General features: G+C 34.7%; 4 protein-coding genes across 12 annotated transcripts; 1 reads left to right on the forward strand and 3 right to left on the reverse strand.

Annotated features, from left to right (window-relative positions):
• Nucleotides 1-8,690: 8,690 nt before the first annotated feature.
• On the reverse strand, nt 8,691-12,993 carry LOC129304263 (AP2-like ethylene-responsive transcription factor CRL5). Of its 3 annotated transcripts, none has more exons than XM_054943964.1 (9): nt 11,755-12,993; nt 10,969-11,563; nt 10,772-10,854; nt 10,597-10,605; nt 10,423-10,511; nt 10,250-10,323; nt 10,101-10,151; nt 9,936-10,012; nt 8,691-9,523 (listed from the first exon to the last, which is right to left on the reverse strand). In XM_054943964.1, exons 1-9 carry the CDS (start codon nt 12,107-12,109, stop codon nt 8,868-8,870), a joined length of 1,989 nt encoding a protein of 662 aa, XP_054799939.1. In that variant the 5' UTR covers nt 12,110-12,993; the 3' UTR covers nt 8,691-8,867. The 3 variants fall into 3 exon arrangements, with proteins under 3 accessions (XP_054799939.1, XP_054799937.1, XP_054799938.1); XM_054943962.1 differs by having other exon boundaries at nt 10,969-11,605; nt 11,755-12,991; XM_054943963.1 differs by lacking the exon at nt 10,597-10,605 and having other exon boundaries at nt 10,969-11,605; nt 11,755-12,991.
• A 9,900-nt stretch (nt 12,994-22,893) lies between these two features.
• On the reverse strand, nt 22,894-28,196 carry LOC129302875 (uncharacterized). 6 transcript variants are annotated; one of them, XM_054941756.1, is made up of 7 exons: nt 27,726-28,196; nt 27,498-27,625; nt 27,243-27,355; nt 26,560-26,748; nt 25,507-25,589; nt 24,496-24,572; nt 22,894-23,908 (listed from the first exon to the last, which is right to left on the reverse strand). In XM_054941756.1, exons 1-5 carry the CDS (start codon nt 28,061-28,063, stop codon nt 25,560-25,562), a joined length of 798 nt encoding a protein of 265 aa, XP_054797731.1. In that variant the 5' UTR covers nt 28,064-28,196; the 3' UTR covers nt 22,894-23,908; nt 24,496-24,572; nt 25,507-25,559. The 6 variants fall into 6 exon arrangements, with proteins under 6 accessions (XP_054797731.1, XP_054797732.1, XP_054797728.1 ...); XM_054941757.1 differs by having other exon boundaries at nt 24,496-25,432; XM_054941753.1 differs by having other exon boundaries at nt 24,496-24,559; nt 27,726-28,195.
• A 4,212-nt stretch (nt 28,197-32,408) lies between these two features.
• Nucleotides 32,409-34,450, reverse strand: LOC129304150 (RNA-binding protein 1-like). 2 transcript variants are annotated; one of them, XR_008591615.1, is made up of 3 exons: nt 34,126-34,450; nt 32,959-33,848; nt 32,409-32,672 (listed from the first exon to the last, which is right to left on the reverse strand). XR_008591615.1 is itself a non-coding variant. In XM_054943822.1 (2 exons), the coding sequence occupies exons 1-2, from the start codon at nt 34,345-34,347 to the stop codon at nt 33,243-33,245; spliced, it is 828 nt and encodes a 275-aa protein (XP_054799797.1). In that variant the 5' UTR covers nt 34,348-34,450; the 3' UTR covers nt 32,409-33,242. The 2 variants fall into 2 exon arrangements, 1 of the variants encoding a protein (XP_054799797.1); XM_054943822.1 differs by having other exon boundaries at nt 32,409-33,848.
• A 20,471-nt stretch (nt 34,451-54,921) lies between these two features.
• Nucleotides 54,922-58,485, forward strand: LOC129304243 (growth-regulating factor 6-like). The gene is made up of 4 exons (XM_054943942.1): nt 54,922-55,442; nt 56,561-56,770; nt 56,916-57,282; nt 57,521-58,485. Exons 1-4 carry the CDS (start codon nt 55,268-55,270, stop codon nt 58,311-58,313), a joined length of 1,545 nt encoding a protein of 514 aa, XP_054799917.1. The 5' UTR covers nt 54,922-55,267; the 3' UTR covers nt 58,314-58,485.
• Nucleotides 58,486-63,787: the final 5,302 nt, after the last annotated feature.

Consider the following 63,787-nt stretch of genomic DNA (forward strand, 5'->3'; position numbering starts at 1 on the left):
TACATTTCTTCCTAGATTGACCTTCTCATTAGCTTTAAATCTTCTCTTATTTGTGCATAGGTCTTTCAAGAACTTTGCATATTTAGGAATTTGCTTTACTGCCTCCAAAAGGGGAATATTGACTTCAACTTTCTTGAAAACATCAAGCACTTCTTTCTCTAATTTAGCTTCCTTTAACTTCTTGCTTTAAGTCTCCTTATTTGAAAATGGAAGGATCTTCCTTAGTTCCTTTTCTTCATTAGACTCCTCAAGTGTGACTTATATTGCTGCAGCCGACTTATTCTTGATAGATGTCGTGGAGGGCTCTGAAAGCTCCTTTCCACTTCTAAGAGTGATAGCACCAACATTACTGCAATTAGGATTTACAACTGTTTGAGAAGGCAACTTTTCAGAACCTTGACTCTTCAATTCATTAATGAAGGTGGACAACTGCCCAATTTGATTCTCTAATTTTTGGATTACTGTTTCAATATGTTGTTAAAATTGAATGTTATTAGTTGCCATTTGCTTCATTAACTCTTCTAGACTTGGTCCATCATTTTTAGCCCCTTGAATAGGAGTAGATTGCCTCATTGCTTGCATAGGCTGTGAATTTTGACCTGTAGCATTATATTGGTGTTGTTGACTTCCTCCATATCTGAAATTAGGGTGATCTCTCCACCCTGGATTATAAGTGTTAGAGAAAGGATTATATTTTTGGCCTTGTTGCATAGGTATAGTTGGAAAAATTTCAGCACAATTCTCAACTCTATCAGTCAACTGTGGGCATTGATCAGTAGTGTGTGTGGCCAAACAATAGATGCCACATATAGGCCCAATTAAAGTAGAAGATGTGGTAGCTTGCTGAGGATTATAAAGCTGAGGTTGTGCACATGTCTGTGAAGGATATGCTTGTGAAAAAGTTGGCACTGCTGGTAAATTTATTAATTTTTGTTGTGTTAAGGCAATATGCCTAACCATGCTAGAGAGCTCCTCCATCTTGTTCTCAAATTAGGATCATATTATGGTGTTTGAATCTCATTCACCCCTTTGATTGCTTGGTTAGCTCGCGTACCAAATTGTTGAGAATTCTGTGCCATCTTATATATGAGATTCATGGCATCAGTTGGAGTAAGTTCTACTAAAACACTACCGGTTGTAGCATCAACAAACTACCTATCTGTTGGTAAGATACTTTCATAAAAATGTTGAACCAACTACTGATCAGGTATTTGATGGTGAGGGTAGCTTGCACATAATTTCTTAAACCTTTCCCAATATTTATGAAATGTCCCCCAAGTCATCTGACAAATCCCACAAATATCTTTTTTAATTGTTATTGTGCAAGAGGCAGGGAAGAATTTTTTTAAGAATAACTATGTCATTTGATCGCAAGAGGTAGTGGCACTTGATTGCAAGTAATACAATCAATCTTTTGCCATTTTATCAAATGAAAAAGGAAAAGCCTTCAATTTGATTTGCTCTTCTGAAACTCCTTGAGGCTTCATGGTGGAGCACACAATATGAAATTCTTTTAAATACCTATTCGGATCCTCTCTTGCAAGACTATGAAATTTAGGTAGCAAATGTACCAAACTAGATTTTAATTCAAAACTAACATTTGCATCTAAATTAGGATATTGAATACACAAATTTTGATAGCACGCATTAGGAGCAGTCAATTCTTTAATTGTCTTATTACCATTATTATTTTTAGCCATGTTTTCCAACTTAACTGTAGAGTCTAAGTCAGATTCAGAATCAAATAACGCTATCAATCAATTCAGACAAAATTTCAGAGATCACACTATCCTTAATTTTATAGTGCTTTTGATTCTTACAATTATTACGACAAGTTCTCTCAATCTCAGAGTTCAAATTAATTAATTTATCTTGAAAAGACCTTGTTATGCACTAATAAACTAGAAAGACAACAAAAAACACCTAAAACAAGTAAAGAAAAAAAATAAATGTTAAAAAAATAAAAATAATGAGAAAGAAAAAACCTAATAACCAAACTCAAAAAGTTAACACCTTTGACTCCCCGGCAACGGTGCCAAAATTTTGACACTAATATCAAATAGTATCAAAATTAATAAAAACTAGATTTTGCAATAAAACGCAACATAGGTCGTCTCCCTAAGAGTCAATAGAGCAACTATTTAAATTATGATTATGAAAAAGTAAATGATGGGAGTTTTTTTTATAATGAAAAAAAATTTAAATTAAAATTAGATAAGTAAAGAAAATTCAACTTAGAAAATTATCAAAAACAAGCAGCGCAATCAATCACAATCCAATCACCTAAATTTAATCTTCCTCGTTCACAAATTAAATTAATTTTATTTAACTTTATTATTCTAATTTTATTATATATTTCTCAAATTATCATTCAAGAATTAAATAAAAAATTAAGTTATAAATTAATTGAGATTTCCTTTAACCCATAACCTAACAACTGTTCCATATTAGCCACACCAAAGATAAAGTATAGATAATCATCCAAGTTAGGCCAAATTACTCTTACAATGCTATATCAATCGATTATAGCAAGTAAAACCTCAAATAAAATTTATAATCCAAAAATTATACAATAAAACTACCATAATCAGCAATAGCAATTAAAGTATAAAATTCAAAGGTAGAGAGAAGAGGAGCAAATTAAAATAAAATTAAAATAAAATCTTTTTTAAATATCAAAGACTCTGATTAAAATTTAAGATTGTGATTTTCAATTAATCACATCAAAAATTTAACCCTCCATAAAACTAAAAACAAAACCATAGCGTCGCGTCTAATTCTTTTCTCCTCTCCGTCAAAATCGTGCGTCGTTCTTTTTATTAGATGTGCCTCCCGTCTTTGATATGTGTGTGTGTGTGTGTGTGTGTGAGAAAGGTGGTGCATCTCCTGCGTCTCTCTTTCTTTCTTTTCTAAATAAAAACTAATAATTTATTAAAAAAATAAAACTATCTTAAATAACCCTAATTAAAAACTATACTAAATAATCCAAGATAAATTTAAACAAAGTTTTAAAGATTTAATTCTTGATTTGATCTCAAAGCATGTTCATATTTTTCTTATTTAAAATATTCTTTATCAATATCTTTCAAATTGAATCTGAAAAATTTGAACAAATAAAATAAAATTAAATAGCACATATGCAAAAAATATTGAAAATATTATTTATATTTTAAAAAATCATAAATTTAGATAGTTGAAATCCTAAAACTGAATATTAGTTAATAAAATCAAATAACATCTAATTAAACTCAATTAACCTCAAATAAATATTTAAAAGTTTAAATTAAAAAAATAAGAATATATAAAATTATTATTTATCATTCTTCTCAGAGAAATGCCACGCATTTTATGGTTCACTCATTTTTTCTGATGAAGTGATGATATATTTTAATATAAGCACATTCCTTGTCATTTTATTACGATACAATCATATTCTGTTAGCCATAACTGGAGGAATAATCTCTTCCGCGATAATTATCGTTCCATAAAAATTTTGGATCTAGATTAATAATCTTATACATGTCCTTCCTCATCCTCGCTTTTCTATTACCTTATTGTCTTTACACAAAACTGTATATAGCCATTATCATTTTAGTCCATTTTATTTTTAGCATGGCATTTCATTCTGTTCCTGTAATTTCTAACAACCAAGCAGGCCCTAGATAATATCAGTGTCATGATCAAATTTTTAATGCAAAATATAAAAATATTGTAGCAAGAATGTAAATATGTGTGTGTGTGTGTGTGTGACAAGTGGTATCACTATTTATAGATTGTGAATGGTGTTTCTCATTACTCGATCTCTTTCATTGATTATTATCATGTAAGTATTCCGTGTTTTAACTTCTTATCTGATTTCCAGCTGATAGTTTCGCGTGTTTTCTATTTAAAAAAAAAAAGATTAAGTGCCGTGATTCTCTTTAAAATAAATGAATTAAAATGTAATTGAATTTCAATAAACTCATAAAGGTTAAGAAAATTAATTAATCTTAATACTTAGTATATTTGAAATTAAAATATTTAGACTAAAATACCTATGTAATTAATTTTACTTTTTTGTAATTTAATGATAATATCGATAATTTGAGAGAAATGTAATTAATGCTTGAAATTTGTAGTTTTGCTCGTAATAAAAATATTGTGTAATCTCTCTTATATTAGAAAACAGAATGTGTATGTGGTTTATTTTTAATAATAATATTATTATATGCAAAAATAGAGTTATTTATCAATTTGTTGTCTTCTCACTGATCCTGGAATGGATTTGTATGGGTGATTTTATGGGCCAGGGCCAGGGCCAGAGTGGGAGTTGGGATGTAAAAACTGGAGTTAGGGGCGGCTTTATATATATATATATATAAAGAGGGGGATTGCAGAGTGAAAGGCCCATAGCCAGAGTCCGTCGAGGCCCATGTCGCTGACAAGTCCGTGAGAAAACGGTATCATAGACGAGGCCCGTGGGTCCAGATTTCAGGAAATTAAAATCGGATAAAGTAAGGATGAACATAATTCATTTAAATTCTTTGAAAGTAAAGTATTTTATATTTACACCGTCTTCGAAACAAAGATTAGTTGCATCTAAATTGGAATGTTTGGAAATTATAAATTATTACAATATGTTTAGATATGAAATGAAGATAACAGAGAAATAGGATGGATGCCCAGGAAGAACATTAGGTCGAATCTTGCCATCGGCGTTCTGTCACATGCTTATAGTTACAATCTATTTCTAGGAGTCTCTGCTATCCAGGTGGGAATCACCAAACAACATATAAATGTTTTCTTGCATAAGAAAACAATTTTCAGGCGACTGAAAAAAAGTTAGTCGTACACGTGGTCTCATTTTTCACATGAAATATTTTAAATTAAATAGAAATATATTTTTTTAATAAATTATTTTTATCAATCTCATCAATATCAATAAAATAAAAATATAAAAAATAAAAATAAATAAAATTTTAAATATAACCTTTAAATAAAAATAAAAGATAAATAAATAATATAATATTATTTTTCATTTTCTCTCTCTTATTAAAAATTTTAATTTGAAATAAAATAATTTTATCAATTAATTAAATTATATTTTTAAAAAGTGACTAGCATGCAGGTGGGACGGAGGTGTACTAGTTGATCGGTAGCCAGTCAGCCAGGCTATATATTTCGTGTAGGCTAACTCAGAAAATAAGGGAGTTAAAAAAATTGGGGGCGCGGGGGAGGGGGCTGCAGACGGAAAAGTTGTGAAATTGAAATAGGAACGGAAGAGGGGTGACGGCGGAGACGGAACTCCAGACGGCGTTAAATGCCACGTGGAACTACCAGCCCCCCATCACGAGGGACTCCTGTCAAGTCCCCAAGATTCTCACTTAGATACGCGACGTTGACACCTCCCCCCCCTTCCCGCCATTCCTCCTCCCCTTTGTTTAATTACTTCATTAACAGCTCAACGCTAGTTTCAAATACTTGCTAATTTTCATTCTCATCAACAATTTATTTCCCAAAAAAAAGTTCATGGTTTTTTTTTTAATAAATCTAGATGCCTGTCAATGATAAAGAAATGTACTGCGTTTTTTTAAAATTATATTTAAAAGAGATTTGACATTATACCTTATCATTATATCTTTTTTTTAAAATATTTTTAGAAATTCCCATTTTTTTAAAAAATAAATTTATAAAATTTATTTAAAAATTTTTATTATTTTATTTAAAAATATGTTATAAATTGAGATGGGTTCATCCTCTATGCTAAAAACAGGCGGAGGCAGGAGTGAAGAAAGGAAATTAAATTTCGGCTGGATTCATGGTAGAAGCAGCGTCAGCGTATAGTGTAATAGGAGTACGGAGGTACTAGAACTGGTGAATCAGGGGCGTTGGGGGGTTTCTTTGGCGCTGGAGAAATGACGGTGGGACAAGAAATAGGAGACACGGAACAATTTAAAATGAGCAGAACAGGCAAGGTGGTGGGGGAGGGGGTGAATGGTGATGCCCACATTAAGGACACGACGGCCATTTCATGTCAGGTCCCAGAAGGCGTGCCCCTCTGACCTCCCCATCGGTTAAAACCCATCGTGTTAATAAGCAAATAACAAGCCGGTCATGTATCCAAATGCACCTGCGATTCCTGAGAACGACCCAAGAGCTGATTAAATTGCCTTCCCAGCAAGTCTCCTTGGACGAAACATGGTTCTCCTGTAGGGGACATGCACTCCCACCCTATACTTTCCCTTTCAATTCCAGCTCCCACGCATTTACAAGGTTTCTTTGGTCCCCTCCCTCCCACCGTTATGCCACTCCCACACCACATCTCATCACCTTGCTCCTTGCACCTTCTTTCCTCTCTCCGGGACCGTCCCTGTTTCTGTCCTTTCTATTGTCTTTGTGGGGACCGTCCCACTCTTTCACCACATCAACTTCGAAACTCGGGCAATATTCTACTTATTTGCCTGCTCACATTGCATTCCACTGTGTGGGCCTGTCCAAGTAATAACACCGCGCTCTGTTTCCCCTCTCTCTTATCAAAATCCAAAACCATATAATGCCCACTTCAAACGGCCCTTCTTTCACATGTTCCTACAGAGCCCTGCTTCTCTTCAATCATGCCAGACCCCCTTTTTAAAAAAAAAAAAAACAATATTGGGATTTATCTGCCCTCTCAGGCGCTTGTTTAGATTTTACCGATGTGCCCCCATGCACCTTGTCATTTTCTTGAATCTTGATAACCAAGTCCAAAATTTCTTCGGGCTGGAGCTTAAATCATATTCAATTAACTCAACCACCACGTGCTCGGTCTTTAATTTGTTATCCTAGCCGTCGGGTCCTCTCAGTGTCTTCAATGCTCTAAACATGTATGTACGTAATTCTGAAGTTTTCTCGCCCAAGATTTCAACTTGTGATGGAACTTGCACGACGATCCAGCTCATGCGCAATCCTGCTTTTTTAAAATAAAGCTGTCCGCTCCTTTGTGCCAACTTTTGTTTGTGTTGGGGTTAGTTTGTTTAAGCTGTCCGCGATAGACCATTTGTAATCATATCTGTTGACTAATCTCAGGAGATGGAATGGAAAACCTTAGAAGTCGATCTTACTTTTATCTTCCCTCTCTGTTCACATTGAGATCTCTCTTTTACTTTGTCTTCTTTTTCCGCGAGAAATTGCTCGCTTTTTGACCATCCATCTCATTATAGCATGGCCTTTTGTTTGTCATGCAATCTGCTTCTTCTTGTGTTTCGCCTTTTGATATGCTCGCTTTTTCCTCGTCCAAAAAATAAGCACCGTTTTCATGGAAGGCCATGTATGCTAGTTTTCTACACAACAAATCAACCAAAAAATCTTATAATGGGAGGGATTCTTTTCTTTTGTTTTTTTTTTCCTTTATGCTTTGTTCCTTTTTTTTTTTTTCATGCGGAACTTTGAATTTCAACATTCAAGGGGTAAATTCAAAGATACGATACTTTTTTCTCTCACATGATTTCCTTTTCAGTTTTCATTAAACGTAAGTCCGGGTTATATGTCCCAGGCACAATTATTAATCTCATGCAAGTAAAACAGTACATAAACTTGTTGCTTTTATCCAGGACAACATTTAATTAATGACCTCGATCACTATTGGCCTCACTAGGGACTTCAATACCTGCCACCATTATTTGAGCTCACTTTCTTCCTTCGGTGAATCGAGTACTATTCACTGTATTTATACCTAATTCCCCTGTTGGACCAAGGACTATCAGAGTTTTTAAATCACCACACTATTGGTTGAGACGGCATTTTTAAAAGAGAAAAGGAAAATGAAGCACAGAGGCGGCAGCTGGATGCCTTGTATACAGATCGCTCGGTAGAACCTGTCGTTTTCATCTTCTGCTGCTACAGAATCACGACGTGGTAGTAAAATAATTGAGATTATATGGTGCGAAGTCGCAATTAATATTTAGACATGATACAGAGAAACAGCTATTACCAACTTCAGCTCGGAACCATTCCCAGCTTTTCCGGCATTAATTCCTCGTTGTCGTCCTATGTAATTATAATGGCCAGTGATTAAAGTTTTACAAAACGCGAGGGGCGCACACGTGGGATATCACTCCATAACAGGATGTTACTGTAGTTGTCCCAATGCTCTAATCGCTAAAGCATACGCACCACGCACCAGGACATGGGATCACTTTATGACCCCCCAATCTCTCTTTGGAATAGGCGAAGTGGAGCTTATGACTAAAAAAGATGGCAAATTTTAACCCTCCATAACAGCTTTTGCATAAATAAGATTTTGGTGGTGTCCCCTACTAATTATGACAACTAAGCCAGCCAGAACCTTTCATGCAAGAATCTCCGCAAGCACTCGCTTTTATAAATAATGAGGGAATAGAGTCTTCGTTGCCTCGCGAGAAAGGTTAATGACCATGATTGCGTTATGCAGACGGAGGAACTAAGTATTGGCAACAAAACGATGTGGTGTGGTCAATGGAGAAAGCCCTTTTGCATTATTAGGGAAACATACCGAGCTGGTTCCTGTACTTAGCTGGAGCTAGTTGAACAGCAACTTCACAAAAAAAAAAAGCCAGGATCAATAATGCAAGGGCTGCACTTCCATATTGCTAACATCATTTCACAAAATTAAATCATTAGGCCGCCTCCCTAATAAATGACACCTTTTTCCCTCAAATCTGCATATTATCCCCCATTCCAATATTTTAAAAAAAAAAAAAAGGCTTTTACACTTTGGTTACAGACAGATGACAGATAAATGGTCCCTACCCATCTGTCGTTAATCCCCCAAATTCCTCCACTAACGACTTTGAGAACAAACATTCATTCACCTTTTTCCGCCATCAATGTTTTTTCTTTCTTGCATCATCATCATTATTATCATGCAGAATTCAACCATCGTTCCAAGCTGCAAAAACTGGCAAGTGAGACATCGAAAGAGCAGGAGCTGGCCTCAACGTTTGAGAAGCTGCTGAAGGGAACCACGAGCTAACTCCACTACCTATGGGGCCAACAATCTTTGAAGCCATTGGAGGAGGCTTTGGAAACAGAATGGTGGGACCAGTTTTATCCGGGCTTCCCTCTCTTGAGCTGCTCAGACTCGTGACCAGCGAGGTTGGGTTTGAAAAATGAGTGCCTATCTTGGTAGTGTCCTCCAGCATGGCCTGACCCGAGCTTTCTGAGTCAATCCCAATGAGATCCTGTAGGGCCACAGATATGGCTGAATTCCTGTAATTTCCGCAGTTCACGGTTTTCTGCTCACAGCTGTTTGGATGATACATTTTCCACTCCGAGCCGTTGCCGTTGTCGTTCCTTTGAGCTTGAACCGCTACCCCATTGCTCTGGTTCGAGGCTACATTGTACTCCATGGCTTCTATTCTTGGCTCGCTATCTTTGTTTCGTCGAGCCAGCTCACCAGCGAGAAGGGTGTTGCTCGCCATGATCCTTTCCACATCGTATCTTGATATGTCGAAGTTAGTAACTGCATTCACGCCTCGAAACTTGATTGCAGCTATGTCATACGCTTCAGCTGCTTCCTCCTGAGTGCCTGAGAGACAAAATTCAGCAAAAATATTCCCAAAAAAAAAACGAAACGAAACGAAACAAAAGAATTTTCAAAAGCTTTCACTTTTGCGAGGCCATAGTTGGGGTTGAGATACCCCTTTTTGTAATTCTTTGTCATGGTATCGGGAAAAAAAAAAAACAGCCTTAGAAAAGTAACTGGTAAATCTCTCTCAAAGGAGGTGCATGTGGTCAGCCTTATAAAAAGCATCGGCAGTCACAAGTGTCTGGCGAAAGAGGCAATGAAGTAGAAATGACAACATAAGAAACAGGTCCAGGGTCACCACTTTAAAGCACGCTGGCGCATAACACAAACATATTCTTTGGCACAAATACTACAATATTCTTGACGAATTTAATAGCAGATGGGTTGATATTGAAAATACGCAAAGACGTACTGAATGTTCCCAGATAGAGGTCCTTGTTTCCTGCAACTCTACCTATCCTTGCTTGCCATCTTCCATGTTGATGGTGCCTGCAAAATAACAAAGAGTGAAATTTAAGCACAAATCAACTAGTTATTCCTCATTCGCGAGAAAAAGTGGCAGCAGAATCCAGGCAACCTCGTCACTCCTCTATACATTGAAGCCCCTCTGGAAAAACCACTGCTTTTTCTGCAAAGCAACAGGAGCTTTGCTCATTATCCTCCGTAAGATAATAATATATTAAGCCATTTTAATTTGAAAAACCTCTACATCAGTATCTGTAGTACCTTCTCAAGTGGGCAACGTATTCTTGCCTGCTCATGTTCTTCATTTCTTCAAGTTCAACCTGGTAATTTTCCAACTGCCAGAGAAAATAAAAAAACTGAGATTCCCTATTCCAATCAAGAAAGCGCGATCAGATTGATTGAAAAACATTAGACATCAAATATCAAATATTTACCGGAAAGTTAATATGGGTTGAGGCTCCCCAGTACTTGAGGGCAGCAAGATCATAGGCTCTTGCAGCTTTCTCTTCCATATCATAGCCCCCTGAGTTTCAAAGGCGAAACAAAACACTCAGCGGTTAACATTTACATGACCGTAATAATTCTCAGAATCCGCAGGAAGGACTTACCCAAATAAACTGCAAAGATGAAACATTCGATTGATCATCATCCCCATCAGTGAACATGAGAGACAAGAGTTGGTGACACAGTTATGAGTCGAGGGGACCAAAAATTTGCAGTAGAAATATAATACTTCAAAAATCCAAACACAGTAATGTCCACGACTTCCATTGTCTCACTAACCTTGTCTTCCTTTCCTGGTCTGCCCTTCCTTCTTACAACTGTTATCCCATAAATGCGCTTCATATCTACCGGTCCATCTGTGCCTGATACACAACGATTCACAGCTATTACCCACCCAACCATGAGAGGATTTTATTAAGTGACAGAAAGTTAAAATCCCTATCAACGGATTAAACAAGATTGAGAGATGAACCAACCTTGTGACGCCTCGGTACTGAGACGTTCTTTGGCCAAAAGTGTCGATCGATTTCCTGTGCACCGGCTGTTTCTGGCCCAACTTCCCTGGCCCTCTCTTCTTGGCTTCCATTGCCACCACGTCAGTCGAAGAGGGGGAAATCCGCTGTGGAGCATTTACACAGCTAGATTGTGAGCCAGGGCTCACGGATAAACTAAGGGACTGTAAATCTCCACACCCAACTTTACCAACGGACCCAGAAGCTCCACTGTCATTTTCTAAGGTTCCATTTTTCTTCTCCTCCAAACCTTGTTGAGCAGAATAGTCCCTGCCGGAAGCCACCCAGTTTTTCAGGCAAGTCATGCCTTCCTCGGACATTGGTTGCAATTGGGGGTCCTTGCTTTGTTGCTCCAATGGTGATGGATAAACAGCATGGCAAGCAGCTCCAGAATAATAAGGATGTGACTGGACAGATATGGGGTCTTGCTGTCTGAAAGGCTCCGAAAGAAAATCAAGAGAATGGTCTCTATGGGATTGAGCCTGTGCAGCCTGGTTGCCATAGTAGATGCTGTCGAGGCTCAGAGCCATTGCATCATGAGTCCCCATAGTTGCACCACCTAGAAAGTCCTCCAGTTTCGGAGACGAATTCGGCATCATCACTTACAAAATAGAGCCGCAAGATTATAATTAAAGTGCTATAAAACTAATCTTAAAAAGTTAACAACTTTTGGACGCACGTTAGAGTTTATTCTTGACTTGAAGGGAAAAATAAACGTTTATAGAAAAAATTTAATAATAGAGACTATACCTTGAGTTGGTGATCGAGACAGGGCTTCCATTATACAAAGCGAGCCATCGGACTTGAGAGGCATGGCGGTCAATGGAGAATGATAGCCTGGGTTCTCCGCCGCACCATAACATATCCCGTAACTGCTGAGCTGAGAAGGTGACAGACAGAAGGTTGTCGGAACAGAGCTAGAAACAGCAGCAGTAGAAGCTTGAGGTTGATGATGATACTGATGATAATCGTGATGATGAAGGGGTGGGCCAGAAGTAACCTCCATTTTCATGTGGGGTGACAGAGAAAACCCCAACCAGTTTTGACCATTACTATTATTATTCCCACTCCCATCGTTGCTCCTGCTGTCATTGATGGACTTCATCTTCTTCACGCCTCACTCGGTCTCTCTCTCTCTCTCTCCCTCTCTCTCCCTCCTACCCCGTGTCTTTTCCCTTTTCTTTCTTATTCTCAAGGTTCGAACTTTTTTAGCAGTGTCTCTCGCAGCAAGGCAAGTCAATCATTGGGCACCAAATAAACTAATCATAACGAAAACCTCTTTGCCTCCTGCATATATGAGAGAACGACCGGGGTTTTGGCTTTTGTTGGCTACAGCAAATTTCTCAACGAACCATACACACACTCTCTTGGTTGTATCTTCTGTGCACTTCTCATCACAAAAAATCTGCGTGTCGATCTCTTCCCCCCGAAGCCAACAAATCCAGTCTCTTTAAACTGAGCAAAAAGAATGAATTCCCAGCAAGCAACGCACCCACTTCATTCCCATAGGGATCTGTGTATATGAGAAAGACCACGCCTTTTGCTTTTTCTTTTGTTTTTTCTTTTAAAATTTTGGGCTGCCCTTTTTATCGCCTCCCTCTCCCACTTAACTTTTGCTTAAACCCTACCATAAACCCAGAATCAGCATAACCCCAAATAAAAAAACACCTCGAAGTCCACGAGGACTCTTTCCAGCGAGAGCAAAAGAACGACCTCAAAGCATTAAATACAGAGTTAAATAACTTTATCGGTATATAAGTTTGTAGAAAAGAAGAAAGTACTGTAAATCTAGTGGGGATAGAAATAACCAATAGGGTGTGAGAGGAAAGGAAAGGGTCAGAGAGATGATAAGAGCCAGCGTGAGGGAGGTAGCCAAAAACTAATTTGCTTTGGAAATTAAGAAGGAATGGATTTGACGGGCTGCAAATACATCTGCCACCTCCGGTCACTTCGTACAGTACTCCCAACCATTCTGCCCCACTCTCTGCAACCCTCACTCCATCTGTTTTCAAATGTTATTTCTACTTTCTGTTCTTTCCTTTCTCACTTCCCTTCCCGCCCCTCTCCTAACAAACCAACAAAATCTCTTTCATGACATAAGGCTACCAATGCATCACACTTGTTTTGCTTGATGCACTCGGGTTGAAATTTATTTTGACAGTATTTTTTGAATGATAAAAAAATATTTAGTGAAACCTGAGTCACTTTACTCATATCTTATTTCCAAACTGTAGAATTTTAATATTGTAAACAATGTTATATATTCACAATTATTATATAAACACATTTCTGCATCACTATTTAACTTTGCTAACATTTCTAAAAAAATTGAGTGCCTCTTCCAAGTCATCTCCCACTATTCAAGAAGGTTGATCACATATGTACTTATGTCGGCATTAGGGAAATGACAGTTACAATTAATTTCATCCAGTGTTGCCTCATGTAATGTCAAACACTTATGACTTTGATCAAGGTGATACCTCACAAAATTACATTTTAAATGAGGACATTTTGGCATACACTCATGCGAACTTAAATAAATTCTTGAATCTCATCTCAGTGTTCTTCAAATATACACCCAGCAGACATTTATCTATTGTCTGTCATGTCAATTCAGTGTTAGTTATCTAAAAAGTAAATGTCATTAGCGATTCAGTGCCTTATGCCTTATCTTTATACCATTTTAAAAAAAATACCTTAAACATATGCAGAACCAATTATTTTAAAAAAATGACAGCATGACAATCAAAAAATAAATTTTTTCAAGCATAATAATGGCATGTTTTCCTAAATAGACAACAATTAATACCATAACAGCATTTTCAAAGAATGCAATCAAATACAACAACTCAATATCATCTCAATTCGAGGCAAATAGAAAAAACATCTTTATAATTCAAAATTCAAGAACTAATAACTTAGAGGACAACTCAATATGAGAAAAACTCCATCATGCAGAGCAAAGTTCACCTCAACGCTGTCAAATCATATACATTGTGACATTGGGAGATTAGATTCTATCAATTCATTCTATCAGTAAATTCAACATATAAATAAAAAATTAATAAAACTAAGGTTTAAATTTTTAAATGTATCATTTTATACAAAATTTAATCAAAACTAAGGTTTAAAATTTTAAATATATCATTTTATATAAAAAAATAGAGAGACAAAGCAGCACAACAATGGAAGAAGATGGTCACATATATACATCATGCATTTTCAAAGAACCAAACAAAACCCAGCAAAATTGATAATGGAAGGAGATTAGAGAAAAAACCACCAAGTTAACACTCAGTGATTGGGGAATAAGACAAGAAGTCACCAATCGACACCAACAGCCGCCAAGGATGAAAACCCCAAAAAAATCAACTAAAAAACCCATGTTGAAGAATGGCGAAGGCGAAGGAAGCTCTTCAACTAGGTTCGTCTGAAAGTTGCCTTTCATGAGCAATGGAGGTGGTTTTGTGGGAAATGGAAAAGGTTCGCAGAAGAAAATAGTTTGATTTTTTTTTTTTTAACGTAACACCAGTAAAAATTTTGGAATGTGAAAAAATTTTAAATGAGACTGCTCAGCAATTATTTCAAATAACCGGTAAATAATCTCTAAGTTAAAAATTTTAAAATATATATATACATACACATAAGAGGTAAATGGAAGAAACTACTGTATAATTTCACAAACTATTTAACGGCTATTTTAAAAAAATTGTTGAATAATTTATAAAAAATAAAAAAGACAGAGATCATATAACAATTTTTTATTTCAAAAGCTGTAAAAATCTATAAATTATATAGTGATTATTTTATATAACTGTTATATACGTCTGAGATCAAATCGCGCTTCCATGGCAATTGAAATGAAATTTTGCAAGACATGTAATACATTTGTTATATCATCTGTTTCTACAGCGCATTACGCGGGTAATACATGAGGGACAGTCACATCAAAGTATGTTTGGGACGAGACACTTATTTTTAGTCAACTTAATCACACAATTGCATAAAAAATGAAAATCGGAGATCGAAATCACGATAAAGATGTCAGTGATATACCATTTTTTGTTTTTTAGTTGACGAGAGAGGGACTCGTGGGGTCTCAATCGCGACTTTTATTACCTCAAGGCTTCAGCTGACAACAACCATATTATTTAGTCATTCTTGTCCTTACCAACAACATTTGTGCGAGGGGTATCTTAGTCCCCAGCCTTATATTCACTCTGTATTATAAGAACATGATATTTTTAAAATTATAGAGAGAAAAATTTAATTTTAATGATATTTATAAAACATTTCACTATATTTTAAATATATTTTTACCTTTATACTCTTTTCAAATGCCTGAAAAAATTATTAAATTTTTTTATTTTTATTAGGAAATAAAAATGATGACTTGTTAAATTTAAAGACAAAATTAATAAAATTTAATACTTTGTTTATTGTAGTAAAATATATTAAAAATAATTTATAAATAGGATTGAGGGAATAATTTAGCATGGAGAGAGTATAATTTTTATTAGCAGTACATACTACTTTGAAGACAGGTTATTTGTTATTATTAATAGGTGTGTAATTTTCAGGCAATGAGAATTTTAGAACAAGAAAACATGAAGAGGAGATGATAATTAAATTTAAAAATAATGTAATCTATATTTTTATTGAAAATTCAGAAGAAGATAGATAAACAATACGAGTGACGTACACGTGCTGGATTTATAAAGAAATCGGAAAGCAAGCGGCTGATAATTTAGTATATATAAAAAAAAGAGAAAAATGGAAGAAATGGAGAAGGGGAGTGGGAAGTGAAGAGACGCGCAAGACAGAGAGCGTGAGACTGGTGAGAGAGTGAAGGAGAAGAAAAGAGAGAAGAGGGCAGCGCTTTTTCTTTGGCGCCTGAGTGAGTAGTCAACACCTGCTTCCCGACAAAAAAGTTATCAGTGGGCCTTCCCCCACAATCATCCACCAAAAGCCTCTCAAATAAACACTCGCTTGTTATTAAATATAATATAATAATACCATTCTAACTTCCTTATCTTTTTCTAATGTTATTCTGTCATACTTCTTCTAAGGTTACGAAGAAGAATGGACGGTGTTAAATTTTAACCTCACTCAAAATTTATTTTTTTTTTAAATTAGATTTGGCAACTCTTAATCTGATTTTATTTAATGATAACTTTAAAATTAACAAATGTACTTTATTCATAAAATTAAAAAACTCATCCTGTTAGTTTAATATTAAATTAGTTATTATTTTTTTCTACGAGAGACAAAATTCATTTAATCTAATGAACTTAATTAAAATAATAAAATTACTTATAACCACAATAAATTTAAAATAATTTTTAATAACAAGAAAGAAATATTTCAGTTACATTCTAAATATTTTAAATTTATAATTTTAATAAAAATAACACTCAATAAATTTTAACAACACTATATTATAATAATAATTTAGAAATACTGAAAAAATTTTCATGCAATCATCTCTTTAGTGTCAATTACACTTGAAGTATTTATAAAAAATAAATTAATTATAATTATATTAAATAAATCAATAGAACTTGATTGGACCAAGTAGTCTAAATGCTCAATCTCTTGTTCAGTCCAACCAAAAAAAATAGTCTGGTCTTTTTAATTTTTTTGATCCTGAAGGACCAGTGTTTATAAGGACTGAATAAAATAAAACCATCTCGAGTTGAATTAGGTCAAATCAAATTGGAGAAATTTTGCACAGCCCTACTCCTTCCCATATAAAATACAAACATTTATTCTCAATCAATCTCAATTCAAAATATAAATAATTTAATACATGTAATTTTTTTATCTCTCTTATAATTATTAACTTAGATCCTGATACAAATTTATACTCCCTTCATTTTAACTTTTAAATTATAAGATAACTTTAAATAAAATTTTACATATTAATAAAACTCAAGGCAACAATATAAAATTTTAAAAATATTATTTATTTAGTACTTTATTGATGAAAAAATATTAGAGATAATATATGAAAAAGTATTATTGGTAAAACCTTATTTTTATTAAAATATTTTATATTTATGACATGTTGAATCTTTTTTGAAAATGTCTTATAATTTGAAATGAAGGAAGTATCTCACTTATCATAAAGTATATTGGTAATTATGATTGGGAGTAAAAAAAGGAAAAACAATAAATATTTTTATGAGAATGATTAGTTTATTGGTGTATATATTTTTTTAAAAAAATTGCTTATATTTTAGATAGGAAGGAGTAATCTCTAATCTCATCCTAGCTGAACCCATATGTTACTGGCAAATCTCATCAGCTGTTGCTCTTCTTTTGCCCAACGCATTAACAATGTGTTTTTGGTTTTGTTTTCTATCTCTACGCTCTTAAAACAGTTCGATAGGATAATTTTTTTAAAATAAGTTTTGAAAATAAAAAATAAAAAAATAGTCGATTCATTATTTTAAAAAATATATATTAATTGTTGAAAAAAATGTGGGAGAATAGTTTGTTTTATTAACATAATTGTTATCAATAGAAGTATAATGTCTTCTGCAATTTTTCTAATATTGTAGAGTAAAAAATAACAAACTATCTAAAAGACGTTATGATTTTTTAGTTGTCTAGAACAATTTGAAAGCTTGCATGTATGGGGTGAGTGCAATGCAACATTACTTAATATTATCGTGTGGCTCTGATTATTCTGGGCCTAATCAGTGAACACTGTAATTAGGGGGGGAGTGCTGGTCGTGATAACCGGTCAAAGTGAGTGAACTGGTGGGGGGGTCAACTTTTGGACATGTCGGGGATGGGCATGTAATGGTGGCACGAAGGCAAAAATTCCACGATGAGCAATACCAATGGGGAATCGAGACTCTCGAGGGAGGGGGAAGTATGGGGAATGTTTTGCATGGCGACACATTTTCAAACACAAAATCATTTCGTCTTGGAGCTTCGCATGAATGGTGGACTCCAATATCCTTGTGCGTGTTTGCCTGGGCCCAAAAAAAAAAAACAAAGAAAAGAAAACCAGATATCATCATGACAGGCGGGAAAATAAACAGAGACATGAAAAGAGAGACTCTGTATATATTGGTGCGTGCACAGAGGTGGGAGGTGAATGCCTGGGTAATTATAATGAAATGATCAGTGTATCCACGACAGGCACTATGTATTAAACACCTTTTAAAAAAAACACACACACACACATCAGTGGGTACGATCCTTTGGCAAAGGACTAGCTGTGTTGGCTCACTTTCATCGACCTTTTCAACGAGCTGCATTTGTGGCTACACTTGGTTGGTGGCCTGGTGCCATGCATCTTCCTCCTTTTCTTTTGTTACCGTTTTTTTTTTATTTTAATGCCTCTCTCACGTCACTTCCACTGCTCCTATGGAGTCAGATTAGGGAATCAACGCCCTGATTAATACATCCAATCCGCACAACGGCGGAGTTGGCCATGCATGGCGTATCGGTGCACATCTACCCGTTCGGTAAAATATAGTAATATTTTTGGGCAATCTCATGATGATAATTTAGTAGTCAGCTGTGATCTTTATAATTTTCTCTCTCATTTGCTTCACGAGGATATGCGCGTTTATGAAAGGAAGGGATCAAAGTGGATCTCGAGGGGTAATGAACCTCAGCATTTGGAAAAAGTTGTTCAAGATTTGTAACATTAATTTGGTCAAAGACATGGTGGTCACGGACCAGGGAACATATGATCCCAGGTTGTTCACCTAATTAACTCGTCGTGGATGGATCAGGTTGAACTTGACAGCCGAGCGCGTGACAGGGACGAGGGTCTATTTTTTGTTCCCAGTATATACAATTTGATTTTGAAAATCTGGAAGAAATGTTTCTACTTTCTAGCAAGAATGCCGCGAGAGAAGACATCACCGCTCGTATTTGTAAATTATGTGACCCGCAGAACTTAGCTATCTTATCTCTCTAATTTATTTCATCTAAGATTAGATGGCGTAACCGTAAGTGGATTTTTTAAATTATGTCAATGAAGTTTAAATCCTCCATCCACCCTCCATCTCAATTCTCAATGTTACGGCGCTCGAGTTAACCGTGGACGGCTCATAAAAAGGGAAAAGAAATTTGAAACTATAAGATTTTTCTTACCTGAGGACATTTAGTACATTTTACGTGCTTGGCTAGAGCAATTACGGGGAATAAAATTTGATGAAGAAGCCGTGGCCTTGTTAACCATTTGGGATTTGGCCCCCACAATATCTGACATATAAATAATTAAATATATTGCGTACTGCGCCATCATTTACTCTATTAAATTAAATTTATGAGCGGAATGTGGGATGTGCTGTAAGATTTTTAAGCGTACATGTTTTATATACTTATCCTAAGATTTTTAATTGAAAATGACAAATGTAAAATTTTCAAAGAATAACGCGATGCGGCTATTAATCTTAAAAAAAAAATCATATATTTTTTATTGAAAAAAGAAATGTCTGGTCTAGCGTCCAGCCAGATGCGAGTGGAAAGCAAAAGCAATAAATGAGCGAGGTAGGCAATGGGATCACGTGAGATGACAAAATCCAAACAAGATCTAAGCACCAGGCCACCAACCTTATAGGTCCATATCCTTCCCTTCAGAAAAAAAAAAAAAAAAAAAAAGTGCACACACACATGCTCCTCCAATTCAGTATATAAATCATTTTTTAAAAACATAATTTGAACTATTTTATAAATTATTTATTAATAAAATTATTTTATTTTAAATTAAAATTTTTAAATTACTCTTAAAAAGAAAGAAAGAAAAATAAAAATAAAAATATTATATAATTAAATTATTTTTTATTTAAAGATTACGTTTAAAATTTTGTTCACTTTTATTTTTTATATTTTTATTATATTAATATTAATAAAATTGATAAAAATAATTTTTAAATAAAATTAAAAAAAATATATAATCATATACAATATATAAACATTATTCTATAAGTATCATGTCTGTATCATAGCTTCATTCATTTTGTATCTGATGAATCCATCTCCTGATCCCCCCTACTCTTCGTTGATCTATCCAATATCTACGTAGCTGTGCCCCTACATCCCCCTCCATCCTTCTTTAACTTAATATCTCCCAACTCTCCTTCTCTCTCTCCCTCGGCCTGACCTGTATTGTCAATATCTGTGCTTCCACGTCCTGTCACAATCACCCCCAGATTCTCTCTCCCACAGCGTTCCTTCGGCCTTTAATTCTTTCGTTTCTTTTTAAAATATTATACACGACGATGTATCATTTTTTGCTTTTGATCCAGATCATCTCATCACAACTCATCAGTCTCTCTAGATTCCAGTCACTGTCACAAAATGTGGCTCTTGTATGCCTACTGATGTATAGGCTGATGTGAATGTGAGGCCTGCCTTTTATGGGCAATATCATCGGCACGACCTCTCCCAAGGGACTTCCCTACCCTCTCTACGTCTTCCAAAATAGTGAAAAATTCCACATTCATGCTCCCCATTCACTCAAAGCCTCATCCGTGGATAGATTTTCTCCAAACTATCTTTTGGCTCCTCCCTCTGTATAATCCCCTGCCCTCCACTTGTCATCTCATATTCTTATCCTTATCCTTATTATATATATATATATATATTGCAGGTATATGTTTGTGGTGTTTGCATTAGATGCTTCCATCCATTGCAGGGTTTTGCAGCGTTAGGTTCGCATCCATCTATTCACCAGCATGCGTTGCTCTCTGCTCATTAATGGAACGAGACCATAAAAAAGTTGTTTCTTTTTTCGGCATTATTGGTTTTAAAAAAATCAAACATTAACTGATCCCTGCCAGGAATATACTGAAAACGAAAGCTAACCCCACACTCAAAAACCCTACAAAATGCCTATCATCTTTTCCGATTAATTTCACTCCTTCAAATCGACGAATAAAATAACGCATCTCTTTGTCCGCAAGGTAATTGCGTAATGCTTCGTCTCGTTTCTTATCCAGGCGTCTGCCTAACACAGAATAATGTCGTGAAATACGGCAAATCTGAAGCTATAACTGAAATATTATGGCCACATAATTTATCAATCAAGGAAAAGTGGGATTGATGGCAAAACCTAGGCGAACGAAAGTCAATGTCAAGCATACAGAAGGAAAACTCCATGTCGACTTCATCCAGGGTCAACTGTACATAATGAGTAATTTGCATGAGAAAAATTGCAGAGACTTGAGAGGATAAAAAAATAAATAAATCAGAGAGTGAGCAGAAAACAGAAAAAGAAAAGTTTGCAGATGCTGAAGAAAGTGATTTGACACCGCAAGAAGAGCCCATGAAACCTTTTCCCGACGGCTCGTGGCAGTATTAGCCTATCCTAGCCGACGAGCCTTATCAGCTACGCCACTGTGATGTCCAATCCGCTTGTATCCTTTATATATTTCAGGATTTTTCCATCTACCGCTCCCGCAACGACATAGCTTTAAATTTTTGTATTTTGTTTAAATTTTATTATAAATTTTCATTTTTTTAATATTTTAATTCACTCTACCAATGATATTACAGAAACCAGAATATCAAAAGACAAAAATATAAAATCTTAGATTATTAAAAAAAATACAAAAATTTAGAATAAATTTTAAATAAAATGTAAGAACTCACAAGGTATGTTTTCCAATTTTATATATCATCATTTTCATTGCAGCACAGAACATAATCATCAATTTCAGTGAAATACGTGACCATTCATTTAAAAAAATGCATATGATCTGTTTTACGCGGAGTGTCATGTGACAGCTATTTTACGATGGCCGAATGATTTCCCCAGGTTTTCCTCATGCTGATTGTTAAAACGTTATCGTTTGATAACGAAGTGAGTCGTGAGAGGAAACATCGTTACCATTAATAAGCTTGAACAGCATCAAAGTGTTGGTCGAGTTGGATGTCCAGATGAAACGGAAGTGAGGCCCATACAGTGATGGACCGGCAACAGTATTTGTAATTGATATTCTTTTTTGAATGGAAACTGAATTTCATTTAACAATCATCAAGAAGGACAGTACAATAAAGTAAATACAAGACTGAAGAGAATTGATTCAATCATCACACGCCTCCTAAAGTAATATTAGGTGAGGGATGATCAAAGAAACAAAATGAACTCTCCATAAAATGAGCTTCGCTAACAAAAAAATGGGCATGACTAATGACGTCCCTAGAAACAAAATTTATAAAAATAGACCAATCTCTATGGATGAGATTGCAAGCATTTTGAATGATGTCCCTATAAGGGTGCTCCTTATGGTATTTGTAATTGATTTCATCCTTGTATTTGTTGCGAGTCCTGGAGATGAGACTGGTCGATTCCATGTTCCAAGTATATCACATTTGAGGATAGCCATCGAGCTAGTGGGCATTTAAAAAACAGGTGCTCATAGAGATAGGGCGGGACAAGTTCAAGGATTCAAAGAAAAGGAAGCAAAGTAACCGTGTGGCGTGTCCATCGCCTAGTGGTCGGATCTTTGAAGATGGAGACGCCAACTGCATGAGTGCATGATGGACGTGATTTGCAGCAACATTGCTCTGCCTTTGTGAACCATGACAACCACGCGTTCGCCTTTTTATCACAATGTTCCATCTTTTATTCCTTCCCCTAATTAATTATATTATCCAATCCATCGCTCCCTTGTTTTCTTGGACCACAAAAATGACGCTGCTAGGGGCCACGGATCATATTTTAGGGCCAAATCAAAATTTATTTGAAATAAAAGTTCGTATGATGTACCTAGTAGTAAAGATATTAAAGAACCCTATGCTCATGCATAGCCTATGTTTTTATTCTCTCATCCATATGTTGCAATCCCGCGTCTTATGCGTTATGCCACTTCATTTCGGCCATGTTTGGTACGCAATAATCATGCAGAAGGAATCAGAAACAGAAACAAAATCCTCTGAGAGACAAGTTTGGTACATTCGAATTGTAATTTTTAGGAACCCAGATTCAGGAAAATGTTCTTGAATTGGATTTTACCCTGATGAAGACGGAATTGGTCCAATTCCTAGGAATTAGTTTCACCATACCACTCTACCCTCTATTGTATCTCCTCCCCCCCCCCCCCCCGGGGGGGTTTTGTTCCCTGTTGATTGTTGGTGACGGGGCAGTGAAGCACAAAATGGCTGGCAGGGAGACTGAGGATATAAGCAAGCATTGTTGAAGCTTCTGGATTCCTCCCCGACCTCTGCCAACAACCCCTACAGTGGATAGGTGATCGTCAAGTTCGACGATGACAACCCCAAATCCTCCAAACCAATCTTCTCTCAGGGTCTCGATTTCTTGTTTATTCTGACGGACAATCCTTGATTTTGACCACGTCGTTTAATAAAAACAACTCACCTGAATCAGACGCGACTTGGCGAAAGAAAGCCTTATACAAATGCTTAGTTGGATCTGCAACAGCACAAGCAACGAAGATCTAGCTCCAGCACCGCGTACGATCGCATGCATCTCCAAATTCTTGTTCTAGATCACAAACCGAGCTCAATCTACATCGACCAAATTGTTTTCATTTTTTTTCTTTCCATTCTTTAACATACTATCGAGGGATTTTAAATCTGGATGAATTTGAGTTTGCAGGGATGGAGGAGGGCTTTTCCATTTTTTGTCGATAGGGGCATTTTTATCTCTCATATTTAAAGTATACATATTTACTAAAATTATATCAAAATTCCATTTCCATACTAAACATACTTTTAAAATTCAATTTTATTCTAATTCCATAAAAAATTCTTCCTGCCTCACTTCCTCAGCACAGTGGAAATTTAATCTCTCATCAAATTATAGCAAAATTAAGGTAGTGGAATATTGAATAAAAGCATCGCGAATACTTCCTATCAAGTCATCAAATTCAATATAAAACTCCAAGAATTAGCGTTGCCCAGCATCAGATATCTGAAAGTGACGAAAGTAATTCATTAGCTTCAATTAACATGCAAAGCTTGAGTGCTTCCTCAGATAAATATATCATTTGATCTTTCTCAATCACACGTAATTCAAATGTATCATTTGATCTCTCAATCACATGTCTCCACTAAAATTGTGTATAACTCCCTCCCACCCACATACACACCCACGCACGAGAAACATACAACTAAAACATCATCTTCAGCGTAAAGAAAAGCTTTAAGCAATTTAAAAAATAACACAAATCAATAGATGTTGCACGTTATGGAATCATGAAACGCAGTCTGTCCGGCAAGAATTCTCAAAATCACAAGGTGATCGAATCTCCTACCGTATTTTTTCACAATCACGGTGTATTCTTCGCTTATGGAGGGGCATAAGATCAACAACTAAAAGTGATAAGAGTAACAACAGCTCATGAAGCAAACATGCAAGGCACTGATCCACATGATTTCCGTATTATAAAAAGAGCCACTCAAAGATCAAAAATGTTTTGCACTAAAAAAAAAACTATATTGCACTTTTATTTTTTTAATTATCTTTACTGGACAGTGAGGCGTGACATGCAAACGTACAGAAGCATTAGCCGCAGCTTCTCAAGTACTTCCCCTTTCAGACCCATCCACCGCCTTGAGATCCCTGTAAAAGCAAACTGAATTGTGACATAAGATCGAGCATGGACAGCGAATGCATGTCTTATTTACAGGAGCTAGCATCCACTAAACGTTGACATGTTGATTCCGGTGAGTTCATATTTCATGATGTTGATGGCAAGGCAGCTTCGAGCTTGAATTTGACGGTGAGAACTCAAACTTTTACAGGCCTTCTAGTTCTAGTGTAATTTCAAAATTCAACACTACTGGACCAGAATACAGGGTACTCAAATGATGAGGCCTAATGCAATCTTCCTTACGTCATTAGCTAGAGCACACCATGATTTATTTGTTAGACAGTTCTGATAAGGTGGATTCCAGGCCAGGGCTCATCATTTTTATTTTCTGTGTTAAACTTCCCTAACATCTCCACATGTACAGCTCTTCCTCTGCTGCACAAAACAGGCAGCAGACCTTGGACAGAGTTAAATGGAAAAGGACATTCAAATATGGTAGGTAAACCTTAAAACTATTTCTCAGTAACACTTGCCGGTGAATTCAATAGCACAACAAGGACACTGCTCTCTTGCTCAATGAACAGATTTGTTCACCATTGGATCATGCATCCAGCTTAGTGATTAATTTAATCCAACGTACCAGGGCCCATGGGGAGATTGTAAGATCCACCATAATTTCTAAGGGCTATGCAGCCCCAATGCCAACAGGTCCTCTTTCTATTCCATCCTATTTCGTAGGGTAAATGTACTCAAAACTCAAAAGTCAACACACCAGTAGTTAATTCATTTTTTCCCCTTCTGCTGTGTTGTCATATGGCATGACGACCTTCTCAAAATACAGGAAATCTTAAAATCTAGTTGACCAAAGAGATTAATGAGAACAGAATACAATGACTTATTGCCTGCATGATATGATAAAAGACATAAATACCAAAGTTTGACCAAAAAAAAAAAGTCACAAGGAATTAATACATACCTCTTACTAACATATGTACACACCAAAAAATGCATTAAATTTTCAGTTCAACGCTACCATCTCCGTACTAATGATGTGAGCAACTGCAAAGAGAACATAACGTGTATCTGAATTCAGTACTCTATTGCGTTCGCAAATGGCTATTCAATGCCTAATGGAATTTGTATCATAGAAATAACAAGATCAGTATGAGGAATTAAAAGAAATTATTAACAAATTGGGATTTATTTGCACAAGAGCTAAAACTTGTAAGCACTGAATCTAGGTGTCAAATAAAAGTATGAAAAAAACAGTCTGCAGGCTGTGTGAATCTCTAATTTTCTAAAATTATAAATTAATAATCTGGGAAAATTGAAAAAAAAAAATACAACTTTGGTTGCCAGCAAATAGCTCATTAAATTCTCGAGAAACTGAAAAGTAAGCTCTTAACTTCCACATTTTTGGAGATGGGTGCTCCTAACTATTTCATCCTTATCTTTGTTACTTTATATGCCACTTACAATACCCCTAGAGGCCTAAACTGGACATGCTAACATTGGGGACAAATGAGGGCTTGCCATGTCAGCTGAGAGCCTAAGTCACATATGAGGTAACAATGTAATGGACGAAATGATAAATGTGCCTATTTCTTTAAGTAAGAAAATTATGGAAAGTATATTCCAATTGTAAAAGTTCACAGTGCTATTTACAAGTAACTCAAAAATTTACAAGGAGTTTTCATATTCTTTCCAAAAATTTTGAATATAGTTTTAGCAATGACAAACAGGAATTCCTAGAGCTAACTCAAGATAGGAACACAGTTTTTCTATTGCTAGAAACTAGAAAGTTAAAGTTCCTGTTTTTTATCAAGTCATAACAGCATAGGATTAGCAAACTGCAATAAGACCAGCAAAATTATTTGCAATTAGAAAACATATTTTCAGGAATACAGCTACAGGGCCATATAATAAGATTCACCTTCATATGAAATCAATTATACACGAAGAACCCACTCCAAAAGTAGGATCAAAGAGAGAAAATTTCAAGATTAGCTGAAGAGTAAAGTTCAAATACCTCAAAAAGTTCAAAGGGGCTGCCATGGCGATAGACATCATCTCTCCTCTTACTATTTTTAGCCGGAAAAATAGCATATAACAATGCTCTAAACGTGGTTAGCAAAACAGCAGTGCTTCCCATACTCACTAAAATGAAACCATAATTTGGAAAATGACCTGTCGTTGCTGCCCTTATCACAATTCCTATCTGCCAATAAGGTAAATACTCAATAGTGAGAAACTATATCATTTCAAGGACAGCAATGGTTGGTACACAAGAAAGGACTCTTATCACAATATAATTTTGTTTTCACTTTGTGGATGAGCAATCCCATCGTCTCAACTATTTGAACTGCAGGCAAATTTTCTTGTCGAATCATATGAGTTGAAAGCAGTAATATTCAGATTATTAAGTCAACGATTGATGTGAATTTATGATGAAATAAACCATAACAATACGGACAATGTCTTATGGATAGAAGTACTTCCTTGCCTTCAAGCTGTAACCTATACTTACAACTTCGAAGTTTTTCTTTTCTTTTGTTGTTGTTGTTGTTATTATTTTGGGCTAAAACTACTTAAAAGTTCAAGCCAGCACTCTTTTAGTGACAAAATCCGAAAGAAAACATAAGCTAAAGCGACATAGCTAATTATGTGCATTAAAGCAATTGCAAAAGCCGCAACTTGTCATATTCAACTTACAGGGATCCCAAGAGCCCAAGATTTGGCAGAAGCTATGACACCCTTTGACAGACCATTCATTCCACGCCCATCCTCCCCGTAACCTCCGAGGAAGTAAGCACTCAAAAACCAACCTGTATGGCATCAATATATATTCAGGTTTTCAATTTTCCGATCGGCTATGTTTTTATTCTATCCCTCCCTCATGAGAAACACGCAAATAAAAATATCGCCGGTTTAGTCAATTTAAAAACTATAAAGTATAAACAAGCAAACCGGCTATGAAAGGGTCAGCAGTTTTTAGTGTCTCAACGTCGAAAGTTGATAACCCATGACTTAATCTTCCAATAGCCGCAAACAAAATCAAGGCCATCACATCTCCACCAGCAAAAAGAGCCACACGTCTGCAAAACAATAACCAAATAAATTTCGAATAGAATGTTAGCAAAGCATTCCCCTCCATGCGAGAAATAAAATACTTAAACTTGAAGAAGTTAGAATTACCCCCATTTTTGAAAACGAGCAGGATTACTGGGTTTCTCGAACTGGATCACACCTTCCAAAGGAACATCTTTTCCACCCACGAAAACCATTTCGTCATTGGCTGAAGGAGCAGACGAGGTGGTGCTAGCGGGAGCCGAATTAGAAGCTGAACCTGACTCCACGCTTCCCTCGGCCTTGGCGAGAGTAATTTGCAAGGGCTTTATATGGCTTCTTCTGGTGAGCAATTGGGGTTTACGGTTGCCGAAGAGTGATGGATTTGCATTGACGAATTTCCCCGGAGACGAAAGGGAACATCTGGCAGACAGTGCTCCTCCAGGAGCTTGGCTAATCAGAATCATTCTCGCGCTATCGCTATGGCACCACTTTCGTCTTCCAGCCCACAATACAGCGAAAGCCAACGAATAATTTTGTGACTGATATTTTTCCCCTTTTCCCCTTTATTTTCGGCCGTTAATCGGATGATTTGCCTCACCGCCTAAAAAACCAGAAAACAGTCCATTAAAAAAAATCCACTAAGACATCCTGCGGTAGATTGGTTGGCTGGGGGAAGCTCTCTCAATTTGCCTCGAATCTGCTCCGAAAATATTAAAATTGATTGTCACATAGTTATACAAAAAAAAAGAAAAAAATATTTGAAGGTGTTTCAGGATAAAGTGAGATTTGAACTAAATTCTTTATTTATATACATAAAAGTATTTAGGCTTGAATTTAAATTTATAAAAGTATTTGGTCAAATTTAAATCCATATTTTCTTAAAAATACTTTATAATTTCAATTTTTCTTTACATCTTAATTGTTTGAAATATCATCAGCTTCAATCTTATCTTGTTCTTCATGTTTTCATTATCGAAATTTCTATCATTCCTGTCATTTACTTTATGTTTTACTTCTGTCATTTATCAATTGAAAATTTAATATAAGCTCGTCACTTTCGATCTTTTACTATTGTTTCAAATATAAACCCGTTTCTCTTTTACCTTTAAATTATTAAAATATATAAATTATGATATTATTTCATTTTAATATTTTTTATTCAAAGACAAATGAAAAATTCAAAATTAAATATAAATTATTTATGTTGCTTTTTATATTATTTGAGATTTAATGACAATGCCATCAACAAAAAAATTCCAAGTCTCGAATTAATTGGTCTCTCTCTCTCTCTCGGTCGTGATTTTTTCCTAAAAAACTCATGGTGCTGATTTATCAATGTTTCTTACTTTTTTTTAATGCAAATTCCATGCACATGAATTTCGTTAACGAATAAGATGTTACATTACAAAGCTTTTGAATATTTGGACTATTTTTTCCATTTCTTCATCAAATCTCTCGAGTTTTAAATAGTGAAAAATGTAGCAACATTTGGGGTTTCTGTCTTAAAATACTCTAATCCTATTCAGTTTGGATTAGTTAGAACTTTGGTTTCAAACTCCGGATAATTTACTCAAAAAAAAAGGGATGCATTCAATGATAAACAATAATAATAATAAACAAAGTCTACTCGTGTAACATTTTTTTTTTTTTGGAATAAACTTATATTAAGATAAAACAACCAATACATAAAAAGCTAAGATATCTATACACATAAAGATTAGGATATAGACAAACATCAAGATTTAATAAACACTATCCTATAGGAGTTGCCAATAAACCCATAAAAAGCTCGCCTCATGAAGATTCTTTGTAGTTACTTATGATCTCAACAGTGAGAAAATGTGTTACCAAAGACATTGATACCTCCATAGGTATTAAAAAATGAGCAACATTGAAATGCATCCTCAAAGGACCACAAGGTTGCTTGGAACAACATCTTCCACCAAATAAACAACACTTCTTCCCTTAACAATGCAATGGTAGTCTGAGGAGCATAATATAAAACCCATAGCCATAAACAACAAGGTGAAAGGCATGTAGAAAAAAAAAAAATCACAAATACTTGAAGTCTAATCTAACTTCAAGAGCCCATGGATACAGTTTTAAAGTGGCTGCAAGAAAACTTAAAGGCCCAATACAATATCATGTAACATAGTGAAGCTTTTTGGCTAAAGCTTCGCAAGAATTAAAAACTGAATGATCATTGGCAAATGCCTCCTCCAAAAAATGCTTAACTCTGACAATGATTAGAGTGACGAAATTGCAATTCAAGTTTACCAACCTTTGAAAATAAAGAGACCTAGATGACTTACAAACATCCGCCGTCATATTTTGACCGCTTCTTGTGCTGATTGAAAAATCATGACTCTATATCTTAGGCCACTTGATTCTTCTGAAAATAATATCACATGGAGGTGGTTGGTTCCTCTTCTTGCAAGAAAGATTTGTGGATGGCATTTGATTCTTGATATTATTGCCCATGTCTTGAATTTCACATTTGGTGTCCACTACTTGCCTAGCCATGATAAATTGAAATTTATGGTCCGACTTGTGAAATTGACAAGAATTATATTTCAAAAACACCCCATGTATCTTCTCTTGTAAGCAATAATAACCATATAAAGAGTTGTGTCCAATGTCCGCTAAACATTTAGATCCATGAAAATCTTGAGAAAGAAGTTATGGGGTAAGATAAGATGGTCCAACTTTATAGTGCTGTGTAGAATGTAAACCTTAGCAAACATGAGCAACATGTCCAGTACAAAGACATCTATAACAAATACGACAACTTCATTCCAAAAAAATCTTGATGTCCCTATATTCACCATTAGGCAATTTAATTCTACTTGGAGAGAACAATGGACTATATTCTGATAAAAGAACCTGAAACCTCAAATCACTAGACAATTGTCTGCTACAATGGTCATATCGTAAAAAAAAGCCTGAATTCTTGCCTACTGAAACAACAACCTCGTAAGAATAATATTATGTAGGAATATCATGAATTTGCACCCATATTGGAAGATTAGAGACAGAGATCTTTGATAGAGATACATCAAGCTCCCAAGGAAATAAAGGGTGAAACCTTGAAGTCAAGCAACATGGACCATTAAGTAGAACATACCTCAAATCTTCCTCTTTCTGAAAAAATAAGACGAAGCACAGTTGGAATTGTTAGACCAACGACACTGTGCCCTATAATTTCCAGAATTCCAGTGGTGGCGAAGTAAATACTGAAGCTTTGGAGTGTGTAACTTCCTTGAATCAATTACCTTCATGTAACGGTTTTGAAACAAAATTTGGGTGAGATTTGGATAAATCCCACGACTCAATTACAAAAGCTCTCCTCCGTTGATGCATGGCCAGAAAGACAAGCCAAATCCATAATAGAACCATGACCAAAGAAACTAAACTGAAATCAATTGAAGCAGAAAGAAACCCTTCATCACTCACTAGCCTATAACTAGAACTGTTAATTAAAGCTAACCTTAAGGTTAGGCCTAAACAAGCTAGTTTTGGTAATTCTAATTATACCTCAAGGCTTTATTTTGTAAGGCTCGACCCTCATGGCTGAAGGGCCGACCCTGCAAGCCTCAACCTTTTTTTTTCCTTTTCAATTTAAAAATACATATTTATAATTCTAAAAAAATATTACACTAATATTAAGTTTAGGAAAATAAATTTGAAGTCAATCCACATCACAATAAATATGTAAAACTTAAGCATCTAAATTTAATATCACACAATAACATCAAAATTAACAACATAAATTAAACTAGGCTAACATCATCAATTAAATCTTGAGGAATAAATGAGGAAGGAAAGAAGAAGTGTAGAGTTTTCTTTTGATTAGATACTTAGTCTTTTACTCTTTTAAAATTGAAATATAAAAAATAATAAAAGTGTTTAAAAGGACAGTCCTTTTATTTTTGAGCGTAAACAGGCTAACTCTTTTAAATTTGAATTATCAATTTTTTACCATAGAGAAGCAACCTGACCCTTGCTATTTTTGATTTGGAGAAGGGAGATTTCACTTCCCAAAATCGATATGCACCTTTGATTTTGTTGGATGGTTACCAAGGGCGAAAAGGAAATCAGAGCCACTCCGATTCTCTGCAATAGATGGAAACGGTGGTGACCAAGAGCAATTTACTATTTTATGGTGTTGATGACGCTAGAGATAAAAAGCGGACATGATAATTCAAGGTAGGGTTTTAGGATCAGAGAAGAGAGATGAAAGCTCTCCAAGGAACTCCCCAATGCGATCTTCATTAAATGCTGGTGAGGGTACTACCGTAGATGAGGAAGGAAGATGGTGCCGAGACGATAGCGGTGGTGAGAGGCAGCCAACAGGGTTTGAGAGAGATGCTGCTCTCCACTAGCAAATCCTGTCAAGGCCACCTTTTTTTCTCTATGATTATGTCGAGATGAAAAGGAAGACGGTGCCGTGCTGGTAGCAGTCGTGAGAGCAACGGCAAGGGTTTATGAGAGACCGCTACTTGTGTAAAATTAAACTAATATCATTTTGGACTGTTATTTGATGCCGCGTCATGGCCCGCGTACTATCGATTTGATATGCACGTAAATCACTTTCAAGCCATTGAAATAACTTTCTAGTGGATTTTCTTTTTAATTTTATTTATGACAAGGTATTTCACATGTTAGCACACCAGATGTTTCAATCCACTAGATTATGCATGGATAAAGCTACCAACGAATGAATAAGCAACAGTGTGGCCACAAATTACGAGGGCGGCTCCCCGTGAATTTGACAAAAGCTTGGGTTCACTTAATTTCAGAAACAACCACTTTGGAAAATGTATTTAATTGTAAGATTAGGTTTAGTTGGTGGACCATTCCACCCGACATGTAAACGCAAAACGAAAGTCTGAAGGACGATCGAGTCATAGTACATGAATTTATACAAATAACGTCCCTGCACAGGGTGTGTCTATGCTACAGATAATATTTCTAAAACCAGTAAAGGACTCGCAGCATTTCAACCGGGAAGGGGCAAAAGATCCAAAGACGCAATGGTATGGAGTGTGCAACAGTGAAATGGGTGGTTCAATTCTGCAGACAGACATAGATAGCACCTATTTATAGACAAGAAAAACGGGGGGGGGGGGGAAGATTTTCAATGCCATTATTTTACAGGAGCCCGGATCCTCTGCTGATAAAACTCCAGAACTAGACATGACAGAAAGCTATAACTAATTTACCACATATTTATAGCACAGAAAGAGGTACCTTAGCAAATTTTATACAGACCAGAAGAAGAGTGACTAGCTCTTCCACCATCCATCAAAGAATAGACCAACCTTCATTGCATTGTAAGGAGCAGTCAGCAAGAATTTACCTATAGGTATTTAGGCTGCGTTACCCTTGTAGTCTGTTAACTAGAAGCTTCAGCATTGCTTTCTTTCAAACTTAGACTCTCCACTTCCTGCTTCAACTCTTCAATCTTAGGGGATGATGACGCCGGTAGAAATCCATTGGCACTGAAAACCTGATTGAATTTAAAACTTGCTGCAGATCCCATGATGCCATTGTAACCCCTAGTTTCAGTGCCGAGTACACCCCTAACACTCCCATATGCATGTGTTGGAGGAGCATAAGGCACCTGGCACGTCTGAGCAGTAGCTACCGGGGGGCCATACCAGAAATTCCTGGGAACGTCAAATGGAACTGCCGATCCATTGCAACCATACCTCCCATAGGGAGCCAGCAACCATACATGTTAGATCCATAAAAATACAACCCGTCGCCACCATACCAGGGAAGTGGTGCAACCGCAGGAGGAATGTACCTAGGACTATACTGAGGGGAACTTTTAGGGGCTCCTCTTCCATTCTTGTATCTCATTCTATTAACACCATCATAGCCATTATTCCCGTCTTTTGGCACAGCCCTCTTGACTTCCACCTGTCTACCATTCAAGTCATGGAAGCTTTTCATCATCACACTTTCAACAGACTCTTCTGAATCAAAAGTAATGAAACCAAACCCCCGAGGCCGGTGAGTTATACTGTCCTGCATCACCACGACATCCGTAATTCTACCAAATCTCTCGAAATATTTCTTAAACTCGTCCTCCGATATACCAGCGGATAAGCCTCCTACAAAAACCTTTTTGGTGCTAACGTGGTCGCTGCTACTGTCGTAATTACTACAGTTACTCGCCCCTCTACTCTGGGGTAGGTTTTGATGTTGCTGTTCACTTCTAGGTATTGCTTTCTTCACTTCCACCTGTACAGGGATATCATAAATTAAACGACCCCAAAAGAAATATATCCTATTTATTTTGGTTTCTTGGCCATGGGAAACAGACACTACAGTCTACAGATATGGACATGAAACGTGACGGAACAAGTATAAATGACCCAGTTCTCAAGTAATAAAGGCCGACATCACTCATTTGCCACAACTCCATTTTATCTCGAATTTCTCTTCTAACACTAGTAAGTCTTTCATCAGGAACAAAAAGAAAAAAGGAACTATCAAGGAAAAGTGAAGTTGAACGGACCGTTCTTCCGAGTATGACATGCGTATCTTGAAGGGCTTTATCAGCGGCAGAAACATCGGAGAACCTAACGAAGCCAAAGCCTCTAGGAATTTTGGTGTTGCGGTCCACCGAAATTGTGGAACCCAGAACAGGGCCGTACTTGGCGAAATGGTCTTTCAGAACATCTTCGGTGGTGTCCCGGGAAATGCCACCCACAAACAGCTTGGCTTGATCAGAATCCATCTTCGACTAATCTCCACGCTTCCTAACTGTACAAAATCCCTAAATCCCCAATTCTGTCAGAAACCCTAAAACCCCTACTCCGCTTTTCGTCGCTCCGGAAGACATAACACGTTCGATCCGAACTTCTCTGCGATTCGGCCGACATTGTTTCGCTTGGCCCAGACCAAATAATCCATCAGAACCGATAGCAGTTCCTGTTCTCATAACAGGCCCAAAAGAGGATAGAAACCTCGATTTAAAGCCCGACGCAACAAATAAGTCCTCACGGAAAAGTTTTGTTTTTTTTCCCCCTTTTTTGGGGAACCGAAGAAGCAACATCATTATATGGTCAATATTAACATTAATTGATACCAATCCAATCAACACACGACATGATAAATGATAAAAAAAAATTCTACATTTTGTGTTTTGACTATAACCACTTCCAAAGATTTCATTTACTCCCCTCCTAAACTTTTTTTTTATTGTTTATAGATATATTTTTATTAAAAATAATTTTATTTAAAAGTATGATCAGCCATTAAACATGAGCATCTTTTTTTACAATAATTCAAATTTTAATTCATTATATTATGAGAGACTTAATCACTTTCACTGAATCCAACTCATGTTGGTTACTCCAAAATAAAGTTTAACCTGTTACATTGTGGGTAGATGATTATAATATTTTTTATTAGGATCAACTGTTAGTTATTATATTTTATATGCATCAATATGTATATAACTTTCAACATTCTTTAGATATTTAATTGGAAATAATAATTTTCATAAAATGCATCTGATTAATATTTTTACTTATCAGTTAATTAAAATAATGATTATAATTAAAATATTTTCAAGTCTTAAAATGAAAAATTATAGCCTTAAATATTTTTGAAAAAGTGACAGTTAAAGAACCCCCTAAAAACATTAATATCAATTAAGAACCATGAAATATTGAAATTTTAATTAAGGATCATGGTCTTTAATTGGAACAAAAAACATACCTAACTTTAAAGAATTGCCCTCCAGTAAACATTAAAAGATATCAGCTCATACTTGTGTTCTCTGTTCGTTTTGGACGTGAAAAATCTGCTCTCGTGTGCACAAAAAATTTAAGCAAAAAATCATAATCTTTAGTAAAGTGGGTCATCATCTTCTCCCCCTCTTGGTGATAGGTAATTACATCCACTGCTTCTTTTTCATCTTCTTCCTTTTCCTACATGAAAAATTTGAAATTTTATAGTTTTCCTCTTCTCTGTCTTTTTTGTCTTCTCTTCTCTCGTAGGTGAAAGACAATTTTTGTATCTTTGTAAATAATATTTTACATTGTTTATCTTCTATAACTAAAAAAAATAGAGATATTGCTGATGACTTTATATATATGTACGTACACAATAAATGATTTATGAGACGGACAGTGTTGAAAAAAATTGAGTGGAAAAAAGAAAGATATAATCTAGATGTTAATTTTTTTTTTGGCTCCGTGATGAAAAGTATGTTGATGTTGAAAAATTTAACATGAATGTTGAATTGTTGTAGTCATAATTAGAATCATAGGAAGAATAATTGCGAAGTAAGACATAGATAGTGTAGTGAAACAAAAGAAATATGTAACGTAGATGCTGATTTTTTTCTGTTATGTGATGAAAAGGAAGCCAATGTTGAAAAATATAACATGGATGCTGAATTGTTGTAGTCATAGTTGGAATTGCTGAAAGGATGGTTGTGAAATAATAAATTTATATATTGCTTTTAATTGTTTCATGTTTATTTTCTACATGAAATACTTCAGCAAAATAAGTATTAACCTGTGAGTAATTATGAATGCAAGATAGAAGATTTCTTACCATGATCACTACCAAAATTTCCCTCTAGGCAAGAGCTTAAGGGTGTATTACCCTATTTGTCATGTTCAGCACAAAATGCTCTTGCACTAATCCTTGAGATTAATTAAGTAAAATGGAAGGATTTATTTATGAATGTTGGATAGACATTTGACGATGTAATTGTATTTATAAAAGCATCTATGCATAAGAAAAGTTTATAGCTCCACAATAATTCTGGTGGAAATCATTGACATGCCTCAGTTGACCAAACTGCATTATAAAGATTATGAAAATAATACCTTTTTAAAACCACCATTGAGTGCACGTCCCTCAAGACAACCACACACCAAGCGAAGAGAGTCACAATTTCAAAACAAGAAGCTGTATCATTACTCAAGATGTAATCAGGCTGGACATATCAGTAATAGATATAGGAATCCCAATCCAATAATAGATGTAGGGATTGAAAGGAGGTGAAAATCATATGCATATTAATTAATTTGAAATTGAAATGTATTTAATTTTTATTTATTTAGTGTGTTTTATTGCTGAATGACTTTTTGTACAGACATCCACACCATATTTTTTGTACTTATAGTGGTGATAAGTCACGTAAATAAGTTTGCAGTTTACATTATTTTTTGAAAAGCAGCACAAGTATCATTTAGGTAGATGAGATATTTTGTATGTAAAAAATGATGTAAATATGGTATATATGTATTGAAATTAGTGTAATATAATATTTATATCTATTTTAGGTTTAATTATGTACAGGTTTTAAGGCTACTAAAATCACTAACGTAGAATGGGAAATTATTATCGTAACTTGAGAAAACATGAAGCCCACTTGAAAATAGATTTTTTCCCAATACTAGAAAAACTTTTGGAATGTTACAAAGTCACTTATGAATATACTAACGTGGTATGGGAATATTGTTATTGTATCTTATAAAAATATAAAACTTTACTTGGGAATAAATTGTTTCTCACAATTTCAAAAACTAAGCTTTAAAAAGTTTCAATATTACTTATGAACATACTAGAGTGACTTGAGAATTTACTAATGTCAGTCAAGATATTTCACCAATGATTTGTCAAGTTTCGTGCTTGTCAATGCATGATCATCTTCATTTGGAATTCACTAACGTAGCATGAGAATATTGGTATTGTATCTTATGAAAACATAAAATCTTACTTGGAATGTGATTGTTTAACAAAAAATGACTTGTCTAAATCAAGATTCACAAACGTGACTTGAGAATTTACTAACATAATTTAAAATTTCAATAATGTGGCTTAGAAATTCACTAATATTAATTAAAATAGTTCACAAATAAGTTGTCTAATTTCTTGTAAATTTAGCAAAAAAAAATATTTATAATTAATTGTTGTATCATATACATTGAGCCATAGAAAATACTTAAGGACATAAAGCCTTAATTTACATCATACATATAGCCAAAACATAATTTATCAAAGTCTATATCACAATTACATAACTTGTGAAAGTCTATATCACAAAATATTTTTGAGTATTTTAAAAGAAATTATTATAAATTAATAATAGTAATTATTATTTAAGTCTATTTATTATTTTGTAACATATAATTTAAACATCATTATTATTTGAAATCGTTTTTAATTGTGATTAAGGTGACTTTATGGTCCAGAATTATGAAATTTGCCTATAAAAGGCAGTGCTTGCCACATGTTCTATGGGAGCTTTTGTGCTCTTAGCCTTTCTCTCCTCTTTTATCACATCGTTTTGTTGTACATATAACTGAGGTTATTTTATGAATTTCTATTGTTCTGTGTCCCTACTTTCAGTAGGAAGAGTTTGTTTAATTTTGAGGAGCTGCCGCTAATCAATCCAGTGTAGCGGAATAGCTCTTAAGGACAGTATCCTCGGGCACGACTCAGACTGTATTTTTACCTACTAATGCCAATAGATTTTAGGTATTTGTTGAGGAAAAATTGTGAAACTTCAAGCGCGCGACCACCCTTGGGTGGTAGGAATCCATTGTTCAATTATATTCCTTTCTCATGAGTACGGCAGCAGTCAAGCTTCTGAAAAATGGCACCTGTCTATGCCCTACATTTATTTTATTTTTATTTCTAAAAAGTGGTGATTATTTTTCACAACACTGTTCGAGAACAGCCTTTAAGACTTGAAACCTGTATATCTTAAGTGAGGCTTGAATATATTTTTTTTTCCAAAAATAAATTATCTGCGGGTTGGAAAAATAAGATCACCTGCAAAGAAATCAAGTGGGTAAAGAGAAGCATGGAAAATTATAGGTGCAAAGTAAAAAAAAAAAAAAAAGCAGGGCTCAATCCCAAGATTTCCTCACATGCTGGGAGGCGTCTTGTCATTAAAATAATGGGTGGTCCAATGCCGTGCGAATATTCGATAATCGCACCCTCCCAAAATATATCAATTTTTATAGGATACGGGAACATGCACATAAGAATCACCCTCCCATCAGTTATTTACTCAATATTTTATACATTCCTTATTTTCATTTAATTCTCTGCATGTGACGCAGGAGTTTGTATAGTCCATGTTGTTGTTATTAGAAACGTCTGACTCAGACCTGTAATCCATCTTTATTCCCTTTGAATCGTATGCTAATAACCCTCCCTTAAGAAAACTGAATAACAGTCGATTTCTGCAAGTACGATGGACTTTCTTTTTTTAACCCAAAAAAAAAAAAAAAACTCTTTGAGCATTGAGCCTAGGCGACTGGCTGTATTTAGATGGAGGATATTAGCGATAAGTGCGATTTACAACATTGAAAATGATGATGTCACGAAGGACTAATCCGCTACGTTTTGGGAGTTTGAGAAATAAACCCGTATGGATATTGCCAATAATACGATTTAAATAAGTTATCTCGTCATCTCGTTCTCGCAAGAACATCACACGTATATAATACTCAGAGCTCTAATTTCCACGGACGCGTTTATTTTCTTTTCCTGAGGCTTTGGTCGTCCCGATGACAAAGTTAATTTAATGTTAACGGATGCCTTGAGCATGGCTCAAAATCCAACTTTTTATAGTTCCACACATAATTAACAAATAACAATACCCAACTATGCATGCCACGCGCCACTTTGGATTTACGGGCCCTGGACTCAGATCGACTTTCAACTTGATAGCTTCGATCTAATTAAGTTCAAATTGCCGCCCACCACCCAAGAGAACAGGGTGTTTATATATATACATAATACATATATGTAATAATTGTATTTATTCGTTAAATTGTAGAAAAGGGTAATAAAAATATTTGCAGATAATAGATGACAAGATTGACGGTGATTGGTGATTCAACTACGGGGGAGCGTGCAGGAAATTAAAAAATGGGGATTGAAATGCAAGCTGAGGCTGGCGACGGGAGGGATAGTGTGGGACGTGTGAGAAGCACATGCACGTGAGTGCCTATTGGTGAATTTTTATAATACTCCTACGCAGACTACAAAAGGTTAATAGAAGAAAAAACTTTCGGTCAAAATGAGATTAAGAAAAAAGGGGGGGGGGAGACTGGAGCACTTTCGGTGGAGAAACTGAAATTGGCAGCAACAAGCAAGCAGAATAAAACGCATGAGGTTCGGTGGGTTCAAAGAAGATCACGAGCTTTTATTTGTTTGTCTTGTATGTAGGGAGAGATAACAATGGCAGGTAGAGTATGTGCGTGATTCGGATAAAGAGGAACTGACACGGTGCTGATATCACTGCTCATACTCATTCTATCTGCTGTCCTTCTTGTCATCACGCTTGCACGGCATCCTCCCCTTTAATTTCATCTCTTACCCAATTAATGCTCCGTTTTGTTGTTCTATTTTATTAAGCATGATGCGACGATAGTAGTGGGAATGAAAGAGAAAGGATGGGGAGATTGGAAGTAGCAGGACAGAGGGTAAGGTAGGTGCAGCGTGAGGGGGGGTGACTAGGTTCTTGCTTTCTAATGGGGACAACCCCAGACACACACAGCATATATAAGCGCGTATCGTGGCTGCTCTAAGATCCTAGCCTTTTTATTTCCTTTCTTCATTTTGACTAAATCAACAATCACTGCCCACTGGCATAGATTCTTGAACGAGCTCCCTCGCATATAAGCCTAGTGTTGAAAGTTGAAAGTCAGGTTGTTACTGTGAATGGCTGATGGGTCAGATCCACTAAAAAAGCATTCACTACTCATTGTATGTACAGGTTCAGCTCGTAACATACATGCTTTGTGCAGCAGCAGAGAGAGACCAAAAATGTGCAACGGCGGGGTAATGGCTCTTGGTGAGAAAGTCATGTGAGCATTGGTGCTTGGCTTGCTCGGGCTTCTCAAGAATTCTTTTTGAGCGTGAAAACTGAAAACAGATTCACAAAATAAGTAGGGGCCACTTGTCTGCTACCAGCTACCCTAACACTCCAAGATACCTGAATAACCACCGGTGTCACGTGATGTCAGTCGCCGGCTCTCCCTCCTACTCCTATCCTCCTATTAATTTTCTATGCTTTATTGTTCTTATCTCAACTTTAAAATAAAAATACTTGAAAAACGCATTCCTTTTGGACTCCAAGTTCATACCCTGCTTGTTATATTTTCAAAGGAATCGATACTCCTTTTGTAAGACATTTTGCATGCAATATTGCAATGATTATTATTAAAAACTTTTTTTTCAATTTCACCATTTACAATTTTCTATAACTAAAGTAATATATTGCATATGCATTAAAAGAGAAAATATTTCTAAAAATGATGCATTTAATAAAAATAAATTGGTAATTTTATCTTTTAGATAAAATCAGTGATTTAATTTTCTTTTATTGGTTTCTTAAACTATAAACACTACTAAAAATTTTAATTTTTTAGGTAAATCGCTAATTTTTTATAAGTGAAAAAAATAAAAATAGAATTTGACTATGGTCATTTGAATTTTAAAATTTCTTGCACAATCTGAACAAAAGATTTTAATCTTAAAATTTGAAATTATTTAAACTATCTACATAAAAAATTTCAAGTATATGAATTTGAAATCCAAATCTACCCGTTGAAACATTACATTAACTTGTTATGCAAGGTTGCTCTTCTTTTTCTAAGTGGATTTACTGCGTAAATAAGAGCATCGTATTATTGAACGAATGTAATCGTTTTTGTTTTTTAAGAATTCGCTGATACAATTATAACTTTAAAAAATTAACAAAAAAAAAAACATTCTACAAAGTAATTTGGCTCTTTAAAGTTCCGGTGAACAACCAAACGATGGTCGAGGCTTTATGAAATAAGTAATAAGATTAGGTTGCCAGCACTCATAAATGATTGGAAACCAATGTTTCCCTCCCCGACTACAATCGGGATATGAATGTGGTGATGATATTTAATACATACATTGAATATTCATGTTATCTAGTCATTAAAATTTAGATAAATGATTTAAATAAATTTATTTTATTCATTAATATTAAATGAAATATAAATTTATAACTATTAATTTAAATTTTAATGGTATAAATAGTATAAATATTGAGTACAAATCATTAAATTCAAATCCATTCAATTACTAGAAATCCAATAGTATATTTAAGAGCGAGATTCAGCCCATTTTTTTTGTTCAATAATATCACCACTGGAGATATTTTTGAGAAACATCAACGTTGTTGCATTTTCTAGAGAAGTCGCTCTACAAGCCTATTGGATTAACAGATGGACTGCCCAGGGGATGTGTGGGGATGCCGGATGTTGAAGGAGGTGAAGAGATTCACCCAAATGCCTCACCACGCGTAATCTTATGTTTTTTAAAATATAAAAATTTAGATGAATTAAAACTCGATAATTTACTAGAGATACATTATATTTCTAAACATAAAGAGCTTTTACAAAAAAGTTTCCATCTATAGAATACAATTAAATGTGTTTATCCTCTCCTCTTTCACCGCTCGGGGCTCTAATGCTAGTAATGAGATCCACCACCTCTCTCGATAGCCATGGTACCATCTTGAAGACATTCCACCCTCCTAATGGAAGGATATAATCTCACGCCATTTCATTTAAATCAATGAACTTCCTACCTAATTGCACCAAATTAAAGAGGATTTGTTTGTTGGGAAGCCATCTATCAAGCTAAGAGGAAGTCTGATTTCCAGAAATAATATATTTCCTTAGTCTCTATTAAAAAGATTCCCAGACTTTGGTAACATTTTCAAAAATCTGGTTATCTTTCCCTCATTGTAAGTGAAGGGGAGACAAAAGAGCCTTTTGGTGGAATATCTGGCAATGAAAGATACCGAGAAGGTTAAAATGATCTTCTGGCAAATGGCACACGACAAGGTCTGCTTAATAGACCTTCGGATGAGAAGAGGATTACAATATAAACATACTGTGTCCGTTTGGATGTCAAGAGGTGGAAGATACAATGCACCTGCTCCGTGATTGCTGGCATGCTAAGCGATGGTGGAGACAATATGTGTGCAAAGACTTGGAGGAAAAGTTTTTCAATCTGCCTTGCAAGAAATGGATTAGCTGGAACATGTCGGAGTAGGTAGGAGACTCTAAAACAAAGATTGTTCCATGGGATGTACTATTTGCCTACAATTGCCGGAATATACAGCGATGTAGATGTTTTGTTCTTTTTAATGAATGTGAGAAGGAATTCCTTAAGGAGCCTCATGATTTCATCTCTAAGGTGGCAACAGATTATAAGTTAATGGGTAAACTACAGGCTTATAACTCTAAGCCAGTGTCGTCTTGCATCCAAGAAAGGCTCCAGGAGGCGGTTAGCTTGAAGTAAATAGGTCTATACTTACAGATGGACATACTGCATGTGGTGGTGTTATCAAAGATACCAATGATCTTTGGTATCAGGCTTTAATCAAAGATTTGAGCATGTTTCAGTTACTATTTTTGAAATGTTCGACATTTATAAAGAATGAAACTATACTGGCAAAAAGGTTTCAGATCCATGAAGAACTTTTGTGACTATGTGAATGCAATATCTATGGTCACAAGAGACAGCTATAGTTATCGTCCTTTTTAAAATATCATTACCCCTACTAGAAGTCTTTTATGTAGAAATTGGTCTGTAAACTTTAATTTTTTAAATAAGGAGGACAACAGAATGGCTGACTTTCTTATTAATTCGGGTCATTACATGTCTAGTAATTTAACTTTTTTTGATTTATCACTAATTGGATAGTTTATTGGGTGGTCTGTAGGTTTAGCTTGGTTTGCTTTTTACTTGCCTCTTAGGTGTTTGTTTCTTGTTATACTTTCCTTGAGAGTTGTGAATGGGATTTCATGCACTTATTAAAAAAAAAAAAACACTTAAAGAACTTTTGTGTGTGTGTTTTATTTTTCAATTAATCTTCTAGCCATCATCTCGCTGCCATGATCATTGCTGAGGAGTACGCCGAAGTTTGACAAAAGAATTGACAACTATTATAAAAAATTATGCAACAATGGTATTTTTTTATTTCGAATATATTATTCGAAAAATACAATAGATGTTGATAAATAATTTAATTCTTAATCAACACTGCATCGTCAAATATGAAATAAATTGCTACGTATTAATTTCGTTTTTTATCATATGCCATGATCATGTACTATTTGAAATTTTAATTTATTTTGTAGTTAAACATCACCTGTCAACTAATTTTGCATTTAAATTAGGAAAATACTACTTTTGTTTTGAATAATTTACTCAAATTTCGTTATAATTCCTACACTTATTTTTCAGTGTTGTGAGTTTTTATACTTATCTTTGTCTATAATGCTAGTTACTGCAATTTGATAGTGACGTTGACCAAACATAAATGATGTCAAAGTTATTGACGTATTTACTAACGCTGTTAAATTTATGCTGATAGGTTAAATAAGTGCTGAATTTGACTTTTTAACAAGTAAAATAATTAAATAAATTTTAAAAAAGCTAGCCTAGAGTTAAGAAACTCACAACTTAAAATATCTATAAAATATCTGAAAAATATTTAAAATATATTTTAATTTTAATCGTTAAACTTCAAAACCTGCAATTTCTTTTTTAAAAATTGAGTCTTCTACATTTTTCAGACATCCCAGAAATATATTTTATATTTTTAATAATATAAAAATTATTAATTTTAAAGTACAAATTGATTTTTAAAAAGTAAAAAAAGTTAGCAATTCAGGTATTCGACAAGCTCGAGTAGGGTTGAATAGGTTAGGACAGGGCATGGCTGTTTGAGTGTTTTTAAAAGTTCAAATTCATTCATACCGTATTTGAACCCTTATGTTTTGCTTCAGTATGATGAAAACTTTTATCATTCATGTCAACTTTAATTGATTGTATCTGGCAGCATTTTGCCATAGGAAGTGTCATATTGACCATGATGAGTAGTAGATCTGGCTTGCTACACAGAGGTGACTTATTTGAGAAAATTAAATTTGTTACGATGACTTGGCTAGGTAATATCACTAGTGCGTACCATCATATTGTCACATAAGTTAATTCTATAGTTTTACGTCACTATATGGACAGGATAGCTGGATAAAAGCGCGTAACATTTTATCAGGAGGAACAATGATATGGAAAGAGAAAAGTAGGGGGCCTGAATTTACAAAATATAATAAAAATGTTTTTTTCTAGAAAGATATGAAGGAGATAAGAGTGAAAGTCCGTTAAAAAATAAATAAAAGAGGACTATTTTATGTGTTCAGTTAATTAATACTGAAAATGTTAGATTTTCAAGGTAGTAATCAGAAGAGAGGGCACAAGAAGGATAATTTGTTCCAACGTCCAACTGACAACCTGGCCAATATATTAATTTATGTTGGCGAGTATCAGCCGCCGAGAGCGGCATTCAATTTGTATCCATTTTAATTGATTTAATTTTATTTTTATTATATTAGAACGGGTCTTATATTAATTCAAAAATAATTAAAATAAGATTTTGAAAAAACAGGATAAAAAAGAAACTCAAGATGAGACAAGATATGGAATTACTCTCGTCCGGTCTGGTCCTGAATATTATATAGATATATATATTATTTTTTTAAAAAATATGCATTAAATATATTAATTACATTAATATAATTTATACTTAAACTAATTATAATTCTTATTTAAAAATAATTTTTTTATATTAATAATTTTAATGATATAGAGTAAGCCGTGCATGTTAATGTCTTTCTTTACAATATATTAATTAAATTAATATAATTTATTTTTATATTTATCTATTTAAATAACTTTTATTTGTATTGTATTTCTTGCTTTGTTTTAAGAATAGTTACTAGCTTAACATATTTCAACTAAAGAAAAATAACGATGATTTAATGTTGTGCCAGGTTTGTCTGTTATTATTATTCTTATAGTCCAAAGATCACTTATAATTGCCATCACCGTGTTATGTCTCGCGTATATTTGATTTTAAGTTGTACATTTGTAGCTGTGATTGATATAATTCAGTAATTATTGTGATTTATGTATTTGTATTGTTTTGTTTTAAAACTTAATAAGTTATGCGATTTAATATTTTAATTAATGAATGTTATTTTCTATGCCTTTTTTCCCACATTGTCCTCTTTATTAGGATGGCAAGACGTGACACGAGACAAAAATTTAGTCTCAATAATTTTTCACTGCGAGACATGGGACAAGAGTGTCCCAATCCCATCTAGTGAATACCCTAACCTTCATATTAGACACACGTGTTGGATGCGTGGTTTGTAAGAAGTCATGCACTATTTGTAATGACCATAAGTTTGTGAATTTTGTCCCTTGAATTTCAATTTTATTAATGTATGGCATACAAGAATATATAGGAGTAACGTTTAGCTTCAAACAAAAACTAAAGAAGGTAAATATTATTGTTTGAACTAAAGTCAAAGCACTAAGCCCAATTACAATGATTCCCTAAAGCCCAAGCCAACAAAGGAGTATTAGCCTAATTAGTGGTCTAGCCTTACATGAGTAAATAGGACAATGTGTTTTGAGAAAATGATTGAAGAGTTACACCCACTTCGCCTAGTCTCTAAGATTCTTAACATACTCATGCCTATCACACCACATGGTGAAGTACCCGTCAAGAATTTGAAGGCATGAATAGTTACTTACTCTTAATGGCCATCGAATCTAAATTTGAAAACAAGCGTGCTGTTCCTATTTACTATGAATAGGCAATGAGTACGTGGCTCAAACACAATAACACTTTGCCAAATTTACAATGAACCTGCCTCATGCAAATAGCTACTTGACCTTGTGCCATCTTTTACTTTGCCCAACTTGACTTATCTTTCTTATGCAAACTTGACCCCTTAGGCCAGTTTTGTAAACTCATCTGTTTCTTATATTTACTAAGCACCCTATTATACCATTTTTTAAAGTAATGCTATCGAGCTTCCTGCTCAATTTCAATGCATTCGTTACCATTCTTATAAGTTACTTGACTGTAAAAAAAAAATTGATAACGGATCTTAGAATCTATTAAATTTGGTAATCGTAGCTTGCTCTTTTAAAGATTCAATCCTCTATTATTCCTAGCATGTGCATACCTAAAGGTTCGTGATGCTTTAACCCCTTAATTGAAAATCAGGTGAGGGATTATAAATGATGGATGGATTTAATAAAAAGAAAAAAAGAGAAGAGAAGACGAATGGATACAAAGGCCAACTCGTGTGAAAACAGCAACATGGACAAACATGAATTCTGCCATCTTCCATTCTTTTGCACATAAAAAAAATTTTTATGAAAAAAAGTACCGCCATCAGCGAAATCCCTTGCCCCCCAATGCTTCTTCCACGTAGGGGTGTTCAACTTGAACCCATCCCGATTGGCCTGATTTCATTCTGATCATATCGAGACAAGTCTTGTCCCAACTTGAAAATAATTGGTGCGGGACTTTATGGGACAAGATAAGAAAGGGGTTCAGATGAGACACGGGATTACCATTGAGATGTTCCGTCCCATCTCGAATATTATACATATTATTTTTTATTTTATATATATTAATTATATTAATATAATTTATACTTATATTAGTTATATCAATTATAATTTTAATACTTGTAATTCTTATTTAAAACTAAAGTTTTTTTATATTGATAATTTTAATGATATAGAGTAAACATGGCAATATCTTTCTTTATAATATATTAATTATATTAATATAATTTATTCTTATATCTATATGTTTAATAACTTTTATTTATAACATATTTCTTACTTTATTTTTAAAAGAGTAATTAACTTAGTACATTTTCACTGAAGTAGAAGAACAATGATTTAATATTATACTTGACTTGCTTGTTGTTGCTATTCTTATAGCAAAAAGATCACTTGTATTTGCTATTATAATGTATAGTTGTGATTAATATAATTCAATAGTTGATTTTAAATTATTGTGATTTATGTACTTGCATTGTTTTGATTTTAAACTTAATAAATTATATGATTTAAAATTTAATGAACGTTATTATTTAGATATTTATTCAATGTTTTTTTATTTATCGGGATGGTAGGATGTCCTGATCCCATCCCGATTCCTAACGGGACGGGATGACTTTTGAGATAGGATGGGATCTGAAATTAAAATTCAGTTTCCATCTTTTTTTCGGGATGAGATATGTGATGGGGGTGTCCCGATCCCGTTCCATGAACACTCCTACTGCCACACCAATATATGACATGCATTTCAAAATAATCAAGATATTATCTGTCAAGTTATAAATTAAACTTTGCTCCCATGTAAGCATGCGAATAATAAGCCGATGGTAAGTACCGTGGAAAATAAAATATTAAGAAACATCACCACAGAAAAAATAAATTTTCCTTAAGATGATATTAACCTGGTTCTTTCCATGCATGTAAAATTCAAATATTTTTAACAGAGAGATTTGAAAGACGGGGAAAGAAATAAATTTTATAAAATTATAATTATCATTAAAACTCATTTCTATAAACCTTATTGTAGTGAAAGAAAAAAACGAAGCTACCTTTTTAAAAAAACATTTAGACGAAACAATAATGATCTAACATTTGAACCGTGCAGTGAGATATGCCAGCCCAAATATCTAAGTTTGTTTAACAAGTGTGTTTGGATTTCAATTGAGAAAAATTGATCATGAAAAAAATTAATTATTAAATATGATGTGTCGGGATAAATTTTTAAAAATTGGTTATCATAAAGTTGATGATGTTTGAATAATTTTTTGATAATTAATTTTGAATGAATAATTGTACTTTTTAAAGCAACAAGCTAAAATTGTTTAGAATTAATTTTTTAAAACGAAACAAATTAGTTTATCCCATATGGAGTTTTAAAAACTACATGAAGTTTGAAAAAATGGGCTGGTTGAGAAAAATTTTTCAAAAGCATGATTTTAAACCTAAAATTAATCATAGAACAGTATCCAAACAGGCCCAACTATGTTCAAAATTGGTGAAGGAACATAACTCTGATCGAGCTTGCTTAATTTATCATGCACTAGCAGAAACCATTGACCACATCTTCAAGAATTGCAACTTAGCTGCCACTGTCTGGAAAAAGACAGTTCCTCTTGGTATGCATGCTGATTTCTATGATAAAAGTATTTATGTATATACTTCCTCTTGATATGGATGCTGATTTCTATGATAAAGGCATTGATGTACGATTAGTTTATATACTGTATAGCTCCCATGTTGGCACTTCCTACAACCTCTTGGTGAGCATGCTGGAAACTACGGGAAGCTAGGAGTCATCAAATTTTTGCTGGTGAAACTTTCGCTCCTGAAAGTATCGTTAGACAAGCTAGAGTTACTCTGGACCATACTATCACAACCTTTTCCGTGCTTAATTTGCTGATGTAACTTAGTGTTTTCTTCTATTTGTATACTTCTCTGAACTTTGCTCTCTATACAGTCGACTGACTGTCAATGAATTTCCCCGTACTCTAAAAAAAAAATTCGTTACAAATTTGCTGTTGTTCATATAAGTATAATAAGATAAAAAAATGCCCTGCATCAAGCATTATTTATAACCTGTGAATACAATGTTCCCCTAAATTTTATGCTCTGTGTAATGGTCTATGATATAATGCGAGCGCAAATGTGGTGCGTGCGTGTGTGTACGTAGCATATATATAGATGTAGGTGTTACAGAAATAGGTCACATATAAATTAAATGTTAAAAGTATTTTGTTTCATGTTGATGACATGTTGAAATATATCAAAGTTTGAAATGTAAAGATGCTGAAAATTAATGTTTATATTGAATTCATGAGGACTATATCTCTTATTAATGATCTCTTGATTTAAAATTATTGAATCTCAAAAATTATTAAAAATATTAAAAATTTCATTATATAAAATTGGGAGGTCACTCTGAAACATATTCATAAAAAAAAATACTATATTAATCTTTTAATTCATAAAATTTTTAACAAATATTTTAATATTATTTTATTTGATGATGTTTTAATAAGTTTTAAAATTATTGTATCTTTTTATATGATTTGATCTTATTTTATTTGTACAGTGTTTTTACTGTGATGTTATATTAAAAAAATATATATATCAAAGTTCAAAGGGGGAGTTCTTGAAAGGGGTCCGGGGGCTATAAAGGTCGGGGGCGTTAGGATGTACGAAGGGTGACGAGAGTAAGACAGGAAAATGGGCCCCACGTTTGAAGCTGTCGGCAAAGGGGAAGCGGGCGCTCCCTCTCGCTCTTCAGTCTTCAACCCTCCTCCATCCCCTCCATTATTTTCCTTCCCCTCCATTATTCTTTCCAAAATCTTATCTCCCCAAAATATCTCCTCTTTTATTTATTTCTTTTTTTTTTCATAATTCCATTTTTGTATTTGTATTTTCATTTTTCAGGTTAGAGATTGAGGAGAAGGGCCAGTGAGCCGCACCCATCGGTGGGGGACCCGCCTGGAACATCATGTCCACACCCGCTCTTGACGCGTCAACATCACGCGGGACCCAACCTTCTCTTCTGGACAAAATCAGCTCTCCGGCCCTGCTCCCTCCTCTCCATTATTTTCCCCTTCTTTTTCAATGCATGTGAATTATTTAACCGGCAATTCTAAATTATACTTGTTTTCATATTGAAACGTGACGTAATTAAGTTATCAAGTGGAGATAGAGGTGATGGACAGCTGCTCTCCGCTGTTGTCACACCATAACTATTATCGCCTTGTGCCCTTATACCCTTCTCTGTTATCTTCTCTCTTTTCTTCGCTGCTTTTAGCACCTCTTCATTCACTCCTCTTTCGTGTGCGCTCTAAATTTTTCTTTTTTGTTCGTACTCAATTTTAGCACGGTCAAAGCATAAAACTATTTCTGTGACCAGACAAAAAAGAAAAAAAAAACATAAATCTATTTTTCTCAACAAACATAAAACCTCTCCATTACGGCCCCGTTTCGTCACGATTAAAAATTAAAAAAAAAACTCAATTAAAGTTTGGTTGTCCAGTGAAGCAATGGAAAAGCGCGTCCCAACGACGTTTCAATCGTATCGTGAATTGTCACACCCCCACGGGCTTTGGACGGCGTTTGTTTTTTGGCGGGGGGTGTTATAAAAAAAAAAAGATGGGGGGGGGAGAGAGAGATAAATAGTAATAATAATAAATAAAATAAAGGAAGAAGGAGAAGAGAAAATGATGATAAATAATAATGAGGCTTAGCTGGATGAATGATACTCGGGGTTGTCTCCCTCATTGAATTAAATGTTGACAAGGATGGGTGCATCGCCCCGCTTTTCTCTTCCTTCCTTCTTTGAAACACTGTTCCAAATTTATCCAATTCAACCTCCTCTCGATTCGATCGTATCCCATGATTGTTATATAACGGAGCAGAATAGGCATTAGTATTAATTAACCACTTCCGTATGTATATGTATTATGGAGCACGGAATCAATCAACGCGTGTCTTTATATGCCCGGGAAGTCTCTCGTGGTTAAATGTTTTCACGAGATCTAAAAATGCATGAAAGGAAGAAGGAATTTTTTTTTTTTTTGACCAACGAAAGGAAGATGGAATTTCAAGTAAGGATTTGGTGGCATATTCAGGAGGGAGGGAGGGAGCTTTACATGGATAACCAAAAAAAAAACTATTTTTTTCAGTTTTATTTATAAATTATTTTTCTCAATCTAATTAATATCAATAAAATAAAAGTATAATCAATAAAATAAGTGAAATATTAAAAATAACCTTGAAATTAAAAGTGAAAAGTAAACAAATTATATGATAATAATTTTTTCTATATCTTTGTGTTTTACCTTTTAAAGATAGTATGTTGATTTCAATTCCTCATAAAGTGGACAAATTGTGCTCCTAAAAAGTGCTTCATGTACAGGATCCGAATATGTTTGAGAGATTGACTATATCGCACGGATGCCTCATGCGAGGGCATCGTCCCAGCGGGGTGTAGCCGAGTGGCGTGACAGTGTGGTGTAAAACCCCATCCCCGGGAGACAGGCAAAAGCAGAAAGCCCCACCTTCCTTCAGTGCAGCTTCTCTAATATGGAGCCTATCATGTTCCCTCATTTTTCTGCTCTATATAATAAATAATACCAAATTCTCCTGTTTCTCTCCGGTATAAAATCAACATTTAAAATAAGATAGTAATTATAATAATTAAAATATATATAAAAGCGACGACGCAGGAGGAGGACTCGATAGAGGAGATCAACTGACACACGAGGATGGTCTCTGAAGAAGCGGCATACGGGTCAGAATCTGACTCCCAACATTCCCCTCTATAACCATGTCGTGCTCTGTTTCCGCACTTTACTACGCCCACGATTCAAAAAATACGAGAGCATGCATGCATCTTTCTTTACTCTAGTCGCCATTTAAACCGGGATAGAATACTCGTCTGTGCTTCGCGGGTACCTTGTGATTCCACTCAATTTTCGACGGCCCCTCCTTATTAATGGTCCCCGATCTTCCATAGATTTTAATATGAATCAATGCTACTCCCATTCCTGGACCACCTTGCCTCTCCCTGGTCAACTCTCAAACATTTGCCCTTTTAAAGCAACGTAGGTGCACGGTAGGCCGCAATAAACGAACCCCCCCCCCCTAATTTTTAACCTTGTCCAGGTTTCCATGGTGGTGGCATGTGTGTGTGTGTGTGGTGTCCGGATTTTCGCGCTAGGATTGCTGTCTCTCTGCGCGCGCGCCGAGGTATGAATGCAAAGGATATTGCGCACATATGCAGTTTAAATTCCAGAAGAAAGCGAACAACAACGCGACGTTTCCCTTCAAACACTTCACACATTAACTTCCTTATCCTTTTCTGATGATACCCAAGCCTCTTGATTAATGAATACTCCCCCCGATCCTTCATTGATAGCATTGGCCACATTCCAGCAAAATTTTGTGATCTGGAGTACAAGTCATTTTAAAATATACCCTCTGCACTCCTTTTTTCAGTTATGTTTTGATCTGTGATATTGACACTTAAAAGTAAAAGTTAATAGTAAAAAATATTAAACAAATTTAAGTATCTAGTTGACTTTTAATTCAATACAAGTTAACTTTACATATGTGTAACTTTATTATTTATTTTTTAAAGGCATGATGTTTGGGCTGAAATATAAAATGTTACTCAAATAGATCATAGTATTAGTTGGGCTGAACAATTGAAGTATCAGGCCTAATATAAACAAAAAGGAGCTGGCTTCAATGTTTAATAAAGACCATAATAAATAAACATGCCGAAATCCGTTAGTTTCTAACATTAGATCGTTGGCATGAAAGACAAAATGTCAAGTAATACCAAAATTTACGGACCTCGCGTCCAAGTATTTCGGTGAAACGGGCTGATTATTAAAATGAAGAATATGGAATAAAGATCATGCCATGAGTTTCGCGAGATCTCTGATTTTTTGGCAAAACATGCTAGGTCTTAAGGAAGAGACTGCACTATTCTGGCACTATAAATAGAAAAAGAAGATACAAAAAAACTAGTTAACATTTAATCAAAAACTCACATTTTACACCTTTTAGTTCTTTAATTTATTAGCTAATCTTTCAGTTTAGACTTGTAGTTTTTTTCACATTTCAAAAAAATCAAACAATTATTTTATCAAAGCTTTATATTTTTTTTACATTTGAGTAAGCTGTGGTAAGAGAGTTTGAAACTTTTTTATTATCAATTGAGACTCAATATTTTTGATAGGTTTGATATTTATTATTTACCCATGAACACATGAATACTATTTTCTAAATTTTATCACAATGTTAAAAATTTGTTAGCGCAAGCTAAGTTTGAGGGAAAATTATAAAATATAATACTATATAAGCAAAACTAATTTAGTTTTCCAACAAAACTAGCTTTCTCACTTGCTTCTAGCCAACGAAGGCGCGGCTCGAGAGGAGGAGAGGGTCAAGAATGTCGCTGATTTCGTCACCATCACGGTTTTTGTTTGACCAGTTGACTCATCTTAGGCCGTCTAATTTTGGCTTGATGCTGTCATGGTCTTACCTACTAACAATGATATGTGGAGATCCTAGGGCCAGAGTGTCTTTATGCCGTTGGTTTTCCAAACACCGAAAAAGCGAGTGTGGCTTCTCACCATGCAAAAGTTCCGCACTAACTTGTATTTGAAGAAATAAATGAAGAAAAGTGAAATTTAGTGTCCTCCGATATTCAGTAAACTCTACTGCTTTCTTTTTTGTACAAGCGTGGGAATGTGGGAGAGTATCCCTTTGCCCTCAAGTCAAGCCCATTTCTCCGCGACAAGAACCACCCTCGCTCACAACCCCATTAGCTAACGAGGAACCATGCACTTTTTGTTATTGTTGTAAAGAAGAAGAAGAAGAAGTTGATACAAGTTATTTGGTTTTTTAACTTAATCCTTTTATTTTATAGATAAAAAAATATTTATATGACATTTAACTTTATGCAAAAAATAATAAAAACAGTGGAGATAAATGTAAAGAATATATTAAAGGGACAATCACATTGAAAGACCCTCTAAGAAAATTATTCATAAATAAAGACTGATAATAAGTCTCATGCAATAAAAAAATAATTTATAGTTTATTTTAATAATAATTTATTTTGTATTAATTTTCATCTCTGAATAATTTATTTGAGAATCCTTAAACGTGATGCTCACTGTTTCAAAATGGGTAGGGTGGAGCAGGGAAGAGAGTAAGAAAAAGATTGAGAAGGGGCAAGAGAGTCACGTGGCAGTGCATATTTGTTCATGCGGCCCATCACCAGTTCGGCCTTTTAAATTTAAGAAGAGTGAGACGATAAGTCTCTTGTGCTGAGACTGAAACCACTAGCGGACTTTGCAAGCCAATATTAAAAAGTTAACTTTAAACCATCCTCACTCTCCTCTTTCAGCATCGTAATCTCCTTTCTTTTTTTTTTTTTTTAAAATTAATTTGGACGAATCTTTCACTATCCCCGTCTAAATCCTATAAAAAGTAAAAACACAATATTCTCGTAAATTTCTGTGGTCAACTATTGGAGATTAAAATTCCCCCCGCAGTAAGAGAGAGAAGGAGGGGGGGAATGCGAGCGACCCGAGCCTCCTAAAATGACATCCATGTCCTTCTCAGCCAGCTCAAGTTTCCATAATAGCCCTCTCATGCTATCCGTGGCGTAGACCATAGCCCAAAACAAAAACAAAAACAAAAAGATACTATGAATTACTACTAAATTATACTGTTATTTCTCTCTCCAGTTTTTCCTATTAAAAATTAAATATCTTTTCTTGCTGCCGCTCTCTCTCCCCCCGCCCCTCCCCCAATTATTTTATCTTTCCAAAGACATCAAGTCTTGAAAAAACAAAACCAGCCCGGTTTCCAGTTTCAGCTGAGCTTTAAGGGGCTAGAAAAATCTGGTATTCACACAAAGATGCGCCTGTCTTCTCCAACGGGACAAATGCTCCACAATCGCTTCCTCTCGAGCTTGAGCTTCATGCTCGCCTAGCTGCTGCCACGCAGATCTTTAAATGGCTCGGTGGCTACCCTTCTTCGCACACTTCCGGCTTTACTTATCCAGCTTTGAATCCTGAGTCACAAGCAGAAGCACGATCGTACGGATCTGAGATCCAAATCCTCAGAGATCTGCCGCAACTGAAGATAATCGACGAGTTCTAATTCTCCCGAATGCTTACCTTCTCACAGGATCCTTTCCGATGCTGCTTCACCAGAGAAACTCTTTGCTGAGATCTAATACCTCACCTCTTTCCGATTCTCAAATGCTCACTTTCTCTTCTCCCAAATCCGAGTCTCAGTTAACGGACAAGGCCTCCCCGAATGCCGCATTGCCCTTTTCTTATCACCAACTAGCTGGTTACACCAGGAATACAGGTATATACTCCATCCTCGTACCGCTTCCTATTTCAGCTTTTTTTTTTTTTAACATTCTGAGGAAGGAGGGAATGTAGTCATGCACTTTTTTCTTGAAACAAATATTCAAAAGCGATGTCTATTCGTTTCTGATTTGTGGACTAACGGGAAATCTTGACTACGAATGGGGGTTATAGTTGTTTTGCCTTTTCAGTTTTTCTTTTTTCCCTCCGGAAAAAAGAATATCTGCGTTTTGCGAGACACAGTATGGGTTGTTATGGGTCTTTACGTTCGATTCTACAGTAGCTTGGACGGTCTTTTCATGAAAATGGAAGAGAGGCCCGTGTTTTGAGTCTTGTCAGGATTAAAGTAAACAACGAGAAAATTCGTCTTGTCAAGATTAAAATCACCGTTCTCGTCTTAGGGGGATGGATTTTGGATTCGGATCCCTTAATTAATGGACTTATCTGTTAAAATATAAGCCGTCAGAAGATTGACAAAAAGTTTGATGTCGAGGGTACCAAATCAGAAGAAAAGTATACAGAGGCAGGATAGAGCTATAGGAGGAGCTAGAAAAGCTCCAAATTTTGATTGGCCCTGTATTCTTTTTTCCCCCGCCTACCCTGTAATCTTTATTTTCCTTTCCGTCACCTTCCCCGCACACACGCACAGTTGACTGTTATTTTCTTCAATTAAAGCTCGATATGCCCCTATCATTGTAGTCCCCTCATATATTGCACATCAGATGTATTACTACTGTCCTCTGTCATACCTCCTCTCTTTCGCTTTTTTCCCCCACCCCTCCTTTCCTTACAAACTATTTTATTCTTTTAAATTATACAACCATGCAGTTTGTTGTCAGAAAAAATATATAGAAATTTGGTCGAAGTAAAAGGGCGAAGAAAAGCAAAATTATATTCTCTTAAGCATTACATCATTTTTAAGTTAAAAATGCGATATGTTATTATCTCCATATTATTTATTTTAAAAAGTTATTACAAAAAATCTTAATACACTGTTCATGATTTGAGCGCCGTGGTTAAAAAGATAAGGGCGCTTATAAATTGCTACAAAATTTGGCTTTGTATACGTTTCCATTTCTGGCAACGTTGGAGCTTTATCTTGTGGATTATCACCAGGTTACGGTTCTGGAGGCATGCACGGGGTTTTAACAACCAGAGGGCCATTTACTCCGTCCCAGTGGATGGAGCTGGAACACCAGGCCTTGATCTACAAGTATATAACTGCAAATATGGCCGTACCTTCTGATCTCCTCATCCCTATCAGAAAAGCTCTCGATTCTGCTGGCTTCAGTAACTTTTCCAACGGATTTCTGAGATCCAATACACGTAAGTTTCTCTTCTTAAATTACATACAAAAATGCTCAGGCCTTTCCATTTACTTGATAGGCATACATACAACAAAAACAGAGCAAGAGAGCCAGGATTGATTGGCCCAGAAGTGTATGGTGCCTAATACTTGTTTTTTATGCAGTGGGATGGGGAGGTTTCCATCTGGGATTCTCGAGCAACACTGATCCTGAACCGGGAAGGTGTAGGAGAACAGATGGGAAGAAATGGCGGTGCTCCAGAGATGCCGTTGTGGACCAGAAGTATTGTGAGCGCCACATGAACAGAGGCCGCCATCGTTCAAGAAAGCCTGTGGAAGGCCAATCAGGCCATGCCGTCTCTGGCGCCACCACTACCAATAATTCCTCAAAGCTCATCCCTAATGCTTCATCCTCTGCCTCAGTGGTGGTGCCAGGCAACTCCGCGTCCAATACCCTTTCCTTTGCCCATCATCAATCCAAGAATTTGCAGACTCTTTCATCTCATACTTCTGCTCCAACCAACATCGACAGGTTAGCAAAGTGAAGCGCCCTTTCCCTCCTTTACTCCTTGCATCTGTTTATTCTTCTTGTGGTTAGCTGTTACTTTGGTTTAGGGCAGCACACATTCAAAGAACCTAAGATGGTCTCGTGAGTGCCAAACTTTTGTACTGGAGAGGATGCAGCAATGCAGGAAGTGTGCTTGTTTATTAGTATGAGCTAGGTCCTGTTTACTAATGGTGTCTTTTTCTGGAAAACACTCTAATTGCAGAATGTTTATGAACGGCAAGGAGAATTCTAGTGAAAGAGCGCAGGACGGTTCTGCTCTTCCAATGCTGCCTCCCACCCTTGATTTGAAGCCCAAGGAAAACCCTTTTATGATACAAAAGGAGCAAATCCCGTACGAAGAATCGTCAAGGAATGAGTTTGGGCTTGTCACTTCTGATTCCCTACTTAACCCTTCTCATAAAAGCTTTGGTTCTTCACAAAACCCCTCTTACAGAGACACAGAGTCACAACAATCCCTTCGGCATTTCATGGATGACTGGCCCAAGCTTGACATGCAATCAGATAGGACCCAGCTTTCGATATCTATCCCCATGGCCTCCTCAAATTTCATGTCATCCACTTCCTCTCCCACCAATGAAAAAGTCACATTGTCACCTCTTCGACTATCAAGGGAGCTAGATCCAATTCAAATGGGTTTGGGGGTGGGAATTGGTCTGAACGAATCAAGCAATAGGCAGGCAAATTGGATTCCAATTGCTTGGGAAAGTTCTATGGGAGGTCCTCTTGGTGAAGTTCTTCATCTTAGTAACAATACAAGTGATTGCTCCAAGAACTCATCTGCTCTTAACCTCATGACAGATGGGTGGGATAAGAGTTCTTCAATAGGTTCATCTCCTACGGGGGTTTTGCATAAGACAGCGTTTGGATCTGTTTCCAATAGCAACTCAGGGAGCAGTCCACAGGCTGAGAATAATAAAGGACTCGAAGGGGCCAGCTTGTGCAATGACCTGCTTGGTTCCACCCTCGGCAATTCCTCCTCTTTGCCCAACCTGTAACTCTATCCTTCCCACAAACAAGCCCTTCTGGCTGCCATGAAGGAGAGGGATTTTTATCTATTCTGGCTTGATTATCACTTTAAATTTCCCTTAAAATTGTGTAAACCCTGAATTTGCAGAATCTGGTTTTACCAGATCGGGCTTATAGTTTGGATATTTATGTTTTGCTTGACTTTCTTTTCTTTATTTTTCCTCCCAAAGGAACTCATTCTGGTTCTTGTGCGTCCGTTCTGCTAATGCTTGTATTAAACAGTAGCGATGTTGGTTGGTTTGTGAAGTGGACGGACGAGGTCCAGGTCAAGTGGAGACTCTGATTGCGTGACGTGTCAGTTACTGTTCATCAGAGATTTCGAATTCATTGGACATTGTCCAGAATAGGACATCAAGTGTTCTGGTTACATAGGAAACATCACATTTTTTTGCCATATTTTGATTACCATTTCTATGAAAATAGCCATTATTGAGGGACACTGCCGAAAATTGGAACCTTGATTGGAGTTTACCCCTTTGACAAACGATAGAAAAACAGCAAGCATTGGGTTTATTTGCCATCAATTTAGTCTTCTGAATTTGACAGCTATGTTGGCAGGTGTTAATAGCTCTTTTCTAGCTAACTGTACTTCTAATTCGATATACAAGTCATCGTGTCATGGAAGAATTGACGATGATTTTTTCTGGGTCACTTTATATAAAAATGTGAATTATTAATTATTTTTTATTTTATTTTTAATAATTTTCTATAAATAAAGCAAAAGATTATCTGAGAGAAAAAATATTTTTTAACATGATACATTTAGTAAAGATAAATTTAAAAAAAAAATTCCTCTTAAAACAATATTAATAATATAACTACTATTATAGGAGTGCTGATAACAAGAATACAATATAAAGTTGTTTGACAAGATTTTTATATATCACTGAAAAGAATAATCTACTTTAAAGGAGTGCTGATAACATGATTGTCCAGTACTTATTATAGGTTCAGTAAAAATGAGTAGTTCCCTGTCGTATTACAAATTAAAATTTAATTTTTTTTATGAAAGATATTTATATTTAATATTTAATTATATTATAAAATTTTTTCAAAAAGAGTATATCTGGAAACAATAAAAAAAAAATCAACTTCTGTCCAGAGAAAAAAGTGATTTAGTGCCCTTTTTGTGATCGAGAATACCGGGAGTAAACTTGAAAAGGAAATTGTAGTGAGGGGCGGCTTGGGTTTCTGGTTTGATTTGACCGATGAAAGCAAGATCTTAAATGGCTATGCCACTCAATAATCTGAGTCCTAAACGAATACAACACACGCTTGTGATTTTCCAGTCCTTTTACCCAACTGGTCCAGGTGGCACCTGTGTCATGCGCATTGCACGCCTTTCACCTTTCTACACAAAATGCTCCAATTTTCCACTTTGCCCGTTCCTGAATCCCCTGTTGATGGTGTTTGGTAAAGGAATTTCTTTTGATTTTTAGCCATTATGGTTGGAAAAATAACATCATACAGGGTAAACGTCTCGTTTATTAAGTTCTCCGCCATTTTAATGTAGATTTGATGGACATAGATTAATCTAGATCCAACAAAATTATCACCGACAGAATAGACGGCGAAGAGTCTCCGTGGATGGTTTATATCATCATATAAAGTCAAGCTTCCAATCATTTGATTAAGAATATGCACATTGGATATTACATTGCACCCAAGGGCACAAATACGCCACGGAATTTACCAGCCAGTAAATTCATTGCTTACATTTCTAAGCATAGTCCATCAAACACACGCATCTAACACCTAACATTGCACCGAGGATTTGCGCATGCGCCCTCACCCGCTCAAACATATTAAATACATGACTATTTTGAGTTTTGACTCCGGCCATCTGCTTCAATCGAACCGGTTGCCACATAATTCAATGATTACTCAAATCGATCATTGTTCGAGAATCCCATGCATAGTTGCACACCCATATATAGGCGTATCATATATATATATATATATATATATAATTTCTTGGATAACTTGTAAGCAGGATCAATTTATTGATCACTATCCTTTTTAAATGTATTTTCAAATCAAGTCCCACGCCTAGAACTTTTATTTACTCTACCAAATTCGTGCACTTGAAACTTAATCCCAATTATATTTCTTAACTCATCAATATATGTCAACGCGTTTTTAAACATGATGTGCCAAATGCCAAAAAAAAAAAATTAAAGGACAAAAATACCTATAAACTTTTCCTTCAAGCACATCCAGTATATTTAAGTAAATGAGGGTGTAAAAGTACTCCTAACATTGACAAAGTGAGTACAAAAATGTCCAAATCATTAAATTTGATTAATGTTTGTTAATAAGAGCTAATAACATGCAGGTTCAACTTGCAAAAAAGTGACAAGTTTGGTTGGAAAAAATGAGTTTAATTATATGCGAGATGGTTTTGGTTTCCACTGCAAAACTTGAATCCACGACGGGCTAACTCTCTAGTTGGAGTGTTAGCGGGTTAGCTTTGCCTACAGTTTTTTTAAAAAAATAGATACAAAATAAATGAATCAAATTGAGTTTAAAGTAAAGAATGCATTTAGAACATATATGCATGGAATTGCAATCTATATACTTAATAGTTGTACATTTATTTAATTTAAGTTTAAATTATAAAAAATAATAAAAACACACTGCTCATATATTTAAGTAATGATATAATGTAATCTAAATGTGATCAAGATAAGATTGAATAAAATATTTTTATTATACTCTATTTCATTTATATAATAATTTATTTAGATTATTTTATTCACAAAATAGTGCAAACCAAGCAAGCAAATCAAAAAAATTTAGTTATCTTTTTTTTAAATAATCATATTTATGAAGTGCTAAATATATATTATATTATCATACTAATTTGAACATAAAGCGAAAAAAACAAATACAGAGATAAGAACATTTAAGTGGTATGAATTAGATGTATGAGTCGTAATCTAATAGTCATAGATTAAATCATCGTGATATCACAAAAAAAAATTGGTATTTTAAACTGGGGCATCATTTTTGTTGCAAAAATGCCAAAATAAGATGAAGTAAAAAGGAAATAGACAAACCATGTTTTTTAATTAATATATGTATAGTATTGATTAGTCATGTAAAACACTAGAGAATTAAAGGATTACAAAATTAAATTAGTTTATATTAAGGTGGTGATATAAGCATGATTTTGATTAGAAAAACTTTATGTTTGAGTAGGTTGGCCTATATTATCAGCTTTATCGCTAATACTGACCATTAAAAAAAGAAAATAAACATAAGGTGCCCAAATAACACTATAAACTTTTTATCTAGAAGTTTTTGATATCCTTAAATCAACAATGATAGAGAAGTACTTATTAACTTTATAAAAGATGCCACATGGCCAAGCTCAGCGATAACAGATTAAGCTTTCAAATTTATTCAAACTGATTGGAATACTTAAATTGTAAAACAATAAAATATTATTTTATATTTTTTGTCAATTTTAGTTTTTATCTAATTTTAATTTTATTTTGTTAGTAATAAAAAAGATTTCTGGTAATTGAGCTAAAAACATTCATCTTTGACCTGGCCTAGATTAATTGGCCAACTTTTTCCAAGCTATTATGTCATGTTCATAGAAGTTTATGATCAACATCAAGTTATTTTAATGAATTAAAAAAATTATACTTAATAATTTGGGTTAAGTTTGACATGTCAATTGAAATAATCTCAAAAATTCTTAGTATTGCGCTTGAAAATTTAAATTTTTTTCTTTATTTCAAACTTATTTGAGTCGCTTGAATAAACTTGTATAAATTTGAGCCAAGTTTAAATCTAAATGCGCTTAGTCTAGTTGCGTGAATTTTTTATTATTAATAAAATAAAATTAAAATTAGATAAAATTGAAAAATCTTAGTGTTTTGAGATAAAAATTGAAATTGATTAAAAAGTAAAATAATATAATATTTTACAATTTGAAAATTCAAACTAACTGGAATAAATTTGAATGCCCAAGTAGTTATGACTGAGTTTGGTTGTATAACTTCTTGTATAAAATTAATGGGTCACTCATTTGCCATTGTTTACATAAAGATATATGAAGCTTTTAGATAAAAGATTTTATAAATATTTTTACACCTTTTATTTATTTATTTATTTATTTTTTAATGGTCAATGTAGGCATTAGTCAAATTTCATGCTTTGAATAATTTTCATCAAAGTTAGAGGTATTTTTACACCATTGTTTGGAATGTCTAGCAGGCACCAGTCTGTTAGTCTCCTCTACCTCTGGAATCTTCATCTTCGGATTTCCTCTCTCTTTTGTATTTCATATATTCGTCATTCGTGTGTGTACCTTTAGTTTTTGAAAATACATAGGCAGACACACGGCTTCATCTTTGCTACTTGCGCCATAAGTTCGCTGCCCAATTGCCACAGCAGCATTGTACTCTCTTCATTTCAAATGATAATTTTAAAAACATTATGCATATCAATAAAATATAACAATAATAGCACAATACTTTTTCAATTAGTTTTTAAAAATAATATTATAATTATAAATTTTTAAAAATGTCCTCACACAATTAATCATTACATTATAATATTGGTATTTTGATTTTCTCTCCAATTAAAGAGTAATATCAAAAAATATTATTAATAAAATTTTACTCTTATCAAATTATCTTATATTATGAGATAAAAAACTCTTTCTATATTGTTCTATATAATCTAAGATGGAAAGAGTAGTTTTTTAAATGGAGTTAATCTAGATTTTTTCGGGAAGACAATTAGTACGAGATGAGAAACTGCTAGAACTATTTCCAAGCAATATAAATATTAATTTGAAAATTGAAGCAAACTTGTGTATGAATCATAACTAATCTTTAAATTAGGCACTCCTACTTTTATTGAGATAATAGAAGCACTAGGCCCAAAAAAAAATTAGAAGCTTTTTAGAAAGGTTTAAATATACTTTTAATTTTTTAATTTTATATAAAATTTTAATTTGATACCTTAATTTCATAAAACATTTTTTGATTCTTTAATCTTAATATCATTAATTTAAAATGATGATTTTTTGTATTAATTATTTTTATTTTTTTAAAAAATTAAACTTAATATATTAATATTTAATAATATTTTATTAATATTTAAAATTTTAATATAAAAATTTATTGAAATAAAAATAAAGCATTAAAATAAAATTTTATGTAAAGTTAAAGGATAAAATGTATATTTTATCTGTTTAAAAATTTTTATGATTAATTAAGTTTTCCAAAAGAAGAAAAATGAACATTTTGATATAATTTGAGATTTGAGCTGGTTTACCAAATATTGGTTTTATCTTTTTAGATGTTTATGAAATTTCGAATTATTTTAGTCAAACATTATTTGAAGCCACGAATATCGATTGCAAAAACTGTGTCGTGGACAGTGGATAGAGTTTTTGAGATACCACGCATATCGGATTTAGATA

This window comes from Prosopis cineraria, unplaced genomic scaffold (genome assembly GCF_029017545.1).
Source record: "Prosopis cineraria cultivar Desert tree isolate PC_DT_omini unplaced genomic scaffold, ASM2901754v1 PC2, whole genome shotgun sequence".
Taxonomy (NCBI): domain Eukaryota; kingdom Viridiplantae; phylum Streptophyta; class Magnoliopsida; order Fabales; family Fabaceae; genus Prosopis; species Prosopis cineraria.

What these genes read in the sequence shown, in the direction of transcription:
- LOC129304263 (XM_054943962.1), bottom strand. Translation starts at nt 12,109, where the DNA reads ATGAAGTCCATCAATGACAGCAGGAGCAACGATGGGAGTGGGAATAAT. An exon ending in GTCTCGATCACCAACTCAAG is followed by an intron (nt 11,606 to 11,754) that starts GTATAGTCTCTA and finishes CTATTTTGTAAG; the next exon opens with TGATGATGCCGAATTCGTCT. An exon ending in CCTCTATCTGGGAACATTCA is followed by an intron (nt 9,524 to 9,935) that starts GTACGTCTTTGC and finishes TTTGTCTCTCAG; the next exon opens with GCACTCAGGAGGAAGCAGCT.
- LOC129302875 (XM_054941758.1), bottom strand. Translation starts at nt 28,063, where the DNA reads ATGATTCTGATTAGCCAAGCTCCTGGAGGAGCACTGTCTGCCAGATGT. An exon ending in TGCTGACCCTTTCATAGCCG is followed by an intron (nt 27,356 to 27,497) that starts GTTTGCTTGTTT and finishes GATGCCATACAG; the next exon opens with GTTGGTTTTTGAGTGCTTAC. An exon ending in CTTGGGCTCTTGGGATCCCT is followed by an intron (nt 26,749 to 27,242) that starts GTAAGTTGAATA and finishes CCTTATTGGCAG; the next exon opens with ATAGGAATTGTGATAAGGGC.
- LOC129304150 (XM_054943822.1), bottom strand. Translation starts at nt 34,347, where the DNA reads ATGGATTCTGATCAAGCCAAGCTGTTTGTGGGTGGCATTTCCCGGGAC. An exon ending in ATGTCATACTCGGAAGAACG is followed by an intron (nt 33,849 to 34,125) that starts GTCCGTTCAACT and finishes ATCCCTGTACAG; the next exon opens with GTGGAAGTGAAGAAAGCAAT.
- LOC129304243 (XM_054943942.1), top strand. Translation starts at nt 55,268, where the DNA reads ATGCTGCTTCACCAGAGAAACTCTTTGCTGAGATCTAATACCTCACCT. An exon ending in TGGTTACACCAGGAATACAG is followed by an intron (nt 55,443 to 56,560) that starts GTATATACTCCA and finishes GATTATCACCAG; the next exon opens with GTTACGGTTCTGGAGGCATG. An exon ending in ATTTCTGAGATCCAATACAC is followed by an intron (nt 56,771 to 56,915) that starts GTAAGTTTCTCT and finishes TTTTTTATGCAG; the next exon opens with TGGGATGGGGAGGTTTCCAT.